This window comes from Amblyomma mixtum, chromosome 3, assembly GCF_055824585.1.
Source record: "Amblyomma mixtum isolate Tamu chromosome 3, ASM5582458v1, whole genome shotgun sequence".
NCBI lineage: Eukaryota > Metazoa > Arthropoda > Arachnida > Ixodida > Ixodidae > Amblyomma > Amblyomma mixtum.
This window is the reverse complement of record NC_143014.1, coordinates 137,598,395-137,670,483: the sequence shown is the minus strand read 5'-3', so window position 1 is coordinate 137,670,483 and position 72,089 is coordinate 137,598,395. Positions and strand designations below refer to the sequence as shown.

The 72,089-nt window shown below is 45.4% G+C and overlaps 1 protein-coding gene across 1 annotated transcript; it reads left to right on the top strand.

The window, feature by feature from the left end:
• Nucleotides 1–14,034: 14,034 nt before the first annotated feature.
• LOC149352138 (uncharacterized) lies at nucleotides 14,035–35,460 on the top strand. The gene is made up of 9 exons (XM_089575664.1): nucleotides 14,035–14,084; nucleotides 18,797–18,817; nucleotides 19,287–19,383; nucleotides 23,109–23,292; nucleotides 24,980–25,273; nucleotides 26,512–26,612; nucleotides 27,287–27,500; nucleotides 30,144–30,332; nucleotides 34,299–35,460. The coding sequence occupies exons 1-9, from the start codon at nucleotides 14,035–14,037 to the stop codon at nucleotides 34,409–34,411; spliced, it is 1,263 nt and encodes a 420-aa protein (XP_089431790.1). The 3' UTR covers nucleotides 34,412–35,460.
• The last annotated feature ends 36,629 nt before the right edge of the window (nucleotides 35,461–72,089 follow it).

The following is a 72,089-nucleotide window of genomic DNA, read 5'->3' as shown; positions in this document are numbered from 1 at the left end:
TTTTAACCCGCTGCTTGAAGACGATTACTGAGGAGTAACTTAAATCTGAATGCGAAAAATATCGTCCTATAATTACGAATGGCGTAGATATGAGTTGCGCGGTTGTGCACTGAATGCTCTGCTAAATGTAACTTGTTCATACAAACACATGAACTGATAAATAAGATGCAGAAATTTGCCTCATCACTTCTGCAGTACCTGAATTCAGCTTTCTTGGGGTTTTATCTCCGAATACGTTTATCTCAGCGGGCACACAAGTATGCAAACTTCTGCCCTAGTTGCGCTGCCCCCACTCAGCGCCGCCGCTACTAACCTTTGAAAAATGCAGTTCAAGCGCTATGGCTTCAATACAAAAGTATCAAAGAATGCCCTGCGCAACTGTACGTAAACTAATGCAACAAAGCGGTATTTTTTATTGAGTGTGTAATCCTATACTTCATCCTTCTCGTTAAAATATGCACTTTGAGCCCAAAACAACGCAAGCAAATTTAGGCAACGGGTGTTTAAAGCGCCATTGTACGAAACAGGTTTTGGTTTGCTGAGCACTTTCGACCTGGTGGAGAGCAATCGGGAACAATGGCTGTGGTCATGCGAAATCGCCCCGCGCCATCACCTTGCGCTCTGTTTTGTTCACTGCGTTTGCCACCACTTTCGAGCCCATCGTGCATATGCAAAGTAATGCCGGACACTGCACCTGCCACCGGCTAGGAGTGGTATGCGCCCGCGGAGGAAGGCACTGCGCTCATCAGCGTGCCAGAAGACTTGTGAACCGGGAAACGCTTGGCGAATGGCGCTACGGCTTCATTTCCTATTCACTAAATCACTCGCAGGTCATGCGCATAGCAAGTGGGTGCTCGTTGAGAAGCGACTGAAGCTACAGGAAAATCAATTTGCGAAGGATGCATCTATCAACGTATGTAAACGACGCGTCAGCGCGGCGCTGGCGCTGGCTTGCGGGATGCGATCGCTGATCGCTTTCGAGGCCGCTCAAGAGCGTTCATGAAATGCAGAGTTGGGTCATCAGAAACGTATATCACATGTACGGAGGCTACCTCGCTTGGCACTGCGGCCAGCTATGTGCTGTCAGCTCTGGTGCATAGGAACGGCGTTTGAGCAGCCTAATACGATACCGCTGATTACCGTGTAAGCATGCCTGAAGCTTCCAGCACCATCAAAAGACTAGTGGTCCCACCGCATCTTCAACGAACTTTGTCGGAATGATAACGCAGACGTCTCAAATAGAAAACAGAAAAAGAAACCGATTCTATGCACCCCTTCTCCCGTTACGCTGGAAATTTAGTGGTTCCAATTCGCGGTGCAATCAAAGCACTATCGGCGTCCTAGTGGATAAGGCGTTCTGGGGCAAGGAGCTCGGTTTCAGAGCGAAAACTCGACTTCACGACCAAAGCTGCGATAGCCGGGCCATTGTTGAAACCATGACCTTGACATTGAATAAATAAATTAAGCAAACAAATTCCTCGCGACTGGAATTTGAACTACACACATAAGCTTCGCTGGCCATTGCTCGAGAGTACTATGCTGTTGCCGCAGCCCATCACGCCTCGTGTTAAACTGAAACAGACTGTCGCGCGCTGCATTGCACATCGTCGTCTTCATCAACTTCTACCTGAGGCTGGAACAGATTAGATCAGTTTAAACTCAGTCATAGCTAAACCTGAGTCTAATATCGTCGCCAGATGTGCCGACGACCCAGATAAGCAAAACAATGAGTCAACGAGCCTAAACAAATGCTTTCGCAAGTCTACTTGGTTTAACTACGTTAAGAAACATACCATTTTTTTTTATAGCATGAACATTCAGAAAAGGTGGCACCCGCTTCATGTGCAAGCCGTTGCGCAGGTGTAGTGTCATGCTGCAACGAAGCTGTGACCACCAGCATGCAAGTGGCCACTCCCAAAGTTACAGCCCTTACCATTTTCACCCGGTAGAATACCTCATAACTCTCTCAATATAATGGAGAGAGTTATTCCGGAGTCTATTTCTTCAATTCTCCAACTTGCACTTGATGCAGTTCAAGTGCCTACTGGCTCTTTCTCATATTATGAAATTGCCTAGATGTCCAAGATTTCATCGGTGATTTGCAATATGTTTTGACACGCTTTGCGGTCGTGCTGCTTTACCAGCCTCCACCTTCCTTTCGTGCAGTGAGAGAAAGTAACGTGAGCATGATTATCAATCTTCGAGCATTATAGTTTTTGAAAGCAAACCGCTTCGCTTAGACTTATACCTTATGATTTCCTATTAATTTATTCTCAACATTTATGATGGTATTTTACCAACTTGTTGCTTTTGCGATGTACCCGCCGCGTGGGCTTAGTGGTTATGGCGAGTGTATGGTGACCGCGAACTCGCGCTAATCTCGGTGACCTCATTTTGATGACAGCGAAGTGCGGAAGCACCCATGAAGTGAGATTTTACAGCAGGTTAATGAACTCCAAGTGGTCAGAATTATTTCTGCACCTCTCTCTAGCATGTGCACATCATATGCAATCAGGCTGCGTCGACTGCATGAATATACGTCATGAACCCAACTTTCCTAAATCCCTGAATTTCCATTTTCAAAGTTATTCTCGTGCCGTATTATTATTTTTCTGCATCTCCTTTCTGTTCATCTTTAACACGGCTGGTGTTCGCCTCTACCGGATATCCCCACTATATTTTGGCGCAGCTACCTCTAGCAACACTGTATGAAAAATCCAGCACTCTGTATTTATAAGACACGCTGCGCTTAATGAATCTTCATGTCCTCTCGCGCTCCAAAGCGATGTCGACACCACGTCGTTACATAAATAGAACGAATCTTGGAATTGCTGCCGACGCCCTATACAATGGTTTCAGTCTGGAGAAGAGCGCTTGTTAATAGATTTTCTCATTGATTATTTGCTGGCCCTATGTCTTAAAGAAGTCGACGAGAGCGCGCAACAGAACAGAGGCAAAAGAAGATAACAGGAGTGCACAGCAATTTATTAGGCAACCATACAGCGACGGAGCGCTTGCGACAGGGGTGTATATAGAGCAACAATGAAGCGAGTAGCGCTTACACTAGCTTACCTACTAAGAGATTGGAAGAGTAGTCGGGGGTGTCAGAGAATCAGGTGGAGTAGTGAGGTAAGGAAATTCGCCGGAACAGAGTGGCTGCCGCCGGCGTGCTGCTCGGAGGGAACACTGGCAGGCTGCTTTCTCCTTCAGGGAACCTAATCCTGCTGATGAGAACGAGGTTTACGGTAAGCATCATCCCGCCACCTCGTCGTTTGTGTCGGCAGGTGGCGAAACCAATTTTCAGCTACTAAAATGATCGCTGCATTAGAAGAGAAATAGGAAAGTAATGCTGCACAGGAACAGAAACTGAATGGATAGCAGCAAAAGCCCGCTTGGAGAAGAATATCCCGAGAATACTGATTTCAGAGAGGGAAAAATGGGGTACAAACTGCGTATTCGCCAGCTGCAGCCTGTACAGCCACAAGGCTTGAAACCACGGTGAATTGATCACGGTGACTGAAGATTGTCACAACGGCTTACCTAAAAGGGATAATTATTTCCTAAATAATTCTGAAAAGTCTATACCAACCTATTGTTACTTACCATGTAATATTTAGTTTAAATTCAAAACTGATATTACAGCGCTGTGAATAATCTGTGTAAAAGTATGCAGAAAATGTTTTGAAAATCTTAAACGGCGTTATATGCCACTAAGCATCACGATTTGCGACCTAAAAGGGAAAAAAATTAAGAAATGAAATAAAAAAAAACAATAAAATTACAGTACAGAGAGCGGAGTCGAACGGCCGACCTTCCATACGCAACACGTGCCTCTAATCCACTGCGGCATAGCGGCGATGTCTAGCCGTCGTTCTGAATGAATATTTATAACCAGCCTTAATGGTGGCTGCTACCTGCCGGTGGGCGACGCTGTCATCGCTGGCTGTACCGGCTGCATTTGGCGAACACGCGGTACAAACTGCATAGAAATAAAAACTGGTATGGCGCAAGAAACGGGGACACAGAAGGCACACAAAACACAGGACTGACGCCACAGTTTTGTGTGCCTTCTGTGTCCCCGTTTCTTGCGCCATACCAGTTTTTATTTCATCATGAACCAACTCGCCCAAACTAGAGTTTTACTTGAAACTGCATAGAAAGGAAAAAATCATGGGATACAAAGCCAGGGCGCATATATATATATATATATATATATATATATATATATATATATATATATATATATATGGTTTATGGGGTTTAACGTCCCAAAGCGACTGAGGCTATGAGAGACGCCGTAGTGAAGGGCTCCGGAAATTTCGACCACCTGGGGTTCTTTAACGTGCACTGACATCGCACAGTACACGGGCCTCTAGAATTTCTCCTCCAAAGAAATTCCAGCCGCCGCGGCCGGGTTCGAACCCGCGTCTTTTGGGACAGCAGCCGAGCACCATATATATATAATGTTGCGAGAGCATGAAGGGGCATTAACAAAAGCCACGGCACCCTCACCTCTTTTCCGAGGTTAGAGACCTACGAACACAAAGCACCACTGACTGCGTCGTCTGAGTCATGTCACTTTTTGCATGCCACATTTGTGTCGTTGCTTCCACCCCAGTTTGGCTCATCTTACGGTCCCGCGAACGCCACGTAGCTTTTTTTTTCTTTTTTCATTTCCACTTTGACTACTCTATAAGCTTACATTTTTTAGACCGGCAACATTCCTTCGTGTACCAGCGCCCCCCCCCCCCCCCCCACCCCCCCTCAGTAACCCCTCCCCCCCTCCAGCCACAGCAGCCAAACCTGCGGTGGGTGCACTACTGCTGGATGCGGAGAAAAAAACACTGCTTTAAGGGGTTTTTTTCATGCTCCCTCTATTGTTGGGTCAAGATTCTTTTTCCCTCTACCATCGCGGCCAGGAGGAGCGACAAGTTCCCGCATTTTTTCTCGAAGGCTGCTGCCACCATGTCGACCATCCCAGCTCAGCTCGACACGCCTGTCAATAAGCAAGCATGTGGTGCTTAACAAGCAGAAGTCGCATCTGGATATTGTATTTTCCTACTCCTTACGCGTTCTGCGCACTCTCCATGTTTTTCGTGGGGGTCCCACTCCCCCTTTTGCTCTCCATGATTATTTCTGTGTTTTTTACTTAAATATTTTTTACTTCTATCTACTTATTTTTGTTTTTCGCTCACCTGTTCTGTGTCCAACCCCTATAAAAGGGGAAACACCAGCGATGACAAATCACACTTGAAAAAGATTGGTCATCCTAATGGGCTTTCAAATGAGTGGTTCAAGAGTTGGCTTAAAAGAAGAAAATGTCATTGCAGGGTGGCGTCCTTTAATTTTGTCGTAGTGGTCCTGGGCGCTGATTACTCCATCGATAACGCTCGGAAACACACGAGTGAATCATTTGGGGGCCGTAGGAGCGGCAACATGTTTACCTAATTTATTCTTTCTTTTTACCATTCTCAGACCAGTGTGGAGGTCATTGGGTTTTTGTTACTGTTTCCTCCCGATCACTTTGGGAGCTTTTTTTAGAGATGGAACATACACGCCCCTCGTGATGATTAATATTTTTTATGGCTGTTTCCTAGTATGCAGTCAAAATTTCGACATCCGGACTAGCGATTATATGTATATCTGCAACCCCTATTACAATGCATTGCAATGCATGCAATGAAGCCCTGATGGGATGTGTAAATTATTAAGTGAACATTGAAGGATTTTTCGTTCGCAAACAGCAACACCTCATTCTGACTGCCATTAAGTGTATTCGGTATGAGAGAAAAGTGTGAATTACCAAGTGCCTGACGCTGCGAATAAACAAATGTAGCTGCACATCGTAAGACAACAAGAAGTCTAAATAACTTCGACCACAGCTTGACTGTTGTCGATGACGCCATGGAAGCAGTTGCGCGTTGAGTAGCGAACTCGATGCACTACGAGCAAGGAGAAGAGGGGCAGGGGGACTGCAATCCCGTCAAAATCTTTGCTTGACCCACCGCTGCTCTCCCTTCTTCCCCCTAATCTTCCTTCAGGCGCCTTGATACTAGTGCACGAGAAGCTACTATAAGCGGGTTGCCTCCAGCGGAAGACGCTGAAGAAGGCCTGTGTGTGTTAATACTATGGCGGTACCAGTGCAATGCCGCTGTCACATCGCATGCGCCCCGCCTCGGTGGCTCAGTGGTTACGGCGCTCGGCTGCTGACCCTAAAGACGCGGGTTCGATCCCGGCCGCGGCGGCTGAATTTCATGAAGGCGAAATTCTAGAGGCCCGTGTGCTGTGCGATGTCAGTGCACGTTAAAGAACCCCAGGCGGTCGAAATTTCCGGAGCCCTTCACTACGGCGTCTCTCATAGCCTCAGTCGCTTTGGGACGTTAAACCCCAATAAACCAAACCAAACCAAACATCGCATGCAGACCACTAAGTGTTTGCAGTGCGCTCATGCCATATGCGCTACCCTACCTTTGAGTGCCATTTTGGTATCAACAATGGGACCACGCGCAAAATTACAGGCACTGAAACAAAAGCGGACTAGGGATAAATCTCTAGCCAGTGGCCGCCTTCTGAAAAGGATCCCCTGCGACGAAAACGGCTGTCTCGAGCAGCACTCAGTGCAAAATCACTTGCAAGGAACCCTGAGTAAATGCAGCGACGCCGGGCACAGCCACGAAAAAAAAAAACAGCCGCAGACAGAAATGTTCTCGTTAGTGCAGAGTACTTAGAACGTTGTATCAGGCTTGATAAGTGCCAAAAAGCCCGTATTGCGCGTTCGGTTCATACTCTAAACTTCAACAGTGGGATGAAGGCAGTAAAACCACGTTCCCGTAACCCCATCATAGTTTACAAGGTTTGTGTCTGCGAAAGCTTTACGTAGATGTTAAGGTTTTAACGCCACAGCGTTACAGCGGACGTTCGAAGGAAAAGCCAAAAGCGTTGTCACAGTAATTCAGGATTGGCCGACACCGTTGTGACGTCACACGTTGAGCGCTGAAATGAAATTGATTAAAACTCCAGTGAAATTGTGACTCTTAGGTCGCTCCATGACAGAATTGTCATTATGACATATGACGATGTTAAGTAAACTTATTATGCTGAAAAGAAATATGTGGTCAGCAGTTGGAAACCAAACCCATTACCCTTAGGTTTCCAGTCCGACACGCTAACCCTATGCCTTTGAAGCACGTTCTTTCCAATTATTTAAAGGGAAACCTTATGTGTCTCGTGGTGTATCACGTGGTCTAGTATGCCTAGAGATGCATACTAAAGGAAGTGTGTAATAAGAAAGAGGGACTAATTGAGAAAGAAAGTAGCAAACAACCATTTTTCTCATTTTTCTTTCAAATTCCTAATTTCTAATTCCGGAAGAGGCTAGGCTATGCCTAACAGAACGGCCGTAGTGGGGGGCTCCAAATTACTTTCCACTTCTTGGGCAAGGGAATGGAAAGAGGTGCTCGTTATGACATAGAAGACGGAAGCCAAGTCATTGAAACCAAGGAGCATAGGGAATGTCTTTTTTTACTTTTTGCAATATTTTGTAGAGTAATTAAAGAAAAGGCATCTCCTATGCTCCTTGGTTTCGGTGACTGTTGCCTTCCGTCACTTTTTCCACTTCTTCGGTTGCTTAAGGCGCACTGACATTGCTTTGCACGTGGGCATTTTTGTATTTTGCCTACATCGAAGTGCGGCTCCCGCGGTCGGGATTCATTCCCGAGACCTGGGGATCAGCAGCCGAATGCAGTAACTACTGAGCAGTCGAGAAGGGTAGTGAGTATTCAAGCTAACACTACTTTGTGCATCAAACGAATGCTTTGAATTCGTACTTTTGTGCGTGTGTTTATGTCATCACAAGTCAAATAATACCACAAACAGTCCTCGATATGCGCGAGAAAATTCGGAAGAGAGCAATGAAGATTTCTGACTTTTACAGCGTTCTTTAGAAATGATAAGGAAAATTAAAAAATATATCTATTTCCTCCAAGCGTAAATGGCACCTAAAGGTGATATAATTTTAAATACTTTAAAATCAGTTTGTATATTGTAAGACATACGCATTGATTTAACTTCTCGTATAAATGAACTGTTTAGTGCATTCATTTATTTTGTCCTCAGCCTTCACTTTTACAATAAATCCTGCAGCCGTAAATGGTTGGATTTAACGAGACTTAGAAACCAATTATTAGTGTGACAGCTTGAACACGTATCATAGGCAATAGACTAATTTCTTTTATGACAGACAATACTTATAGTCGTATTTACAATTGAATAGCATACAGTTATTGTAAACTTCTTTTGCGTGAAAATAAACCTCCACGTAACGTCCCGGCAGCATTATTATAAAATAGCCTTCCGTGATTGCAACTTTCTTTTTTTTTTTTCACAAAGTGCGCAGCTCCGAAGCACGTGGTGGGGCCGTGAGCAAATCATTTTTAACGAGGTCGTGGTAAATGATTTTTACTGTACAAAACTAGTGTGAAATAAGCTAAGTGTGCTTACTGAAAATGCTATTTTTCTTTCTCATTAGAACAATGCAATACATATCAAATATTTATTCTCTCTCTCTGATTCCTCTTTTTTTTTTCAGTTGCAAGCAACCAAGAGTTGCGTGGAAGTCGACCAAGCCACCAAGTTGGGTGCGATTTGTGCCAGCGACGAGGAGCAGGCTGGGAATTTTGCAAATGTCCAGCGGTATTCACTCAATAAAGCAAGCTTTTACTTTAAGTACAGTGTTTTTGGTACTGCATTGCTTTGGGATCCATGCATTGAGCTGACCACTCTGCAGCTACCTATGTGTACGCCACAAAATTGCTTCAATAACAATAATGGGGTACATTAGACAAGACACAAGGCGGACAACAAGACACAAGACGTACTGGAATACACAAGACAGGCAACTAGACACAAGACAGACTTCAGGACACAAGACAGACTACAGGACAGGAGACACAGGACACAAGACAGAGAACACATACATGCTAAAAACATGACAGAACAAGGGATAGACAACACAACAGAAGTATTCTGTTGCAATCCTGTTGTGTTTTTTGACTGGGTAGCAATTATAAACCGCTAGCATTTCTTTTTGCACGCATTAGCCGAAATGGTGAGATGCTATCAAAAATCTGCTCAGCAAATTTCTCGATTGAGTCATCACATTGTTTTGTAATACAAGTTGTCTCAGCTTCATTTTCCTGGTTTCGTGTAGTCGCCGACGCCCTCCGAGCACAGCCACTGCACAGGCACGGCACAGGCTCACGCACGCAGTCCGTGCCTCAAGCTGTTTACATCAGGAAAGTGTTGCGCCGCCTTTGTCGTAGTCAGGTTGGGCGCGTGGTCGGAAGAAAGACGCCTTGAAACGCCTCTCAGGGAAACGTCCCCAAATTAAGGAAGTCCTACATCGCCAGGCTCGAATGCATTTCGCCGAACGTCCTTGCTGGCGACTTCAACGTCAACATTATGAAACACGAGCGTCGCATCAGGGGATTCGACCCTAGAGACAAATTCATTTCATTTATTTTGTCCTTAAGGGCCCGAGGGCATTACATAAGGGGGAGGCGAATTAACATGATGTATATTTCTTGAACGTTTGTTTGTTTGTTCGTCGGGGTTTAATGTCCCAAAGCAACTCAGGTTATGAGGGACGCCGTAGTGAAGGGCTCCGGAAATTTCGACCGCCTGGGGTTCTTTAACGTGCACTGACATCGCACAGCACACGGGCCTCTAGAATTTCGCCTTCATAGAAATTCAGCCGCCGCGGCCGGGATCGAACCCTCGTCTTTCGGATCAGCAGCCGAGCGCCGTAATCACTGAGCTACCACGGCGGGGCCTTTTCTTGAACGTGGAAAAAGGTGAAGAGAAAGATATAAAATACAACGAAGGCAAGCAAAAACAAAAACAAGAAAAAAAAGATACAGTAAAAAACGCAGAAATACATCTAAGTGAAATAACAGCAAAGAAGAGAAAAAATTACACTAAAGCGCAGAAATGCAACTAAACGTAGTAACAAAAGAATACAAAGGGGGAAGTTTATTCAGGATGGCTAAGTTTTAGCTTACTACGGGATTGTTTTCTGTCTGTGCATTCGGCTATGTTTTCGGGTAAGTAATTCCATAAGACTATTGCATGAGGGAAAAATGAGCTACTCATTGCAAGGGTGCGGGCGGAAATTTGTGCTAGAGAGTGGCTGTGGCTTAAACAGCAAGTTCTTCTTAGTGGTCTTGTTAGTAGCTCATGTCTGGACGGTGGGTGATAATAAAATGTGTGAAGAAGGCACAAACGAGATATGATGCGGCGCGATGCGAGGGACGGCAAGTCGTGGTCTCTTTTCATTGAGATGACGCTGGAATGTCTTGAATAGTTCGAGGTGATAAATCGTGCTGCGCAGTTTTGAATGGCTTCGAGGTTTGCGACGAGGCATGATTGTGACGGGTTCCAGATGGTTGATGCGTATTCAAGCAAATTGCAGCGCAGCGTGGTCACGAAACACTTTCGTCGATCTGGAGTTCAGCAGGCAGTGCACTGTAAAAGTGATTACGCCCATTTGCACGCATCACCCTGACCACAAAGCAGGCAAAACCGAGATGCAAGAAACGGAATCGGCACACAGCCAATAAGCACCGTGGCCAAACGCAATAAGACACATTCTTGCTATTTAATAGCCATAAACCCACCACCGCAGCAGCCATCAACAAACTCATAATGCATTGCGTCATCATTTCTCCAACAATTTCAGACCCAAGCAAGCACAGATCCCTCAGTGGGGTTAGCACCCTTGATTACTTGAAGATACAGCAAATTTTTTTCCTCCAATTTTGTGCTACTACTCACATTTCGCGAAAATTGGCCGACAATTCTCGCCACACTACGAAGGCAGTGCCTCGAAACTTTATAGCCAGCAGCGCCTACCCTCTGCTCAGTATTTATCACTTGACATGCTTTGCGAAATGCGAAATGCGATCTACTTGACATCTCTAGATACGCCACCGCACGCTCGCGTTTCTAAACCCAGTGACCTGCGCCGATAGCTTTTATCCTTGACCTATTTTCGCTGTCTCGCTCGCACGTTTTCGGCTCAGCCTCATTCGAGTGTCGGCGCACAGCTTGGCCCCTGCAAGCTTCGGGAACTGCGAGCTGCTGAAGGAAGTGAGAACGTTGTTGGTCAAAGCACCATGCGGGCAGTGCGATCAGCTTGGTGGGTTCTCCTCCTGGTCAGAGCAACGAGTGAGTAAAGGCAAAACTTTGTCACTATACTTGTCACTTGCTGCTATAGCATAGTTCTCTGTACGTTTTCTTTTTTTAAGCGGCGCATAGGTATGGTCTTTTTAATGAACTACTAAGCTACCAGAGCTGTAATCCGAAGAAACAACTACTTTTATCGATGCTTTTCAAAATGTTTACATTGTTTCAACCAAGCAACGGAGAGAATGCGGTAGGTCTTTTTTATTAGCTTATGTCCCGTCCAAAACAGAGAGCTTTATATAGAGTTAAAGTTTATTTATTAGGATATACCATTTGGCGAAGCCACGAATTACCATCAACCGTCTTACAATGGGAAGATGACAGCTCGGGCCACTCACTAAAACACCTCAGGGGATTTTTTTTTTACTCTTAATTAACTAGCTAGAAAAATTAACTTACCCAACAATCATGTTTTAAATACAGGGCAAAACTCTCGCTTAGGATTTGTAGAGCATGCAAGACTAAGTGCAGAAAGTTTTATTTTGTTATCTATTTCATTTGAGTTATTACCACTGAACATAAAAATTCCGCAAGATAAACCGTAATTTCCGTAACATAGTTAACACCCAGTAAATAATTCGCAGGATTGAATTCTGTCCACGAAAAGAAATTCTTTACTACATCCTCCGCACCTGGTGTGAAGTCAACAATGCCCACCTGCAGGAATATGTAAAATGTGTTAGACGTGAGATGGGAACAGTCAGTATAACACTTTTTATTTGTATGCGACGAGATTTTTTTTTCTACACGCATATGCTTAATTACTGCGGAGCGGTGCTCCCAGCAGTGCATGTGTCATGGAAGTGTGATGCCTGTGACTAGCCATGTGAATCAATTACAATTCAAACGCAAGATAGGAGAATAATATTTTTCGAAATAAAGGTGCGAATAAGGCGCAATAAGCGTGAGTAAAAGTGAGCTGTGCGACAGCAACAGAAGCACCGTAAAAGCATGTCTCTAAGATAAAAGATCAAGACAGTGAGAACTGTGTTGAACAAAACGTGTTGTGATGGGCAGTTATAAAGACAAAAACACTCTACAGTAAACACCATTATATAGCCTCCAAAGCAAAAAGTTGACACTTTTAAAGATTTTGAGTACGCTAACTATATACTAGAAATTGCGGGGAAAAAAAAAATACGAGGCGACACTTAAGCTCCGCCTTAAGGGTATAATTCCCATACATGCAGAAGGTCATTCTCTACTTCACATTCATGGATCCCTGGGAGTTCTCATACCCCTCACGGCGCTGTGGTGCAGTGATTAAGCGATGCGCCACCGGCCTGCCATGGCAAGTCCTCCCAACGGTGGGCCTCGCGCGGTGCAGGTTGCTGTTCCCGAGCGACGAATAATTAATTTAACTGCTCTTGGTGGGCAGTTTGCCCACTGTTGTGATGACGCCGCAAGGTCACGTGACCCACTTGCCTCCTAGCTTGCTGTCTGGGGATCACCTACCGGAGCCACGCACGTGATATTTCGCTCACAACGCCGACACCAGATTGTCTGGTGCACGGGACATTTAACGCTGTCCCGTTAAAAAACAGGAACGACACGCACCTACGCGCCATGATGTCAACTCTGATGAGTAGCATATGAATGAAGTACGCTTTTAGCCTAATTCACTTGTGCTCCGATAGCCGCAGGGCGGAAGTGTAAGCGCTGTCATAGTAGCGGACTAGGTTGAAATTTTGCAGCCTCAGCAGAATAGTTTACAATCTCCGGCACGCGCGTCGCCCGTCTAACGCAAAGCTGCAGCGCCCCATAGCGTTCGTGGGCGAAACAAATAAAATCAGCCTACGTCCTTGGGCACGCACTTCGGGCGCCTACAGCCAAATATCACAGCGCGGTCGCCGTGTGAAACAGAGGAAGGATGGGTGACATGAAGAGGCGTCGCCAGTGGTCAGTTTGGATGTAGATATTAGGCAATGCGCAGCCCCTGGCTGTGCTATTAAGGCGAAAGCCTTTAATGCCTCATCGTTGTCGACAGAAGGTTGTCAGCAGAGGTGTCACGCTTCCGGAATCGTGCCAACTGTGGCCTCTCATCCGCGCAGCGGTGCAACCTCCTCCCCTCCTTAGCAACCGGCGCGCCGGTGGGGGGCGCAGCTGTGCATAGCCACCGTCACGTCACACAGTAGCGGTAGAACGAGCGCTCGCGCGTCGGCGGTGGCAGCTGCACCGCCGCTCCTTCGCCAGACCTCTCGTTGCAGTCGAGTGAGTGAGACGCATGGCTGCGAAGAGGCCCCGTGATTCCGCGGAAAGCAGTTCGGGGAAGCGGCAGTGGGTTGACTACAAGGCTTTCGCCAAGCACACTTTAGAATTTTCAGTGTGTCTTCAGTAATTTTTTTGTTTCTTTATTCTTTATTCAATTTTTGCCCCGCTTAGCCCGAAGGCGCTACAGCAGGGGGGTTACAATGATGAAAACAACACATCTTCATTCATAAAGCACACTTTCTGACCTGAAAGGCGATTCCATTGACTGACAGAACGCACAAAAATATGAATTTGCATACATATAAGTTCTGGCACGGTATTCCAAAATATTAATGCAATGATCAATACGAGAAGAGACATAATGGGGCCTGTGTAAATATTTTTCCTTTTGAATGCCAGTTTTATCATGAAATATTTGATACGGCAGGTTAAGGCGCAATTTTCTTCTTCGAGAAGAAAGACTTTCCCACCCTAATTCGTTTTTCATGTCGGCGCAGCTATCACCTCTGGAGTATCGACGTAGGACGAACCTTGCAGCTCTGTTGTGGATTTTTTGAAGCTTATTGCACAATGTTATTTGCTATGGGTCCCACACCGCACATGCGTAAATGGTGGAACCACCTGCTCTCAAGGCAAGTAAAAAGAAACGGCGTGATTCGAAGGGATTACTACTCACGCCAATGTGGAGCGAGCAGGATACTTGGATGACACTCTAGACCACTCGGCCATAACCGCGAGGTTTTGCGGAAGGGGCATTGGTATGTGGGGCCTTACGTCCAGAAGCGACACATGGAATTTGAGGGACACCGTGGTGGAGGTCTCCGGATTAGTTCCGGATTCTTAACATGCGCTGGCATGGTACCGCACACAGGCGCTTTTGCTTTTCGCCTCCATCGAAATTCGGTCGCCGCGGCCACTGCAAAGTGGCGTCGACTGCATGGCAACGAGGAGCGTCACTGCAGTTCATTTGCTCGTGGGCTTTGAATCTTTGCCGTGCGGTGTCCCCGTACACTGTCGAAAGTTTTAAAGTAACAGGAGTTTCTACTGCAATAGATGTAACCGAAGATGACTTTTTACGAGGGAGGCTAGGAGCCGGGCCCAGCGGTAGCGATAGCTATGAAGGCACTTAAAGGAGCCTGTACTAGGCGCCATATACACCATCCGACTTTATGGTACAATACAGTCGTTTCCTCCGAATATAATTGGTAAACTGGGCTAAAAAAAATGCCACTATTGTGCAAGTCCAGCATACCGCCAAAATCACGAAAATTAAGTGTGGCCCTTCTCCATAGCGGCGGACGTCCGCCGCTATGTAGGACCTATGGGTGCGGGTGCGGTTCCCAACAGTGGTGTGGTTATTTTTGGTTCTGATTTTACTATTTCCAAATTGATGAAAACTACCAAATTAAAAACAGAAAAAAAAGAAGACATCTCTTATGCTTTTTGGTTTCGGTGACTGTCGGCTTACATCACTAATAGTTAAAAGGTTGACGGTCCAATAGTCGATATTTATTTATTATATTTCTTTTGATTGGATACTTATCGCCTTGCTGTATTACAGCAGGGGGAAGGGTACAAAGCGGAAAGAGGAATTCAAAACAGAGCACGCAAACAAAAGCAACAAGTTACACACAACTTGTTAGACTGTCAAAGCGCGGAAAAAGTATCACTATTAAAAATGGAAGCAACTTCTGGCAGCGAAGTGTTCCATTTGCGGGCCGTCCGTACAAGAAAATTTTAACGAAACGGGTTACATGAAAAGAATATTCTTGAGTTTTTTTATCATGGCCTCTTCTTTGTTAAGCATAGGTAGAAGATCCCATGTATTTTTCGCGGTCTATACCGATGTGTGAGAACAGATACTATGGAAAAGTTTACGGCGAAAGTTTTCTCAGCGATCTTTCAGTTCAGTCCAACTAAGAGTAGGTTTGTCGCTGGTCATGCTTAACCTTTTATCGCAGTTCCCAATGACGAAACGCACTGCCCTGTTTTACAGTTTCTCAAGTTTGTCTATGCGTTTTGCATTGCGTGGTCCCAGCATACGTAAGCAACCATTTTCGAAGACTGAGCAGAAGTGTGTAAAATACAACGCCTGCTTGAAATTACTAAGCAGGTGAATGGCGGAGCAAAAAACCCAGAGTGGACGCGGCATTATTCACTTCATAATTAATATCTGTATTCCATTCCAAACCTACTACGGCAGTATAATGAGGGCACTTTCTGAACAAAAATACCATCCCGCAAAGTACCATTTGTGGTTTCTTCCGATGCTACTCCACAGCTTTGCACTTCTTTTCGCAGATTGCAGCGGTCAAAATTTGGCCAAAAAGCCTACTAGTTACAGTGGGATACAAATTAAGAAAACAGCAGTTAGCAACAATGGACTCTGGTCGACGGCGTCCTGTATTACTCAGTTGACTAATCACAACATAAACTAAACCAACTTTTTTATATTTGACTATATAAAAAAAGTCAGAGACAACAAAATTCGTGAGGTTATAATTTCGCCTCGCGTTTAGCTTCTTGTTTAGGTAACGACACAATTATTTATAATGGACTACTTTTTTGTTGTGGAGGAATTCTGTGCGGCGGTCGTGAATATGTGTACAGCTTTACTGCAAGCTTAATTGTATCTGACTATAGAACATGTTAGTTGTATTATGATGCGCTACACCACTGACAATGCTATGCCGAGAAAACGCGCTCTTCTAACCCAAAAAGCCTACTTTTAAAAATTGCAGATCTTCTTAGGTGAAACAACTGCTGTATACGGGGGATCTCACATAAGAAGCGCTCATGAAATTCTGGAAGAACTGCTGGTGATCTGCAGCAGTGCTGCCTTTATTGTTGTTATTTATTCTATACTTTGTTTATGCCTATTTCATAATTTGTTTCGTTATTTATTGGCGGTTATAACTTTCACTGGTTACTATTCAGCTAAAGCTTACTGAACTTGAAGAAAACAAGTAAATTTTGGCCGCTGGAATATGCGAAAAAGTACAAAGCTGTGTAGGAGCATCGAAAGAAACCAACAATGATACTTTTCGGGATGGTCGTTTCATTGCGAAAGTGTCCTCAGTATACTGTTGTACTTCCAGCGGAGTTCGCAAGGCAGTGATTTAGATGTTGTTTGAGCAGCAACGTAGTTATGCCGAAAAGATGACTTGCAGACATCCTACGAGTATACACTACACATATGGTAGTAACTTGCGTTCAGGGAAGTTGATAATACTACTGATTCAATGAGGAAATTCTATGATGTGATTTGCAACTCCGGCTTCTTTCATGAATGAAAGAATACTCGCGTTTTTTACGATAGAGTAATTAAAACAGTTCAGAGACAGAACTCCTGTAAGAACTTGAAACTTACAAACTTTTCCCTGCACATTACAGATTCGTTCGATTTATCAGCGTACCCTGTTGACTCTTCTCGAGCGATCATCTCTTGGCGATCCTCGGAGGCGGCCTCCGTGTTTTTGGTGGGTGACAAATGTCAAACAACAATTTTGTTGACCTTCTAGTCCTGTTATCTTGTTTAAATTTAGTCATTTCTATAACCTTGCGCATTTATTCTCGCATAATTTCTATTCCCTACTTCTCTCTGTTCACTAAAAAAAAAATCTGTATTGAACACTTTTTTCCACGCTCGTAAATATTTTGTGCCGGTTCTATTCGGTTCGTCCTTCAACTAAATTTGTGATTGTTTTCCTGTGTGTTGCTGCAGCCCGACCTCAGATTATTGCTTGCATCTGATCTTTTTCGCGATAACCTTACTCTTCCTATCAGTGACCTAACACAGCAGCATTCGCGCAGGCTCACCAAATATGAGAGGTCGGCGTACATGGAACCCATAGGCTTCTGGAAATCAACGGATACATATATTACACGATATGAAGCGAAGGGCTCTGAGGTAGCTGGCAAAAAAGCTTAAAGGTGCACTGAAGAGGAATCTGAACTCCTCTTTTTGCCGCTGGAAATCGATCTACACGTTCTGAGCGTTCTTAGAAACGTCCAATTATTGCCCTGCGCGGCTGATTTCTCTAATTTAAATCAGATTAAACACCCCGGCTCCAGCCTTTTATTTTTTTCAATTCTCAGCAGACGGTGGGAGGAGTCAGCCAACCTTTCAACCAGTCCCATGGCGTCTTGCCGCTCTGCCATCGTCTGAGTGATTCGAAGTGATCGGCGAAAGCAGAGAGTCAACGCGTATTTTTATTTCCGTGGGAATAATTTGCAGCTATGTAGTCTCTGACTAGATCTACTATTTATTCACGGAAACCTAAAAAAAAAAAAAATAAAAGCGAAAGCAAAACCGCCACACCTTAAAGACCCTCTCTGCGCTGGTCGACTCCTCCCACTGTCTGCGGGGAATTAAAAAAAAAGGCGGGAGCCATATGTTAATTCGATTTAAGTTAGGGAAATTGGCCGCACAGGGCAATAATTCGAAGTTTCTAAGAATGCTCGGAACATGTAGACCGAGTTCCCGCGGCAAAAAGACGAGTTGAGATTCCTCTTCAGTGCATCTTTAAGCAAGGCCGTGGATGAGCCCCTCATCATTGAGCGTTGATAAATCGTAAAGAACTTAAATATCGCCATATTACGCGCATCCTACATCAAAATTTTGCTATGTGTTTCCTTGTATTTCCAGTCCTTTCTAAATTAGATCAGTTAATAATGTTTTGCTAAGAATAACATGCCGCTATCCGCCGGGCACTCTGTGAAAAACAAAAACGCGTTGAACTTACTTCCCCTGTATGAAACATAGGAGACCTGAAAACAGGACCAAATGATAACGTATTGTTTGCCGAGCGTGCACAGCGTGTTGCCTCTCAACTGGCACTGGTTCTGCGCGTTATAGCACGCTAGCGGTAGGAAACCAGGCTCAATGAAGCAGCAGCTTTTGCGGCAGGTTGGTCAAGACCCATTTGATCCACTCTGGAGCTCCTGAGCATGACGCCAAGGTTCTTGGAATCAACAAGCCTTAGTGACCGCTAGGGGCTTTGTGTACGTACTCCTTCATGCTCGTGTTCATGTTCCACCTTCTCATTTCTTTGTTTCTTTTTTGCGCAAGTTTAAATTACTCAAGGACGATGCTGAAGTGTCTCGGCCGGAAACGGCACTGCACACTACGCGCTTGTACGTTCAAAATCGCAACAGTTGTGCAAGTCTGTGGCTAGCAAGTCCGCGATTTGCTGCTTCCTCCTCTTTTTTTCCTTTTATGTCACTCCCAGCTCCGCCCCAAACAGAAGTATGGATGCCGCTTCCAAGCAATTGTCTGACATGCGTGCCTAGCCCTGGGTTATGTGGCACCACAATTCATTCCATTCTTTGTTTTGTTTTTCAGCTGTCGTTGCGTGCGCAAGAGGTAAGTGCATTTTTAGTGCAATTCGCTTTTACGTCAGCGCGCAGTAGGCGTTCTGTGTCAGCGGAGTTAATAACATTTCAGGGAAAAAAACAGGGCATGCACCAAGCCATGAAGGTTCTACTGCCCCCCTTCATCTCCACGGCTTGGTGATTAGCCTCTTCAGTATAAGTGTTTGCCGTCCCGGCTGGGAAGTAATCCGTAATGGCGCCTGCCATTCCAGGACAGTGACGCATCGGTCCACCACTGCGCCACGAGTGGTGTAAGGACTCCCAGGGATCTGTGAATGCAAAGCCGAGAGTGACAAATTCTGAACATATTAAAATTAACGCATTACGCTATCTAGTCGTACTCTTAAAGCGGAGCCTAAGAGTCCCCTCCAATTTATTTGTACTTGGGTATATTTGCCAGATATCCAGTCATCTTCCTCACAGCTCAAGTCTTATAACAACTTGTGATCAAGATTTCGCAGGCTCCTCACTCCCGGAGCCTCATCTCCCCTCTTTATTATCGGTTTCCTCCTTGCCTCGTCCTCCTCCCTCGACAACGCTGACAGCCTGTCCCCTTCAGTGAGGCTACGGGACAACACACATCCGGAAAGGGCTGAGGGTTGGCTTCGTAAAACGCAACTAAAGTTTATTTCACATAGTTTGAGGGCCAACATGCGCAAATGGTACATGCCTGTGTCACGTTAGTGGTTCGCGCCGCTAGCCCACGTAGTGGGAAAAACTTGTCGGGAACCATCACGAGACAATTCTGAAGCCTACACACATGAAAACAAACGGGGATAAAATTAGCGCCACTCGATGGCACAAGGATACTTTTATTAGCCAAGGTAGAGTACTGAGAGTCACGTGGGCCAGCCTTTGTCGTCCCCGCACAAAGCAGAAAAGGGAAAGATATCATCAAAGGTTAGCTTGCAATGCGAAAGTCGGCCATACGATCTGAAGCTCTACCATCGTTTCTTTTCTCACCATGTGCTAGCCATTTTGCAAGGTTGATCATATTCACAGTGATTACGAGCGCAAGTACAGGCCTGCTTCCTGGATAAAAGCAGGAAAGTTGGTCGCTTGGCCTTGTGGTTCCTCGTCTGTTTTAGTGCGAAAACACTACTTTATGAGGTCAAACCGGCTGACTGGTTTGTGGGTTGTTTGACCTTGAGCGTGGCCTTGGGCTAACCACAAGTAAAAAAATAAAATTAATATTGACACGACTGGGGTTCGAACCCGTGGTGGCGCGAACAGATCAGCTTCGCTGGCCCTGTACGAGAGCACACGGCTATTTTTTTTTCTTTATTGGAGAGCACTAGGCTATCACTGCAGTTTTTTTCTTTATTGCATGGAAGTACAGCCACCCTGACAGGCTTCAAGTCCGACTTAACCAGGTCGCATTACGCAACCTGTTATACACAATCACACCAGCATCCACTCTCGCTTTGTCAGCACATCGAAATTCCGGGAGACACACGCATGCTCCGAGGAAAGGGAGCCAGGCAGGAGGTCGATCCTGCACAGCATACGTATACTCCCCGCACCATAGCACACTGCTCTCTGAACTGCGACTTCGATGAACGCGGCGGCTCTGCCTGGCGATCTGACATGCGGCTCTTCCAGGGGAAACATCCCTATCAACTCTAGAAGATCACATGGAACCTTAGAACCTTCCATTGTAGGCAAAAATCTACTAGTATAGGGCGTAATCTAAATGTCCTTTTTGACAGTCTGTTGGAGAGTACCCCCCAAAAACACATCACGACAAAACACAAAACAATGATCAATAGTTTCTGGCTGCTGACACAAGCGACAGTTCACAGACGATGGCACAAAGTTCCCTTTTTCAGGAAGTCACGTTTTGACAGGTAAGGTTGACGTGTGAAGTTAAAAAAAGAAAGTCTTTGGGGTTGCTTGAACACACATCCTTTGCGCCCGCTTTAACACACTGTTGTCACGAAAGGAGAGGTAAAGCAGCCAGTACGTCGGTACAGGAAACAACGCCTTAATCAGAATTTTTGGTCTTTGTCTTCTGGATAGATTGCATAGGAATTCTAAGGAAAACCGTACAGTAGGAAATGGAATTTGTCATCGACTCCTTTAAGAAAATCCCACAAAGGCCTCTCACTCCTAAGACCAGTGGGCGCAAACGGAATAGGCAAATGAGCACTTAATTGTCTGTTGAATACAGCTAGGAGGAAGGTATGATTTGCTGTTTCAAAAAACCTTAAAACAAGCTGATGAACAAAAAAGTTCTGAAGACTTGCTCCACCAGCCCCCAGAGGGAGAAACAGATTGTGTCCACGCATAGGCTCCCATTGAGACTGCCGCACAAAAGTCGCAAAAATTCTATGAATTGCCTGTACTTTTTTCCTTGCACAATGCAACACCTGCATGACATACATAAGTTTCGAAACCAAGAAAATATGAAAACTTCTGCTCGTGTCAAGAGAGACAGCTCCCTGCCCATCCAAGCCTGGGCTTGTCGCCTATCTAACGAGATCTATGAATCCCAGTTAGGACGAGTGTCACGATGGTGATGCAAGGGAACCCCGAAATACTGTAAATCTTCGGAGTCTCACCCGATCGCGCCAAAAAAGCTTGGTTTCGTACCACAGTGACCTACGCAGAACTCCTTTGATTTATGAAGGTTAACAGACGCACCAGAACTATCATAAAACTGCTCAGTTAGACACAAAACCTCGAGCGCACTCTTTTTATCAGAGCAGAAAAGGGCAACGTCCTCAGCATAAGCTAAAATCTTAATTTCACATTGCGACAGTGAGAAACCATGAATTTCTGTGTTCTTGATGATAATACGACAGAGGGGGTCAAGATATAAAGCAAGTAACAAAGGCGATAGCGGGCAGACCTATCGAACAGATGTTTTAAGTGTAATAGGTTGGGTAATTTTTCGATTAGCAATCAGTCTTGCAGTGGCCACTTTATAACATAATTGTGTGTCCTTAAGCAAGATATCACCAATAGTTTCACTTTCTAATACAGCAAACAAAAAATCATGACGCGCCTTATCAAAAGCTTTTGCCAGATCAATATGATTAAGAACCACTTGATTGACCTCATGTGACGCAGTCTCCAACACGGAACGTGTGGTATGGATATAATTTCGAATACTACGGTCTTTGATTCCGCGCACTCGGCGCGGTCCTAATAAATATAATGCCACAAGCTGCAGTCGAGAAGAAAGAACCTTCGCAAATATCTTATAATCGATGTTGCATCAGGATATCGGACGATACCCTTCAACAGTTTTAAACCGACCTGCGTCTGTGCTTTTCGGGATTAGTATGGTGCCACCAGTGTAGAACGTGGGAGGCGAAATGGCCATGTCATAAGCTGCACTGAAAACTTCCAACAAGGCAGGTCCTAAGCTAGGCATAAATGCTTTATAGAACTCACTACTTAGACCGTCCGGGCCAGGGGACTTTTGACCCTCTAGAGAAGAAATGGCCGAATGACCTCATGTAATGTAGCCGAATCCGCCTCGTGCTAAACTGCAACAGACTCCCGCGCTGTACTTTTGGACATCGTCTTCTTCATCAACTAACACTTCTATCAAACCATTATTCACGCTTTGAGCAATGTGGAGGTAGTGACAGAGAGATGTGCGCTGCATGCATTGGCATGGACTCCGTTGCGACAGAAACACGGCACTAGAGCAATACGCGTTGGCGTTGACAACATTGTTGCAGAAACTTTGCACTGTAACATAGGCCACCGGCGTACATTGGGTAGATTCGCACTGACGATGAGAAAGTTGAAGACGCGCATAACTGGCTTCCAGGGATAGTGGAGACCTCAGTCGAGCTTTCAGGTACGTGGCGGTTGTGTCCACATGCAAAAAACTGTGCTTTCGCACATTTCATGCTTAGCCACTTGCTAGACCACCAGCTAATTTTTTTTCGACTGTACACTCCATTTTCCATCATGCATCTTGGAGTCTGCTATCGTGACAAGGCAGCATACGAATCCCGCTGTCACCCACAGCCTGGTGGTTGTTCGAGACATGGCTGGCATGGCTGGCTAAATGTTTTCGCGTTGCTGATGATATTTTGAATGCTTGTTCAGCTCCCGTTACAGGCAACCAGAATTGACATTGTAGATGTGGATAAGCTTATCATTATATTGTTTGTAGCAGCCTCTAACCGGCAAAATTGCGAAATGTATTGATTCCTATATCCTTGCCAGCTGTGAAAAGTGTTCTCAGCTGCTACGCACTGCTCTGTACTCCATCCAACGCTTGACATTCGCGAGTATTGCACGAAGTGTGCTGAACATTCCAGGTGGAGGGACGCAGGCGCTACTATACGGAGCGGTGGTTCGATGGAACGGAAAGGGTGAATTCAAGCCACACCGTAGTTATTTCCAGCCTGCCGCCTTGGACGCAGTACGTGGCGACCATTGTGAGTTGCCTCGCAGGAAATTGCAGCCTCCCTGTAAATACCACGTTCACCACTCCACCAGAAAGTAAGTACATTTCATTTCTATGCTACTTTATTGCAGCGTTTTCAGCAGTGGTACCTATAAGTATTAGATAGGCATGGGGCTATGAAGTTCTGAATGTGCGCGTGCGCTTGTAGGGGAGGGCTTCGCGTTAATTTCAACCACATGGGGTTCTTTAACGTGCGCTAATATCGCACAGCATGCGGGCGTGTTCGCATTCCGCCTGCATCAAAATGCAGGCACCAAGGCAGGAATGCGGTCAAGAGACGCTGCGATCCCGCGATTTTGGGAACTCCCTAGCCACTGAGACACCATGATGGTTGAAACGAAGTCTATGAGTGTCCGACGACAAAGTACATTGTTAGCTGTGGAAGCCCTGGCTCGCACAAGTTGCGGAAAGTGACACCCTGTATACGATACGAAACAAACTCCTTAAATGGGTATCGGGGCAAAATCTTTTAAGGTAAAAGCTTCATGCATGTTCTATTTTGTTCCATCAAGTCGCCGCCAAGCTTTCAATCTCAATGTTCGTGCTCCTTGGGGTAAAGGAACCGTTGTTTCCCATCTGTTTAGCACGCCGCGCCAACCTTTCGGAAGACATGATCATTTTCAATAAACACGAGAATTACTCCGCCCCGCTTTATGCTGGTCACTTACGCCTGCTCTGTGCCGGGGCACTCGCGTGTGGCTGAGCGCTCCTTTGTTGATGCTCACTGGTAAAGCTTATGTAGCTCTGTTTTTATTTATCTCCGTTGTCATCCTATGTTTTGTCTCCGCCCAGCCCAGCTGGACAAGAATTCATGAACTGCTCAAAATTATGTTGCATTTGAAGCTCCCTGAACTTCTGAGGGAGTTCCATCTTGTTGGCAGATTCAGAAAATAATATATTATTTTGTTGTGCATTTTGTAATAGATTTCTTCAACACTGTCAACATGGATTATTTTTTGAATGGGGTCATTTGCTAGATATCCCTAAGAATTAATGCCTCTTTAATGACGTCCTGGCGGCTACGAGTTCTAGTACAGTAGCAAATGCGATACGTCTATTGTTTAGATATGCGCTTTATGCAGTCTAAACGGGCTTGTACAAATTTATATCGGCACCGTAATTATTCGTCTCTTTTGCATCCTGGAACCCTTCCCGTCAAATCTGTCAGTGGAGCATCCCCACCCCTCTCCTCCAAGCAGAAGAGAACGATGAAAGAAAAAATATATTTTTTGCGACAGGAACCTTATTCTGCAGAAGTTTGTAGTCTCTACTGGTGCTCTCGCGCTAATCGCAGCAGTGTGGCAGCCATCACACACCGCTTCCCCAGAAATGCGGTTCCGGGCTACGATTTGCGGATTCCTTTCATTTCATCATCATGCGAGCTCCGCAGTTAAGGAAGTATGCCGTAGTCAGCGATAGAACTAAACATGCTGTTCAACAGCTTTATTCGAAAATAAAAAAACTTTATTTCTTCTTTTCACCTGAAACAAAAACTTGTCCGCAAGGAAACCCATATAAAAATGCTGCCATTCTCTTCTGCTCGAAATTAAGCGCAGCGGCTAACGCACGAACCTGGCTGCTAAGTTGGTGACGAGATCAGCCAAAATTTCTGCTGCATTGTCACAAAGTGTTTCCACGCCGCGCTTACCAATAAGAGTCGTCAATCTGTAGTACTTTCATCACGCGCTCTCCATCATCACGCGCTCTCCATTTCGGGCATAGGTTTCCCACGGCCGGTAATAACCAGAGTTGGATCTACAAGCAACAGTTCGGTCCAACTTTTCTGGGATTTCCCGCAACTTGACCGTCGTCTGTACGAAGGCTTTCGAGTGCGCTGCTGCCTGAACGGGGCAGTCACGTGCTACCTTTTTCGGACCGAAAACAACAACCTGACGGTCCGAGGATTGCCTTCTAACACCGCCGTAGCAATGGACGTGCGAGCACAGTTCACAGATACAAATGGAAGGACTGTGCTGGGACCTCCTGCAACAGCAACCGTCACTACGTGGACTGACTGTAAGTGCATGCTCACGTCACCTCTATTGTGTGTCACCAGCTGTCAGCATTGTCTGGTGTGCATCTTTTATTTATTTATTTATTTAGCAATACTGTAAGCCTTTGACAGGCCTATACAGGCAGTGGGTTACAAAGGTATTCACAATGTACAACACTTTGTAAAATATATTAACACTAGAACTTGTTATCTGAAACAGAGCATCATTCCAACCAAAATCAAACGGTAGAAAAGAGCAGGAAAAAAAAAAGCTTCCGCATTATGGCACTGAGTGAAACAAAGATTCTACCTTATTGACAAAGCTAGACACAGAATCGTCGTCAACAACATCCCCTGGCAATGAGGACAGGGGATGTTGTACGGGAGACAGATGCGTACGCAACTGTACACATTTTCACCAAGTGCCGATGGGATAAGCGAAGGATGTCCCTCCACAGTGTCGTGACTGCAATTATTCGTGCTTCGATGACGTTTTTAGCTTGCGCGCGCATGGCCTTCTTTAAGCGTATTTCGACAGGTAGCGTCGCTACAGAGAGGCATTGTGACGCGGCGCTACACCTCAGTTGCAGCAGGGCACCTCACAGCTCTCTTCTCAGTTGCAATTCCTGAGACAGCAAACGCAAAATATGGAACTTAACTCTAAACTAACTAACTAAACAAAGTAAACTGAACTCTTTAAGAAAGAGTACCGAATGGATGAACAGATTCGAAGCAATTTGTCCATATATTATATATATATATATATATAGGTTGCGAAATCATAAACTACTTGACTGCTTACAAGAGTATATAGCGAAGTATACGCTTCGTTAAAGGAAACATATTTATTCGACTCGACGTTTCGATCGGAAGACCGATCTTCTTCAGGTGTGATTTTACTGTTAATGCATCTCCTTTTAAGGGGTGGGCACAGAATAGGTAAGTGGGAAACACTTACCTTATATATATATATATATATATATATATATATATATATATATATATATATATATATATATATATATATATATATATATATATATACATATCTTCTCTGTCTCCGTTGGTTCATTCAGCCCACCCCTTCTTTTCCCTGTTCTCCTCCCTGTAGTGTACTGCTTGAACTTGGTAGCTTCTATCAGGCCGGGCTCAAGGAAGCCATATAATGGCCCCTGATTGCAGAATAGTTTTTTTCTCAATGGGACCCGGTGGCTACGGACAGTGCCACAACTACAACTTCCTCACCACGTGTTCAACGCAGGGCCTAAGATTACAGTGCGGCATGAAGCTAACGTGCCGAGCAAGGATGGAATATCTCTGCTACACTGGACTTGCGCCAACAGCACCGTCGATTACCTGCAGGTAAGAGAGAGCAAGGGACAACAAAGAGCCGCCTTTAGAGGACGGCAGTGCATGACTAACATTATTAATGTGATTTATTTTTATAAGACTCTTGCCGCGTGTATTTTAATGCGACCTCTTGTTGGAGGGGCCTGACAGTGTTTCTTGATGTGCGATTTCATCGTGATTTCGTCTCGAAGAGCTGGCGATGCTGCTCGTCGCTTAGATGCCTGCTACCAAGCGCCGAAGGCGCCGGCGTGCCCAGCAGCCGAGAGACCTGGCCGAGACCCATTCCGAGAGTGCGGCTAGCTCCATCTATAAACTGTCCTAAAATGTGCTACACGTTTTCTGCAATGCATTTCGTGCTTACATCTACCGTCAACGACTAGGTAGACGGGGAATTATTACGTTTTGTGTCGTTGCATGCCGGGCAGATAAAGAATTACAGCGCTACGTAGCAAAGTGGACCCATTTATAACGAAGGGAATAGCGACATGATAAAGTCCTGTTCTAGAGCATTTTGGGCTCTACCTTCTATTGCACGTGCTGTACTTGCGTGCGCGCTTGCCAAAAGCAAGAAAATAGCTGGAATCCTCATATAATTTCAAGCCAGTTGGCCATGGTTGTTGCTCGCTTGAACCACGCAGCTGACTTGGCATACCAGTAATGTTTATTATTTCACTCGTTATACGCAGTACAAAACCTCGGAAGACGAGGACTGGAGCACCTGCAACAACTCGAGCACTTGTGACGTGACGGTGGAGCATGGACATACAGTCGAGCTCACGAGTGGGTTCCTAAGGCTGACCCACGGGCAGACAAAAGCCGTCTTCAGGGTTTGGGTTCGCGGCTGCAACAGCTACGGATGTGGACAAGAATCATCCGCCTCAGTGCGTGTGTTCTATAAAGGTATGGGCTCCTGTTTTGATGCTAACTGAGTTGCTCTTTACTTTTATTTTTTAAACCGACCCCGGGAAATGTTTTTCGAAATTATCTACGTGCGTATCTCGAGCTGCTCCGATGGCACGTTTGGCGTCCAGCTCAGCTGTACACTCAGCGATCCGAATTCTGCCTCATGCGTCCCTTGGGAGAAGAAAACATTCAGCACGCTATCGCTTCACTGAACCCTGCTGATGCACGAATAAAATGTAGAGACATCTTGCGCAATACCGTAGGAAAGCACAATCAAGGAATTATTTAGCGCACTTACGCTTGCTCCATAGACCGCGAAATTCAGCGAAAGCTAGAGTAAACGCTGCCTCTATCTCTGCCCCATTTATGCCTTAATCTCTTCCTTCACAGGTACGGTCCGAAAGACCACCAAATATTACTGTTATGGCTCCTTTGGTAACTATTTATAACTTCTACGCAGACAATTTGGGAGCGCTTGAGAGCCATTTTAAACTTATTTGGGTGCGTATTAAGACCACGCACCCTACCTGATGTCCATTTAAAACACCTACACAGACGCGCACAGCGAGTTCTAGAGGCGTTTCGAAACGCTTGGCGGCGCCTACCGACCACGCGTACCACGCTACGACAGCGGTTTTGGCGAAGAACACAAAACAACGGCCGCACTCTCCTAGCGCAGAAATTACAAGATGGAGGCCAAAATATGCACTTTTCCATGAACAACTGAACACTTCTCCGCAGAATGAGAGTATTATTGACATAACTTCCTCGTTTAAAGCGTATTCAGCATCTGTCAAAACGCACAATTTTTAGCCAGTTGTGTAACCGACCAGAGGCAGTGAAAATGGATAGAAAACAAGGTGGCGACATCGTCACAATTCTGGAGTTTATTTACCCATCTTTGAGGAATGAAACCGTCCAGTGCGGTTGCCTGGCATCAACGCGCTATTTTTAATCAAAGTTTTAAAGCGACGATAACGTCGAGGCACTTTAATAGAAACGAACAGCGACAAGACTCAGAATGTAGACTTGAATGCAAAAAGTGCGAGGTATATGCATTTATGCATACATTCCGAAGAATACTTTTCTGCATTAAAGTTTAGAGTGGCGCTTAGCGTGAATTTCAACTCCACGCCTGTCGATGGAGAGCGGCTTGCGGTTCATTGCAAGCAATGAATATACTCGCGCAGCCGCGTCGCTTCGGAGAATAAGTACTTCCTCCTTCCCTGATACCTTCACAGAAGGGTGGAGTCTATGGCTTGCGCAAATGAGGAGGTTTGGTTTGATTTGGTTTGCGAGGGTTTAACGTCCCAAAGCGACTCAGGCTATGAGGGACGCCGTAGTGAGGGGCTCCGGAAATTTCGACCACCTGGGGTTCTTTAACGTGCACTGACAACGCACACTACACGAGAAAATTAAGAGGGAAGTTGCGCTTGTTAATGCATGTCGAGCGTTGGAGATGTTATAGCTATAGCGCTTAACACGGAGGAGAGCGAAAGCTCACAGGACCCTACACTAAACCGACTTACGGTTTGCAGGAACGAAAACACTCGCATCAGAGCAAGAGCAAAAGGCCTGCGCTGAAATGATTTTTCTTCTCAAATTAAACACAGTTACCGGAAAAATATGACTCACGTGTTTCGCTCAAGATGGGCTTTCTTTTTGCGTGGGAAGACTTGGGACGCCTCATGGCTGTGTGTGTGTGTGTGTGTGTGTGTGTGTGTGTGTGTGTGTGCGTGTGCGTGTGCGTGCGCGTGCGCGTGTGCGCGTGTGCGCGTGTGTGCGTGCGCGTGTGTGTGTGTGTGTGTGTGCGCGTGCGTGCGTGCGTGCGTGCGTGCGTGCGTGCGTGCGTGCGTGCGTGCGTGCGTGCGTGCGTGCGCGCGCGCGCGCGCGCTTCTCCGGCATAACAAAGAAGCTTCCCATACCTACCTGTTAACTTGCCTCTCGAGATACGTGAGTGAGCGTTGGAGCACGACCAAATAAAGTTATGGAGGCCACTTGAGACTTCTTTCTTGCTTGAGAGCGAAAGCATTGTTTCTAAAATTTTTATTCACTTTTAATTTTGATTTATTTTTAATATTTTCCCTCCTACTTTCAAATTACAAACCCACTCTTTAGCACAGAGACGTAAGGCAACGCATACACTAGCTTCGCCTTTATTCGCTAATAAGCAACGTGGTTTTGTGGCCTGTGAGTTGTGTGCTCGCCTCGCAGCCTGAAAGTCCTGTGATGAATTCCCCGCACCTTCAGAAGGAATTTTATTTTTCTCTGGTACCAGTTCAACGCAATCTAGGATTTTTAGGACCACTACTGCTAGTCAACGTATACGCCGGGTTAAGCTGCCTATCAGCCATATGATGCGTCCGCATTAAAAGCGGTGTGCACCGGCTTCGCCAAGACTGCGAGTTGCTTGCCAAGGATGCAAGCTGCTGTCCGATGCTCCCGCGGAAGATGATTCGTACACAGACCTCTCTGGCCGATGTAGCGGTCGCGGTCGTTAGTCGCATGGAATGAACGACTGCTAGCTTGCTGTTAAAAAGAGTTATTGTTTATAAATTCTTTTTTGGTCGTCGCATCGTACTAATAGTCAAGAAACTGTGAGATTCGCTTTTTCTCACTAAGATTTTTTTTTTCTTTCAGGTCCATCTTCACTGGATGCTCTTTCCGTTACCCCGTATGACTGCACTGGCATAATCACGTGGTCTGCTTCGAGTATAGGAAGGAACGATGGCGTCGAGGCTACGTGGTATTGCAATGACAAACCGAGGCTCGTTTACCACACTAGAATTAACAGTCAATACCGGTACGGCACGGAAAAGAAAATAGAGGGTGAGAAACTATATTTCATTTGTATATTCTTGAATTTATATTATCCGTAAAGGAACATGCGGGAGGCTCATACAAAGCGAATGAAGGAGAAGAGGAGACAGCAGTGCGAATATAGAAGGCGCGCACGGCAGGTATATTCGCCAACAGAGCTGACATTAAGGGAATTAACCATACAACAGACTGCATTTTAAAAATAAGAGAAAGAGTTTTTTGTAGAGCATGTTATTGTGGATAGAAAAAAAATGCACGTGCACGAAATTTAGAAACCAAGACGAAATAATAATGCGTTAGTGTGTATTATTGCTTTATCATTACGAAAAGCACTGAACATATTATCGATAATGAATTAATTAGTCGTAAAATTTGGGGCCGCCTTTGCTATACACTGCCTTGCTTATTTACAATGGCGGCTATGGGTACGTCCGTTAATACTAACTTGTATGTATGGTTTGTATCAGACGCAAACCCAGTACGCTCTCTACACTGTTAACAAAAAAAAAACGCCCAAACTGGAGTAAATGGCTCGTTCTCAAGCGCACCTCCAAAAGGGATTTTTATTTACTCCATATAAATGGAAAATTTTATTTGCTCCCTTACTCAAGGGAGGGTATTTAGGAGTAGGAGGGAGTAATTCTTTTTTCTACCTACAGAAATTGAGTAGGAGGGAGTAATTCTTTTTTCTACCTACAGAAATTGAGTAAAAAAAATGACGTCATGTTTATTTATCCTCATTCAGGCTCATTCTTACAGCAGCGCCCCTACGGGGGAAACGGGCAATAGCTGCGGGGCAGCCGTCAACCCAACTTGGGAATCTGTGCTGCCCTAATGTGACACCGCGTCACGCTTTCTTTTCGCCGTCTGCGAGCTCAGCGGCGACGTAGGCGGAGGCGGCAGGAGTGGTCTGCTTATCGTCTGCTTTTGCTGTACGAGCTCGTTTGGTTCGCTATATGCTCGTAGATAAACGGATGCAACTTTAGAATCTACAGTTCAAAGCTGAAAAGGAGTCGCGGAGTAGTCTTCGTGTTCATGCACTACGCAATATTTGAATAAAAACCAGAGCAAAATAACTTGAAAACGAAAACACCCCTTGAAGGTAGTTTGGTATGCAAGTGTTTGTTTTCATATTCACTTCTGTAAGGTTTGGCATTTCAATATCACTGAGGAAAAATATAGCCTCATCAGCTCAATCAAGAGCTCAGCGTTGAAATTATATTCAATTACAGTTCCATGTTCATGTAACAGACTATAATCTGCTGTAATGCTCCGCGAGAACCACACCGAAAACATTTGTGAAAATTAGGCCTCAGCGGGCGCTCTAACGGGGTCGCGACACTAACAAAGGAAGGTCAGGTACGCTTACAGCACTGAAGGCTGCACGAGAGCAGTTCAATTATGCCGCTTACTACAGCGGAAAACGGCGACAAGGTGATATCTTGTACCGCGGCAGGCCCCGTGAAGGAGAAGAAATGAGGACCGATCCAGCGACGATGGTATCGTCACTCACCGCCATTATGAGACGACTGACCAGAAGCAGACGAGACGCTAGGGGGCGGGGCGGATGGCGCCAAATGGCGTTTATTTTTACTCCATTGGGGCTTGGGGTGCATTGAGACCAAGAAACTCTATTTAAAAATTAGAGTTATTAGGAGAAGAATCCTCCTGTATATCTTATTATTAAATGCAGGGAGTAAAATAGGTCATTTAGCACATTTTTACTCCATAATGATGTAAATGTTTCCTCGTATGGAGTTTAAAGGATGACGCCAACCATTTAAACTCCCATTTGGGATGATTATTTTTTACGGTGTATGTTTTGCCTAGCGCACTCGTGACCCGCTATTTCTTCGCTTATTCTCAGCTGCCGGTCAGCTTTCCATAAAAATTACTCCTTAGGAGCGTAGGGTTTCGTGTGGGCGCGTTTTGGATTAAAGCTCATGCTTTGGAACACCTTTCCAAACCCTGTCTAATAAAATTTGGGTGCATGTTTTCTGGTAGCCAGGTGCTGGCTTTGCCACAGATAAGTTTTTACTTTGCCTTGCTGGAATTTTGAAAATGCTGCCCGGTGCAATGCGCTGTGCGCGCGACGCTCTCGCCTCGCAGAAACGCCACCTTCCGTTTAGGTACCATTCATGATCTTGATATGAAATCAATATTCTTCGGCGTAAATACCATGTCAATGTCTCATTAAAGCCAATTTGTTAGTTTTACAAAGAAGAACAGCAATGATTACTTTTTTACACGTGCCTATAAAATGAATTATCGACTGCCAAAATATTTAGAAACTAACACTAACACGCCAAGGATTTATTAGATTGACACCTTAGAGATTGTGTCATCATTTTATGCTTCGAAGGTACACATCTCGCAAGAAATTAAAAAAAAAGTAGTAGCACTGGTGGCAAAATTTGTCGGCTAGAAAATGACGGAGCACGTTTAACCAAGCTCACTATTTTGCGAAATATTTCAAGCTGAGGTTCGCTATCTGGCATTAAAAAGTGCCCTGTTTGCAAGCTGAAAGAAGGCAAATTCGCCTGAAACGAAGAAATTAGTCCTAGTTAGAGCGCACTTCGAGATAAAAGCTGCGTCTTCACGTTATACACAACTGTGTAAAAAGCGCCTTAGTGGGTTAAGGAAGGAGAAGTAGACCACGTAACTTCCTCTTCCAGGCACCTAGGTCACTACTGTGAGATGGTAGACGTGGTATACTGTCGAGTGCGGAGGATCCAGCCGGCGCTAGCATGCACGGTTTGTGAAAGGCGTTGGTGTGTTGGTCCTTTTCACTTGCGTGACCTCATCTCGGCGTGCGGAAGCCTTGCATGTCTAGGCGCTTTTGCTCGCCTTAACCGTATTTCACTGTCACATACAGGAATTTGACGAAACAACACTGCGCTTAGCCTGTGACGGAGCTTCGCTCCGGACCGCGTGTTCGCCAAATGCAGCCGGTATAGCCAGCGATGACTGCGCCGCCCACCGGCAGGTAGCAGCCACCATTAAGGCTGGTTATAAATATTCATTCACAACGACGGCTTGACATCGCCGCTATGGCGCAGTGGATTAGAGGCACGTGTTGCGTATGGAAGGTCGGCCGTTCGACTCCGCTCTCTGTACTGTTTATTTCATTTCTCAAATTTTTCCCCTTTTAGGTCGCAAATCGTGATGCTTAGTGGCATATAACGCCGTTTAGGATTTTCAAAACATTTTCTGCATACTTTTACACAGATTATTCACACCGCTGGAATATCAGTTTTGATTTTAAGCTAAACATTACATGGTTAGTAACAATACGTTGGTATACACTTTTAAGCATTATTTAGGGAATAATTATCCCTTTTAGGTAAGCCGTTGTGACAACCTTCAGTCACCGTGATCAATTCAACGTGGTTTCAAGCCTTGTGGCTGTACAGGCTGCAGTTGGCGAATGCGCCTCCGGACCTCAGTATAGATTTATGCATTCGCAAGAAACTACTCGGTCTCCTCAATTCGAAAGGTTATCGCGCGTCACCATGAATTTATTTGTACGAATACTCGCTATCTCGTGTGGTGCACCTGCTCCGCGTACTCGCTCCCTCCGTCCAACTTGTTGAAGTACCCCTACACATACCTTAATGTATGCGCAGCTGTAGTTCGACAGGTTCGGCACGACGAAGGTAAACGTGATACACGCTTCCCGCTGCCGGTGATAGGTTGTGATCATTTTAAAGGATTGCTGTGCATGCCATATCTCACGAAGAGATAATTCCTTGGTCAGGAATAAAGGAAAACATTGCTCGAGCAAGAAATCGCGAGAATTTAGGTTTCATTATAACGTCCGAAATGTACACAGTAGCCCTCTCGAAGCACACAATGGTTTAAACCTCCATGACCTTTTCTTCGCATCATGTGCCCAAATCACCTATTGGTAAAGGTATGCCAGCTGTTTGTGAATTTGCCCTCTTGTACACATTTTCTATTGCGTTCACTTTGCAGATTGGTCCATGGACGTGACCAACTGCAAGTTCAACGTATCGGCGTACACGGACGACGAGGATGGGACAACCTATTACAGTCTACCAATAGAAGCCTCTCCAGAAAGCTCATAGGAGTTGATGTAAATGCTTCGTCGTTTACTCTTTTGCGCAGGAAGTTGTCATATCAGGGTTTACCTCAGTAATTAACCAAAATAATAGACTTAACATAAGCTAGTGGACTACGTGGACACGTTTCAACATAATAAGGGTAGCTGTTTGGGCGAGTTGGTATACGTGCTTGGTAACTACTCTTCTTAACGCTAGAGCGAGCAATTGCAGTAGTTTTGGTGGAGAGCGGTATGCGGAACGGGAGAGGGGCATATAGCGCGTCGTGTAAGTAAAGAACTCCCTTTTACCCTAGCTCTTACAGCTTATAGCATTGTAAATTCCTGCATGCATTCGCTTTTTCTCGTTCAAGACAACTTAGTTTCGTTAAAGGTATTTTACAGCTCAAGTGCACATGAACTTTCTCTGCTGACACCGGCGTCGGCTTCATAGTATGTCAAAACTGAAAACACCCAGTAGACACCCACTTCAACCAATCAGCGCATTGCAGCTTACATGATGCCCACTCTAACAATCTTGATCCTCAGGGTGTTTGTACACAGCCACTCCTAAGGACATTTTTCCCATGTACGGACAAAGGCCCGAACGAATTTATCCCGCACATTACTCTCACAACCGATAATAATTATTTTAAACCTAAAATCTGCCTCAAAAATGCGTGAAATGGCAACTGTAATCTCGACTGAAATGCCCTTCCCCGCAATTGAATCCCTCGTAATGGGGTCTCTGAAGAACAAGAAAGATGATTTACCTATTGATTGCCAAAAACCTGTTGCAATATTTTTAACTGCACAGTTGTCCCGAAAAGTTTCAGTCTGCATGCCGTTCTCAGCAAATAAGGTGAACTGATCATTGTTTTTGTATGTTCTTCGTTATGTGCCGAATTTTTTTGGCAGACGCCAAGGAACGAAGAGCACCCTTCATTTGCCAGCAACAGCAACACCTATATTTTTCGCTCTTACTCTTGTCTCCGGGTTTCCGTTTTGTGACAGTGAAGTCAAATGAAATCCTTGCTCACGTCTTCGCAACGGCTTTGGCGGCAGAGCTTCAAATTTCCGTCGGCAATACAGAGGCCACGCCCGATTTACTCTTGCCAAAATAAAATAAAGGTCAGAGGCCTAATACAATATATATAATATATTGCAAATAGCGTCATGTGTTTCATCTTTCAAGCCCAACCTTCCGGTCTTGCGGTGGGACAATGCTTTGTGCTGGACGCCAACTCTTTATCATTTCGATCCCATTAAAACGAGCCCAGCATATCCTGGCGCTAAGCCAGGTATATTGCGGTCAGCAAATCCCTGAGACACTTTGATGCGTCGTACATGCAGGAACAGTACCACGCTTTGAAAGACGCCGACCTGAGAATCACCTGATGAAAATTTTGTCGTTCACTGCTGCGCTCACAGAATAACCATTCTCGAGGCTTAAAATCTGGAAAACAATCCCCCCCCCCCCCCCCCACACACACACACACACACGCGCGCACGCACGCAGCGCACATAAAATTGATGTATTGCGACGAACCCTCAAAATGCACTTCTTGTAAGGAGATCACAATGCATGAACAGAGTGAGTGATTTCTCAAAACGAAAACAGAAAAAAACCCCATTAGAAGAGAGAAAAAAAGAAAGAAAGCTTTGTTTGCAAAAACCGTGTTTCCTGCTTCCGCCCTTTCATTTCGGCGCTCCTGCCGATGCTGAAGAAGCTACAAGTTTGAGCTGGGATAACAGTGTTGAAAAAAAAAATAATGTGACATGTTCTTTCGTATTCTTTCTCACCTTCTGGAGGCTTGCTTCAGGAGTTATAAGAAAAATTTGGGATGTGGTTCTTTTACTTTGATTTTTGAAAAACACTACTATATTCAAAAATGCCCCATTTCTTGTACTTTTGTATAATACATAACAATGAAACTCGGTTGAATTTTTTAGCACCTCAATGCTTATCTATTGTTCAAACTTGGAGGAGATGTGCTTTATATTTAGGGAGCAAAAAAACTGAAAATAGCCCCATTTGAGACTTGTGCCGTATTCAAAATTTTTTCTTGCAAGCTACAACTTCTTCACAATGATGACGATAGGCCTGAGATATTCTTTTCAACCTGTACTTTTTGCACGCAAACTATATTCATCATCGCTTTCATATTGAGATTCTTACGTAATTACAATTTGCGAAATTGGGCTGTGTGTGAAAACACTGCCTGTGCCATGACATCGTTTATAATTTTTTTCTCAAGAAATACCTGCATTTAAATGAAATAAATTTCACTGTGGGCATACTGAATAACGTGTGCGTAATATATAAAATAATCAAGAATATTAAAAATTTTAAATATTTGGGCAGTTTGATCTCTCGTGGAAATCACCCAGGTGTGAATTTCGTCCGTATCGAAACGCGGCAGGTGAAGTCCGGCAGATCGAAGTTTAAAGGTGAACGCCGCAGCTGCCGAGCCACTGCGGCTAGAGAGATTCCGGAGAACTGAAATCAGCTGTAACTTCAATGCAACTGAATGAATGGTCAGCAAAGGTACATAATTTAAAAGCAACTCTAGAGGAACTAGAGGAACATTTTTTTTTCTCGGAAGCGATAAATATTCACAGCCACCTATTTTTTTTTTGTTGTTGAGAGACCCACTCTATGGCTTTGCATGCGGAATTTTCCGGCACTTTTGCCCCACAGTTCCCGGTAACAGTCCGTACCAAATTATGCCTACATAGGAATAAATAACATCCATGTCATTAAAGAGCATACGCACTAAATACATGGCCGCTGCGTACGACTCCGCGTATACTGCATTGTAGGTTATCCATGTTTTACAGGTGATGTTGGAATAGGAAGAAAGAGATGAGGGATGATGAGAGAGGAGATGAGGATGAGGAAAGAGATGAGGAGAGATGAGAGAGGAGATAACGAAGGGAGTAGCCTCGAGGGAATACAGGGGCTTGTCCAGGCCGTCGGGGGAAACTGCATTTCTGAGGCAGCTACAATCGATGTTTCGTCAGTCTCTCCTTTTCTTTTTTGCTTGGTATCCGCTTGAGAGGGAACACAATCAGCAGAATGGACGTTAATTTAAACATTTTTGGAGCGCGATTGAATGCGCTTCTCTAGTGGTTATTGATTCTGGACTCGGCTTGGAAATAGTACACGGTTCCAAATGTTAAGAAAAACTTGCGACCTTCAAAAAATGGTGGAAAATGCTACAAGAGCTTTCACGAAAACCGCGAACATCTTTTTTTTTTCTTTTGAAAGGATCCATATTGACGCTGGCAGTAAAGCCTAAACACAACACTGACTTTGTATTCTCCTTGTGGTGCACATTAAACGAGCGCGAAATTTTTTCGCAGCCACGGCGTCTCTGTCCGGAGTTATATTCAACTAACTTCGCTCTTACTCTCAAGACTATGCCATAACCTGCATAGCTCGAAGTAAGCAAAAGCTGAAAATCCCACCCAAGGTAGCGTTCGAGCGTCATATGTGCGGGAAGCCGTCATGATTAGCGAATTAATGAAAGGGACCAGACTTAAGGTTGTGGACAAAAAGGCCCTAGCTTCTCCGCCGGTCCAAGAACGCGAGCCTCGCGAGCTTCATGTATAAAGGAAGCTCCTCGCTTCGCGTGCGTTCACCCTTCTCTATGCACTGATGCATCTGGAGTCTTACATGCGTCTACCATGTTCGACCGATAATAACGACTCACAGGCCAAGGGTCGCCGACGCTGAGGACTTTGCTGAACAAACGGTCCTCGCAAACAACTGCAGCGCAGAACAAAAACATACAAAACAGGAGAGCGCAGAAAGTACAGCTTCTTGAGCGCTTTGAGTGCGATGCCCGCAGTATCGTCTTCCCCGTCGGTCGAAGCAAGCGAACTGTTTCGCAAGGAGGATCAGGCGCATCCTGGCAGTACGGGGCGCCTGTGGGCTCCAGTACACAAGAGCTAATCCGCGTGCGCAACCTCGTTCGTGACGTAAGCGCGAGATCAGAGCTCGAGATGTCGACCACTGTAGTCGACTAAACTGAATGTGTACGGGGGAACAGAGGGGAGGGGCGGGTACGAAGAATTTGTTGGGTGGGTTGGCGCGATGGGATTGCAGCCGTTACCACCGATAGTAACGATCGGCGTCTACATTTCTATTGCGTTATTTCTTTCCTTTCTTAAATCCTAAGGGTGCATCAGGGAGGTTTCCCGAGGTTTACTGCGGCGTCCACTCGTCGCAGTGAAAAAAATGCAGTTTTTAAAAATGATAGAGATTTATGCCGACACAACCATGTTGCCACTGCGTAAGGACGTGTTCATATTGCGCCCAATGTGTATTTCTGGGTTCGCATGCTAATGATTTGGGCAATATTGGGTCACTTTTAGTCCTGTGGTCCAGGCGTATGGTCCCTGGGTCTGGAAATGAGAACGGGACTCCTCCGGAAGACTGCGGGCAGCACAGCGTTGCATTGTTGCGTCCTCGTAGAAAGGAAAGGGAACCTGCTTTTATTTTCCCTGCGCACATTGCCTTTACGTTTTTACGTGTTTGACTTCAACTTTATGCTCCGTTCATGATATCTAACCTTGTGTTTGGCGCATGATAGCCACAGTTGCTTATGCGCCATAAAACCCCATATAACTAACTAACCATTAATGAAGACGATGACGAAAAATTTAGCTCTTATAGAAAGCAAGGTAGCACGGAGAGAAAACGCGCCAGAATAGCGATTCATTCTATGGGTAATATGAAAATTGAAAAGGCATACCATCACTCATAAAGCGGACAATGAAAGAACAGGATTCCCTAGAAGGGGGGTTGGGGTGGAGGGGTGGTGGTGTGCACTTGAACGGGGAATGAACGTTTTCCATGGTGGGCTAAAATTCTTTACGCAGCTTGAATACCTGCAAACAGATCTAGCTGCCTGTGCTGATCGCGGTCATTCTAAAAGGTGTTAAGCTTTGGTATCACTTAAATTTCAACCTCTATTATCATGGAGCACGCCTGAATTGCCCAAAATTAAAGTGGGGAATGAAACAGTACGTAGGTCTCCTGAAACTACAAAATTCTTTCTTATTTCCTGTTCATAAAAAGGACTGGTTGTGAGTATGTGAATCACTCTTGGTGTGACGCCACTGCAGCGTTGCAATTGAGGTCCTTGCGAAGGGTAAGTTAGGTGGTTGTGCCGTGCGTGTGTGTGCCTGATTCAGTGTCTGGTAAGTGGAAATTCATACCAGCTGCTTTTTTGACTGCTGCTTTTTTATCCCTTCATTATAATGGGCGTCACAGTGTGGATGGGGCGCTTCTTAGGTGTCGCCCTTATCGGAAGTTCCCAGGCCACCGGGTTTTCTTCTGGGCCTCGCGCTGCTGCTTACGTAGCAAGCCCTCGTCTTCAAACACCTAAGACTGAGAAGAGCTTCCCTCCTTGCTCGTTCAGGGCTCCATTGCACCACGGATGCTATTAAAGTTAATCTGCACGGCCCAGAAGCATCCCGGTAACTTTCGAAACAGGGACGAGTTCTCACCTGAGCCTCGGAAGTTTTGTAAAGGATGGTACGTCATAATAGTGAGCCAAGTTTCTACTTATAGCAAAAAGACGAACACGAAGCATCGAAGAACGCAGGTTTTAAATGTGTACTGTGCTTAATGTTTCCGTCATAAAATTGCTCGAGCGAGGTACACGTTAAAAATAGATTCATGCAGAAACAACAGGTGCGTATGCAGGGTGTCTCAGGAAACACTTACATAAAAATTAAAAAGGCGCTGCGTTCACAAGAAATTCAATCAAGAGACTATTGGTAAACGTTATGTGTACGAGCTACTGCCATTTTTATTTTTTATTTTACCTATTAACTGGCCAGTACTGTTTGGCAAAGATATCATCTTCAGCTCTTATATGCCAGTCACAAAGCCCCTGAAAGCCGTAAGAAATGTCTGATTCTGGCCTATCCAAATCTCTTTAACATACCCCGCATTGTCGGACATGAAAACAAAGCTCACAGAATTTAGGAAGTAGAACACTCTAACGCACTGCTGCGCAAGGGCGCCACATCACAGCGTTGCCGACTTTCGACATCTGTTGAAGCAAACCGTGCTCTCTAATCACTGTTGACAACCTTCGTTGCTGCTACGCGGTAGCCTAGCTGTGCAGAGTTTGTTTTTGAGCTCAAGTATTTAAATATGCTATTAACATTCAGTGCACACTTCTAGAGTAAACCAGAGCATCCAAACTTGACTTTATGCGGTTGAACTGCTTGGGAAGGCACATTCATGAAGAGCACATTTCAAAACTCTTCGCACTCCTGGCCTACTCGAAACTCCCGCTTTATTTTTATACATGTATGAGTGGCAAGTTTTTCAAAGTTTATAAAGAATAATAAAAGCTTGTTTTCTCTCTTGCTCTGAAGAAGAACCTACCGGCTGAAGGCGAATGCAGCGATATTCAAAAGCGCCGCTAAAATGCCGTCGAATGGCTCTCGTTGGTGCATTTAGTTAAGCTCGTCTAACGACAGGCTCCGGGATTATTCTGATTTATGATGTTGTGGGTGGCGCAAAAATGGGGCAGGATTCTTTCGCAAAAGCATAATGGGTCTGTAACTAAGCTTGTTCACGAACGCAAAGCGTGTTTCCGCGGATGCTGCTGCAGCACCACGTCCCTACGGTAGCTAGGAACTCATACTGGTGGATAAGTAGGGTAGCAACTGATGAAATATTTTATATTCGCACGGGGATCCTATTCAGTTTTAACACACCCGGAGCTTTTTGACCCGGTGGTGACGTTGGATCGTTGGATGGTTGGCTAGACTACTGACAAGTCGTGGTTACTGTAGGAATCGGTAGTCTCACTACTTTCACGTTACTAAACTGCTAGCTGACCGGTATTAAGAGAGAGGTACAAAGTCGGATTTTTAATTTTTTTTATCGATGTACGCCGTACGGGCTTCCTGGAGAAAGATCATATGCAGGGTCCGTATTCTATACGGATCCTTTAATAATTTCCATTTCAGACCAGTTGGACCCTCTGGAACTATGGCACTGTTTTTTGGCGACGTAGCTCCGTCTTTCAAGTGTCTGCGGGAAGCGACCTGACTGTTGGCTCATTAGCAATAGCAACCGGGCCTCGCCGTTGGCTGCATATCGCATCCAACGGTCACTCGGTGCGTGCGGCGAGTGGTGAAGGCTATCGCAGACCTGAGGACCAGGTACCTTGTCATTTATGTGACTGGCCACTTGCTGCTTTCGTCTAATGCTGCCTTTAAGCTGACGCAACTACAAGTTAAATAGAAAATGAATATCCATTTCAATGGATCTTTATAGAATACGGCTCGAGGCGCGTGAGATATGAAAGGGACGGCCTCACTGTGGCGCAGCCAACGATTCGTTTCAAAGTATATGTGTTGTACTGCCTTTGCTTCTTTTCTGGGTAGTTTCCTGTGAACGAATTACCCTCATAATCTATTACAAGTTTCATAGAAAAGTCAAAACAAACACGGTTCGTCTGTGCGAACTGATAATTCCGCTTCATATATACGTACAGTGTTAGGCAAAAGTAACCCGGCACAGGTGGTTTGTTTCTTAGCCGCGTAGCGAAGCACTTATGGCAGCCCTTAAGCTATGAATCTGTGTAAAGTAAGGTGAGCCCTTACCGTCAGGTTTTGGCACCTTTCGGTCTTCAGGGGTGCCGCAAAGGCTCCGTTATGCTGTTGAGACGCAAAAACGTGTTGCTCGGTTACTTTTGGTGAAGGGGGTACATACATACATATATAAAATGTACGTTTTATACGTGCTTACATATTGATGACAGCAAACATGCATGCAAGAAATGTAGGCATGCATGTAGCGCTTAGACGTGGAAACAACGAATTAGTTTCAAAAGAAACGCCCCATCCAAAAAGTAATACATGCACAAGGATGGGCGCATTGTCTTTTAAAGGCGCAGTTAATCCCTAAAGCAATTAGCGACCTCTCACATGTCACTGTGTAATACAGGGAGCTTTAAAAAAATCTTGAACTTCGTGGGCAACCGACGGGACGTTCTAATGGCCGTCGATTGTGTAGGAACCAGTCCTTTCGGTTGATAACCATGTCCTAGATAACCACGGCGTCCACATGTCTGCGATGCTCTCACGTGGCATTAATAATGCGCCTGTGTTCTCTTGACTCGGAATCGGCGCCAAAGCGAGGCTGCTTCAAATGTCAGAAAACCGCGGCCCCGGGCCGGGAGCGACTCCCTATGATGTGTGGCATGAAAAGTTAGCGAAGTATTTGGGCACAGTGACAACAATAGTAATCGCTTATGTGCATAACGCGCCTCAACATTTACTTCGCTGATTTTTCCCTAGACGAAAAAACAAACGAATTTACTTCTCAGGGAATGCTTGTTAGAATTTCTTGCGTGAAGAAAGTGCCCATGCGTATACCGCGTGACGACTGCAGACTTGCAGTACACGCTATAGTGTTGCCATCTTGTGCTCTCAGCACATTCGTACGCGTTATGTTCGTTTGCGGAGCACGCAGATAGTGCGCGCTATGTGCGAAAAACACATAAGCTCACCACATCGTACATAGCTTTCCTTTTAGGCACCGTCACGCCGTATAACGAACACAGTATTTTGTGAAACTGCCGTAAGTGGCGGGGGACGTACCCTGCGGCTGTACCGTCTTGGTTAATGCCAAGGCAAGTGCACCTGCTTCACAATTCTCTGCCCTGGGGAGCCGGTAGTCAGGCCGCAAAGTACTTATAACAGACATCATCCACGTGGGCACTATTACTGCCAAAGAAGCAGCAGCAACAAGGCAAACAATTCGCGGACAGCGCCGAAAAGCAGACGCAGTAGACACGACTAGCGCCGCAGTGCTCACTCCGGTCGCCCCCAGCTCACCTTCATTTGCCCCACCCTAAATTTCTTCCACGAGCCCAGGAACAAGCCGTCGACAGCAGCGAGAGGTGCCGCATAGATTCTCATTAAAGAGGCGCCCTCAAGGCTGCAGCTCTCAGACAGCGCATTCCCAGCGCATTTGCTCTTCTTAAACCACCTATACCCCCTCACTTGAAAGACCAGGCCATCTTAGAGGACGGTATTAATCGAATGTAGCCCTGCAAAACAGTGCAGCACGCTATAATGACACAGATAGGAGCAGCGCTTTCAACTGCCGCGTTGGAGACGGTGTTCTTTTGCTGGCAGCAAGTTTTTAGCGCGGGGCGATTGCTGTTCCTGTAGCTGATATGCGTACTTCGTGGTGCAAATCCTGAGGTTCTCTTTCGCGCTAATGTCGGTTACGGTAATTAGTGCGGTTCCAAAATTAGCATCGCCTATTTTTCTATCGTCTATGAACAGAAAAACAAAAATAAAAAAATTGCTCTTAATGGATCTCGTTTCATTTTTAAGATTTAGGAGAATGTGGGGAACGTACTAAGCCAACGTAAAAAAGAAATTCTGCTAGATAGGCCTTAAATATTTCTTTTTTTTTAATTGTTTGAGGGAGGAAGAACACAAGGAAGGCAAGCAATTCAGCAAGGCGAACAACGCGGGCTTTTAAAAAAATTGCGAATTGAACCAAAAACAGAAATCCGAAATATCCGAAAGGTCGTGGGTTCGGATCCCACCGGCGGCATGTGGTTGTTTTTTTTTCTGCTTTTCTAATCAATTAGCTTTAAGCGATAACATATTCAGTAATATTCTAAATTGATCAACACCACAAAATAAAATAAATTAATTTAAAAAAAAATCCCCTGTGCCCCTTGGTTTCTGTGGCTGTTGGCTTCTTTCATATATTTATAACGAGCCCCTCATTCCCCTTCCCTTGTTTGCTTAATTGCTTAACGAGGGCCTCGGTTCTGGCAGCCTTGACGCCATAGGAAGCATAAGAGGGTTCTCACGCAGCTTCCACCCTCTCCGTTCGATGACGTTCTGCGTCACACCTGCGGTAACTCAGGACGTTCTACGTCCGCCGCTTATGGACGTGGGCGGCGCTGATGAACACTCTCAAGGTTAGGTTACTTGTAAACATAAATACCCCCGAAAGCAGAAGATTTGACAGCCGTCGCCGTAGCTCAGAGGTAGAGCACCGGACGCGTAATTCGGAGGTCGTGGGTTCGGATCCCACCGGCGGCATGTGGTTGTTTTTTCTTCTGCTTTTCTAATCAATTAGCTTTAAGCGATAACATATTCAGTAATATTCTAAATTGATCAACACCACAAAATAAAATTAATTAATTAAAAAAAAATCCCCTGTGCCCCTTGGTTTCTGTGGCTGTTGGCTTCTTTCATACCCTTATAAGATAGTTATGTCCTGATTGCACAAGGCGAACAAAAAATACAAGCTTGACAAGGACGAAGCTAAACGACCACTTTCAAGCTAAAATTGCAGTGTCAATTATTCTCCCACTGTTGTCAGTACTTAAAGGCGGTCGTGCGTCAAGGGCATGTACAGACAACGAAAAGAAAAACGAACAGAGAGCAGACAAAGAGAGAATTTTAACTGCCTAGCACTGGATTTCACATTCGAGGGAAATAATTGCCTGTTCTCATTTGGATGCGATCCGTAGCTTCCCTATTATGGTCAAAAGCTCTAAACCTAAGTAATGACTGCTGGCTGATATAGTATAGGCTTAAGGGTGCAGGCGTTCTACTCCTGCAGTGTAGGATTCAAATTATTTTTGTTAATTAGCGAATCAGGTACATTAAAAAATATGGTGACCTGGTAAAGACGACTGCCTACATCTCTCCGCTAGTCGAGTGTTAGTACAACGCGCTCTCGGTGTTTAAAGCTTGGGCTAAATTAGTTAATGGGGTCATGACACTATTGCTTCAGACTCCAGCTGTTTATTGCATGTTGTTTGCTATACATCTCGGAACAACTGCACAGCGAGAACAATTTGGTGCCGCGAGTAATTTGCAATTGAATTTTTAAACGTTCTCTTGAACCGTGTGGGAGTCAGGTAACACTGGTGCGCTAGCGGTTTGTGACGACATAGACCGACAGTCGCGCGCTTGCTCGCGGCTGAACGACTGAACAGTGCATAGTAAGCATAGGGGAGTGAGTTGTTCGTTGTTCAGTCTCCGGTTGCGGTGTGGTGAAGGGGAGAAGTTAGAAGGGGACAAAGGCACAAAAGGCCTGTGTCCTTCCCTGTTCTGTTTATCTTCTGCCCGGTCTCGGCGACTTCACCACAATGTGCCACGGCCGGACTCGAGTAGGCGTGCGCACTCAGTTTTCCAGCAGACGACGGCGCTTTCAGTTTATGACATCACTCAGGCTGCTTCAATATGGCCTTCGCTCCAAGGGGAAGGGCCTAGAACCAATAACTTCAAATTACAATTTCTAGCTCCAATGCGCGTGTTGAGCCCTAGTTCTTTTTTAAGTACGCACAATAACGTCGTGGCTAGTAGCTGCAACGTAAAAGCACGATTTGTTGGTAGACCATGTCATGACCCCTTTAAAACACCCTGTATAGTGCGTGAGTCAACACTTTCGTTTGATGTGCAAGCTTCTTCTATTAGATTCTAAATTTAAACTAAAGTGCATTTCGTTTGTGTACTCACAAATATGTGTATGGCTGCAGCATGACCTCAGGAACATTTCTGAGCACAGCTTGAAACCTCAAAGCAATTTCCTTGAAATGCCTTCGGGATTAACTTTGCGTTCATACTAGTATTGGTACAAAAGGTGTGGATGAGCTTATGACCTTTGGTAACAAAGAACTGGTAACACGAAACTACTTGCAGTGCTTCATGTAAGTTTCAAATGTGGAACAAAGTTTTATCTCGGGCTATCTGCTCCGGCAGGAATGTCTTTCACAGCGCTGTCTTTCACGGTTATTAGAAACACCTCGCCATGATCGGAATAAGATTGCAAGAGATTTTTTTTTTGCATACCAACGAAGAAAAGAAATGACTGACATCAGAAACACACATGTCCCATGGCTATCCATTGGAAGAAGCTCAGAAGCACCACTTAATCCCTGCATAGCATCCGATACAAAACTCCTTTATCGTCTCGCGAGACGACTTGCACAACCAACTGGACAGTGAAGCCTGCTGTCGGAATCTTAGGCAAGGGGTTTCGAGGGAGCCTCGATACGCGACAGAGACTCGATGAGGATCCTAGGTTTTCTTGAGCAACTCAGCTCTTTTCATTCAGTGTCGGTTACGTGTTAGGAATAGAAATCCGCAGAATAAGGGAGTAGAAAACAGCAAGAAAGTTCTTTTGTGGCTATCTGAAGCAAATAACTTAAGAACAGATTTGCCTAAAGTAATATTTGATGTTTTCGTTAATAATTATAAGTATTGTATTTTTAGTTCTCAATATAGAACGATTTACATTTAGGAACGACGCAAGACCTAGTCTGAGCCCTTCGAAATATTCTGTGCTTTTGGGAAGGGGAAAAATGCTTGACGACTTCGGCAAAGGAACTTGGAGTCGGTTGGGAATTGCAAAACTGATTCAAAATACTTGAGTGGTGATAGCTAAAAAAAAAGAGCCGCTTGAAACATGAGAAAAAAAATCAAATCTTAAAGAATAGTGGAACATCTATATTAATTTATTTCGTTTTATTTAAACGAATGTGCCTCCGAAGCCCATTTTGTATAATGCTCCATAGTTTAGGAAATGATAGGTGTTTGTTAAAAAACAACAATGGAGGTTATGCTGACGTTATATGAATGCTTATGGCGACATAAAGAGACGTCCTACTTTGTGGGTATTTAGAAACTGCCATTTGAATTAATTATCATACAAAACAAGAGTTTTGCTTTAACTCGTGGCGTGCTCGATACTGGAGACCCCTCAGCGTATAGTTATGTCCGAACCCGTTTTCTTTGATGATAATCTCTAACTGTCTTTCATGCTCTGTCATGGAACTTAAACTGAGATAGGCTATCTTCAGTATGTGTGAAAGAAAATAAGGAAAGTAGACGGTTACAGATGATACGACGGTTAGCGTTGCGCATGTTCAGTGATATTTCACAAGCATTGAATTTTTTTTAGACCGGCAGACATCATTCAGGACTAGTTGCTCTGTTTTTCGTGTTTCGCGAAGCGCCTCCACTTAGCGAAAAGACAAATACGGGCAGGACTTGTGCTATTTCAACATTTAGGGAGAGTCTTGTCTGCATTTACCTTCGGTCTTGTTATGTGCGGCGCTTCTCAATTTAGGGAATCTTTGCCGAAGTGCAAAAGCATGTATTCGAAAGAACCAGTTCTCCAAACGTCCAAAAACCCGGTTTCGTGTGGTTGACTATAGGGAAGTTTTGGCTTCACAGCAGCAGCCGCTGCCACGGTAGTAATGGCCGGGGAACTTCCGAAAAAGGCAGCGAGTATATAGCCACACTGTTTCAGGCCCGAAAAGATGCAGCGAATTCGCGATGTCCAATTAGATAACGCGTCTATATTTTTTTGTACCGCCCAGAAATTGACTCACGAATTTAAGCAATTAAGCTCTATAGAGGATGAAAGAGAGCGCTTTTGATGCATCATTACCTTGAAATCCACAGTGTCACTCTATTCCTACATGCAATAAGTTTGCATAATGGTTATCGATGAAATAAGACAAGTATACCCACCAGGAAAGATTTACAGTTGTCAGAAGCATTCTGAACACTGAATATTTGATTTGTTTGACCATTTTCATATACATTTTATAAGGGTTTGTGGCTAAGATTGTGTATTAACAAAATTTTAGTAATTAGAGAAGGTGCCAGCTTACCATCCACGTAGAAACGTATATTCGACGAACTCATTGGGAGAGCAGAAATCTCCCATTCTTTTCACTTGCACCCAAGGTGAAGAAGTAATAAAGAAAGATGTATGGCGTCCCATCTCCAGTCGCATGTGTTAAATCGTTGGCAGATATCTACTTAGACTCCATGACCAAAGAAAGCCCAGTCGCGTTTGTACCCAGTCCTCCGTCAAGTGTTCCTCAACGCTCAAACAAACTTGGGCAGTATTTGTTACCGCCACCGAGGAACAGGGTTTTTACGAATACGACATACTACGACGCCGATGCTGACAGCTATGTCGCTTACACAGGAAGCAGACCCCCCTGTAACCATCCCGCTGTAAAAAGACTGATTCAAATCGTTTTTGGGAGAAGTACGATAAGGCGATCTGTATATCACTTAACATTTCTGCGACCTGTTTCACTCATATTTCTGCAATCTTGAGATTTCTAAGGTGTCACATTTCTACCTATCCACTATATTACAAAACTAGATCAAACCTGCCCGAGCGGTAAATTTGTTTCATTTACAGGGTGCTTATTAACTCGACAGCGGAACGCACCATGTGTGATGATGTTTGCAGGCTTGGCACGTATCTTTTCTTCATCACGTGTGTAAACCGATTAGCTTTTGAAAATAGCTCTCCTCGGTCTGACAGTGAACGGAAAAAAGTTTTGTCTTTTTTCGTAGGCTTTCGTCGTGCCAAGACGTGTTAAAGACTAGGAATTCTAAGCTAGTGCTTTACCTGTACTATGCCTGTTCACTGACAGCGGAGGACCACCGACTAGGTTGCGTTTCCCTTCGAGGAAAGGCCCATACACTTGGTGAGGTGCGTTTCCGAAGTGAACACAAAAAATTCTGGGAAAATCGTTGCCAGCTACTTCCGGTTCCAACTTTTTCTCACATTCTGCCTGCTGAATTGCACTCGCCATGAACTCCGGCATCGTTTATTCACACATTTATTTCTGCTTCAGTATCATTGTAAGATCAATGCGTGCTGCACATGTGCATGCCGTAGGCACAGAAATTGAGAATCGCAAAACGTAAGCGTGTTCTCGTGTGGTTAATTTGCCGTCGAAGGCTGGCTGTTCTGCGCCTTTAGTCTCTGTTCATTGAACCTGTCTAACGCGTCGGCGTCTATAAATTTGCTTTTTCGCCACACTGCGAAGTTCTGAAACGTGCGCAGTTTGGCAGCCCATATATTTTCCTCTCAGGGTGTCAAGTCTTACAGTTCACTACCAAAAAATCCATACATTCCACTGTGCGCACAACGCGTCTCAACACATCCCAGTGCATACTTACAGAAAGCTTTACACCATTTTCATCATTTTGATTCCATTTCGTGGGAAAACACGCTAGGAAGCATGCAGAGTCGAAATCGCGTTGGTCCGGCGATGGTGCACTACTATCAGCCAACCGTCATTGTTGCAGTAGAAATGTATTAGTAGAACTAACGATACTGACACACCAACTGCCTGAAAAAGCGAGCAGGGGGAGAAAGTTGCAAACGAAAGTGGCATTAGCAGGCGACTATCCCGTTATCCTTTTTGCTGACTCTGGAAACGTGCGTCACCGATTCAGAAGGTTTCCCCAGAGACATTGCACTCAGAAGTTGTATAAGTTATGGATAAGCTGTTGCTACACGTCCGTAACCGCATGTCCGCTAACTGCAACAGTGCATTAAACCGTGAAATTAGCCACGGATCATCACTGTAAGGACAGTTCGACAGGGTTTGTGGTGCACAAATAATCATCAGCGCTCTCTTCTGTCCCCTTCCTTCTCTTGTCTCCGCTTTCTTTTTTGGCTGTGTGCCGTTGCGCTGTTAGGCCGCCACCATGAGCCTGGCACTATAGTACAAACCCATCAAGCAATAAAGCGACAAGAACGCAGAAACGTCGATGAAGCCTGTGAGACTGAGAATGCATACTGCCGCAGTGCTTTTGTTGTGTTCGTTTTTCTCTGTTATTTGTTTGTCGCTGCCTGCACGCGGCCTTATCCTTTTTTTTTTTGCTAGATGAGGTGCGACCAGAGCCATCTGGAGCGATCATGATCCAGAGCGTTGCATTTCCAGAGAGGTGACGGGCAGCACGAATGTGAAGAGGCGTGTGAAGCTTGAAAGTCTTAACTATGAGGGCACACGAAACCATCTTTGCGCCGTAGGAGCACCTCTGGAAAAGAGTTATATACATATGTATATATAGAACATAGATGTTTCAAATTATTGCTTATATCGAAGACGCACATTATTCACTTTATTCACTTCAAAATCCTATCGCAAAAGTACAGGAAAGTCGTGCTGTATACTGAACTGCAATTTCGCTGGTTCGCATTTGCAATTTCGCGGTTTGGGTGGTTGCGATTTCGCACCGCTTCCCTGCATGTGGTAGTTCACCTACAGGCGCTCTTCGACCCCTTTCTGTGCTGGCAGAGGTCTCGGCTGCGCGGCCTTGGGTACCTGCTCGCAGCGCTAGCGCTGCGAACCCACGTGAAGAGGTGAACGAGCGATGTGTTTTAGGGTGGCTTTCGGCCTCATGTAGCCATCCTCCAAGCCGTTTCGCCGTCATGTGGTTAGCCGTACTTAAGTTACTAAAGCCTGGCGGCGGACCTCGAATGGCTTGCATCGCTGGCGAAAGCGTTGTGGAAACCAACCATATCTTAATTTCAATGAGTGATTCTTCTAATTTTAGTACATTGTTAGCAAGATTAGACATCTTATGATAGGATTGGCAAGGGCTAGTTCCAAAGCACCATCCGCAGTGGATTCAATGCGAAGCAGATTAGGCCTAGCAACGCCTAGCGAGCGATGCGCTGCCACACTCAGGCGGGCGTCACGTCGTTGCAAGAAGCGTGTCACTAGCATGAATGCACTGTATTCTCTCTTCTAGGTTACAGAAAGCTTATCTACTGCTACTTTTATATATCGCATTATCGATATAACGAAATATTTCGCGATGCTTTTCGAGTTCGATATATCCGAGTTCAACTGTATCGTTAACAAGCTCATTCGTGCGTAACAGCGTCGAGAGAGGGAGAAAGTTTCCGAGCGGACTCGCAGCTGAGGCAGCCACGCTTTCGCGACGCTCTTTCGCATGTTACTGTTCACAGCCAGCACGCGCGGTACTGCTAGGCCTTGCACCTGGGCACAACAAGCAAACAAAACTGAGGCAGTCATGAACTGCTGGTGATTTAGGTTTGGTCGCTTCATGCTCAAGGGTCGGAAGCGAAGAGCAGCGCCATTCACCACGTCATTTAATAAAATTTCACGGCGCACTTGGCGACTGGGTGTGATCGCGTTGTTAAAGAAAGCAAACTGACTCGAGCTTTATAAACACTGCTAGAGGACGTGGCGTGCGTGGAAACTGAGCTACTAGGCGCCACTAGATCAGGAGGTACCAGTGCGTGGGGAGAAGCTGCAAGCGAGCGCTTCCGCGGTGGTTGAGTGGCGACTGCTTTTATACTACGCAGCATTCATCTGTTCAAGCTTTGGAACTACCCCTTTGCAGCCACACCTTACATGACAAGATGAAAAAAAAAAAAAAACGCGAGTGCTACAAAAGCCTAAAACGCGCGCAACCGCATCTCCTATACAGCACGATCTCGTGCATATTATGCCGGGCGCTGTTTCGCGGCTGGCTTGCGTTTTTACGTGTGTGGCATAACGGCGGTTGCGTAAAGGAAGACTGAAATGCGAGGGCCCATCGCAATATACGGCTCGCCAAGAACACAGCATTTGAGGCAGCGTTGCACAACGCGCGCTTTGTCATCAGGCGTCGCAGGAGAGGACGGAAGGCACGGTTCCACCCGCGCTGTAGCAAAGCTACGGCCGTTTCGTGAGCCATCTCGTCGCGTTTCGCATGCAACGCGCCACGCCGCAAACATCTGGTGGCAGTCTACGACGTCGCTGGTCGCAGCAGCCATTGCGTTTTTAAGGCATGAGCCTTACTCGCGTACTCGTACTCGCGTAGCAATCGCTTATTTTATATTCGCCCACTTCTTGTGAGAGCAGAGGATTTATTTGAAGTAATTAATACGAAGTTCGAAATGGGAACGTTTTCTACTAGAGATATAGAAAGAAACGCGGCCCCGTCATTCATTTTTAGAAAGGAAGTTCACATGGGTTCTGCATCTCACTGTGATAGCGTATCACTCGACAACTTTTAGGGACGCAAAACGTTTAGTGCTCTGTCTGTGCCTTAAGCCTGACTTCAGTGGCTCGCAGCTTGGCTACCTCAGAATGCTCCAGCTCCAAGCTTGAGAATTTTTTTCCGTTCTTTGACGGCACTGGTTGTCGAGAGGTTCCGAAGCATGTCGTGCAACTAGCAAGTGGATTTTGTGCAAGATGCTATAGAATATAAATTTCGGTTTCGATTTAAACTACCGTTTTTCTCTCATAGGAAAAGCTTCCCTAGTAGGACTTCGAAGGCAGTGCTCACGCCTACAAAAAAAAAAAAAAACTCGCTCCTTTTCTACAGCTTCTGTCTTAATAAAAATATAAAAAAAATGTCTGTACTCTTCCAGTTTTCGTACTTGAAACGTTTGAAACGGCCAGGAGTTACATTTTTCGCGTTATGACTTTAGAAAAGACTCCATTTCGACAGCTGCGTGAACTAGACAACGTATCGCATGTATTCACGTCTTTCACAGATAAAATACCTTAATTATTGTGGGAAGTTGCAGACCCCTGCGAGTTTGGGAGCGCCCGAGCATGGGAAGGAGCGATGCCAATGCGACACCAAGCAGAGCGGACGGATGAGAATGACATCGGGGGCCACATCCATCAAGGTGACGTCAGCTATGACGGGTAGAAGTAGCATCTCTTCCACTTCTACTTTTTGTTTTGCGTTGCCACTCTACCTTTTGCGTTGCACGCCTACTTGCCTGCCGCCGCCGCGGTGGCTCAGTGGTTATGGTGCTCGGCTGCTGACCCGAAAGACGCGGGTTCGATCCCGGCCGCGGCGACCGAAGTTCAATGAAGGCGAAATTCTAGAGGCCAGTTACTGTGCCATGTCAGTCCACGTTACAGAACCCCAGGTGGTCGAAATTTCCGGAGCCCTTCTCTACGGCGTCCCGCATAGCTTGAGTCGCTTTGGGACGTTAAACCCCATAAACCAACCAACCATAAATCAACCTACCTGCCTGCCGGGCTGCGGCGCCGAGGAAGGCTGCCAATTGTGAGACTTGTGAAAGCTTTTTTCCCGCTGGCTTTCCCTTGGTCTTGCGTGTGTTCTTAGCGGCCGCAGGTGCGCTCGGATTTAGCGGAGCGGTCTCGGCCCTAAATGTGAGGCCGCAGCCGCTTTCAGAAACCTCACAAGGTAGAATGGAGTCACTACTGCGTAAGAAGTGCGTCCAGAGCCGCGGGATGTGAGTACTGCGCCGACTTCGGTGAGTGCAGCCGGGATTTCGACAGCTGCATCTAGTTCAAAGCCGCAAGCGACAGCCGAGCTTATGAGCTGTCTTCTTACGTCTCATTCCGCGCTGAGATAAGAGAAGCGTCGTTTTCTTTATGCACGATTGTGCACAGAAAGAAAGAAGCGGCGGATGAAAAATGCTCGAAAACATTCGTAACTGGAAACCCTCGGTTTCGAAGCTAGGCAGCCCAGTCTTTGAAGAAGTGAAATCTCGCTGGAAACATTGTGGCAGTCAAGGGCCAAGGCTGAATTCACTGTAGTATTGGCTGCATCAAAAGCTTCATGGCGAAAAGTTGGACATGTTCGAAAAGCTTTATGACGGGTACAGTAGCACAGAAAAAGACACGCGAGAAATGATGCATTGTCAAAGAGAGCGTTGAAATAATACGCGCGGATAACCTGAAGAGTGACTGCACCCATTTCGATCCTGCTTCAAAACTCTGAGTGACAACTATCATTCAGACGTGTCATGCATAATGCTGTATTGCTTCTGTCTGCCTGTGGTCAGTCCTGAAAAAGTGAGGCGATTTCTTGCGATCCGTGCTCAACTTTTAGCTACCTGTGAGATTTTTTTTTTCGGGTTGTGGTTTCACTTCCAAGCTTCTGCACGCTGTTTAAAGAACACCCAAATCTACAAGGGCCTCGATTTTAAGCATATTTGTTTCTCCATTCAGTATTTTACATGCTACCTTTAATTGGTAGGGACCAGCTGTGGCGTCAAGACTGATAGCGAGAGCATATAGCATCGGCTCCGGCATAGAAGGCGTGGGTGACTGATGGTAGAAAGCATATAGTAATGAATATGAAAAAAAAAACTTATAAAATAACGCCCCTCTTTTGCTTTCAGTTCTGGGTAAGCCCTTGAACCTCTTAGCGTTTACTGACAGCGACTAACAGCGACAGCAAATTAAAGAGTTCTGGTGTGGATAGGAGCAAGTAAATAAAAAGTTAGGAAGCGAACAGTTTTCTCACTGAGGGTATGCTACTTCGAGGGTCGCCTTAAGTTTTTTTTCATCCATTTCGCTTTTCTTCCGCGTCTCGCTCGCTTAATAGTGTGCCTATCAGGGTTTAGATTAAGGAAAGCACTGCGAAATATGCTCCGAGCAGTAGGCGGAAATCAGGATTGAATAATGTCGAAGAAATATGCCTTTCCCGCTAGAACAATTATTCTCGCACAGTCAGTCTAAGCATACGCTTCTCTGTGTTGAAAATGGTATCTCCCACTGGCAACAACAAAAACAAAAGCTTTTTGCCTCGCCCGAGCAGGCAAAGCAGCAAAACTCGAGAAGCTCCGTGCTCCTATCACGTAGTTGCTGCTAGTACGTGCCCCTGCCTTGAGCGAGGAGATAATATCCTGCCTCTGACGAATAATGCTGATGCTCGTCGCTGCCATCGCTCCGACCGTGCCTGGAGAAAGCTGAGATCGTACCTTGTGAAAAAATCATCCAGAACAAGTGGCCCCTCATTTTGCGTCACTGCCCAGGGTTGCTGTACCGCGCCCCTCCTATCAGCCGGGGTCAGGTTTTTCTGTGAGTTCCAAAGATAAAATAAGGAGTACTTGCTTGTGGAAGAGCTTAGAGGAGGGAAAACACACCATCGATTCGATTCCAAGATCCTGACAATCACCTGGAACAACGGCAAAATACTTGGTAAGCAGCAAGTAGAGCGAAGCTTCTGTTAAGTGTGGGAAAGACAGCTGCCTAATGTACCGCATTAAAGGGAGCGCCGAAGTGGGATTAGTTTCTAGGAGGCACCTCTGGCGACAGAGAAATTCTCTCTCACCAGACACTGCGTGACATGATACCCTTGTTTCAGCACAAAAGCAGACTACGTATGCGGGTCAGCGAGCACGATCTGCCTGGGTAGACGCTCAATACACCACAGCGCGAGGGGTACGTTTTCATTCGATCTGAGTGTTCGTTGCTTTGCAAGCTGTTAATCGCGACAGACTTGACCATGTCTCCGCCACGCCGTGCTGAAACGGTCCTGTAAGCTACAGAGTTCTAAAACTCCACCTTTTGAACCAGGAAATAATTTTCTCGTTCATAAAATAAAAAACTCATGATTCAAACACCTATGTGAAAATATGACTTCTTCGGGCTTTCAAGGAAATTGATTCCATCGCTGCATTCTTCCCAGCCAGCTGCCGCGGTGGCTGAGTGGTTATGGAGCTCAGCTGCTAAAGAGGAAGACGTGGATTCGATCTCGCGTTCGCTGCGGTCGCATTTCAATCAACGCGAAATGTTTGAGGACCGTATCCTGCGCGATTTCAGTGTACGTCAAAGAACCCCAGGTGGTCTAAGTTATCCGGAGCCCTCCCCTACAGCGTCCCTCGCAGCCTGTGTCACATTGTGACGTTAGCCACATAAAACCATAAAACCAAACCACTTTTCGCAGCCAATTGCTGTTGCTGAAGGTAGATGTTTGCTTCCAGTAAACAATAATCTTAACCTGCTACATAACGGAGCTATTTGAAATATTTAGTCAATAGCAGGCACAACAGGAAAGTAGGGAGCACATGAAGGAAGTGTTGTATCTTGCCTTTTGTGCTTGTCTATGATTCGCCTCATTTCGCGCTTCTGTATGCTGCGAAGTAAACGCAAATCTTGTTACTAAATAAATGACATGGACAAGGAACATGATGAAAGCCTAATGCAGGAATGAAGATCGCACGATGGGGGATGTAGCTTGTGTGACTTGTTATTTCGGGAAATCGGCTGTGGTTATTTCGGAGAAACGCCTCCAGGAAAGTACCGCCCAGGCCGCGCCAGGCTTCCGGGTAAGATCCCTGTGCTCTCTTAAAGCAGGGCACATATGTGTGCCTGTGTCGTCACGGACATTGGGTACGTTTCCCAGAATACTCCATAGTATTGGTGTAGCTGCCTGAGACAAACCCCAATGTGCGCTCCTTCCGATGCATGAATCGCTAACGCTAGGCGTTCATAGAAAAGCCTTGAGGGGCGCATCTCTTCTGGAGTCGCTGAAGTGGCGAGGATCTCACTGTACAGGAGAAATATGGTTAAAATAAGCCTCTATCCCGCTCGCGGATATTGATACTACTATTGCAAACGCCGATAACATTTGCTTTAGTTCATTTTTAGTGAGGCAGGCTACTCATTGAAGGCCGGAGTGTTCCGCAGATGACCTTTGATTTGCAGTCCCAGAAGCACCATTCCTTCATAACACTGAAATAATCAATCAACACAAAACATTTCACTGAAACGGGAGGTGTACTCTTCACGATAACCCAAAGAAGTATGAATTCTTTGAGCCGAGGATAGTATTGAACCAGGAGTGGACTCGTGATTAAAGATAAATATTAGTTATAATGTTTAGATGAGTACAAATGTTAAGCTGTGAATAGTACGCCGAAAGTGAGACTCGCTCTTGATGGGCCTACTTTTTCTAGCAAACATACATCATGAAAACTCTGGCACTCTCGCTGTGCATTACATTAAAGTTTTGACAGCGGATACGCCTTGAACCTAGCTCAATATTTCGTTTTATCCTGGAACTGTGTGAAAACTATTGGCGCCGGGAGAAGACCGCAACTCGCTGTTATCACAAATTCAAAAGATGCCATTGTTTAGGTTTTTTTTTGTTATTGTCAATATGATCATCAGTATTGCCTATCTCGTGTGGGAGGACGCTAATACGTGCAAAAAACCAAAAGCACTTGAATAAACACGAGGATCCCTCGTCATGCTTGGTATTCCAAACAAAATTTTGTTTAAGTATTACACACGTGAGATAAAACGCAAGCAAAAAGAAATATTAGGATTGACGACGTCTGCGCTTTCTTCAAGGCATACAGCGTAATAAGCGAATTGCCTAATCGCAGTTCACAGATGATAAGCACAGGAAAATCTTTTGCAGGTGGCGAGCAACAAGCGACTAAATATACAGACATATTTGCACGAAAAAATTTAGCTCCTCCGACAGCATATATAACATATGATGCAGGTGAACTTAACAGTGTAGGTAGTTCATGGAAGGTAATTTGGGAGCCGTAATTCCGCACTTGCTGTGCGCTCTTGTAACCTACCTGTGTGCCTTTATTCACTAGCAAGGAATGAACACGCTCATTCGCGCTCATTCTCGAAAGACGCTGAACGAAAGTGTCATTTTCTTTAACAGATAGTTTATTACGTTTTAACTGCGTAATCTTGTAGGAAGTAGTAGCAGGTGTAAGAGTTAAAGTCTTGAAAAGAGATGGGCATCGTATACGGGTTATTATAAGACGCACCGCTTTTTTTTTTACTTTCTTCAACGTGCCTTTGTTTCTGTTGTGGTATTCTAAATCATAGAACAATAACTTCGCTGGGACGAAAAAAAAATGATGTGTAAGCTAATAGCTACACGTGTTAGAGCTAATCGCTCTGAATCATGAGCGAAAGTAGTGAAACAAGTGTCCGTCGTGTTTAGCATGCCTGCACGGTGCCATTTGAGACAGTTTATTTCAAACGGCGACGAAGAGAGGTGGTTTTTCAATTTAATTCAGCTATCATTTAAAGCTTTCTCATTTACTGGTGTCTATCAGGCATGTAGAAGATATATGTGTTATGGGGCTCAATTTACGCATTTCATGTACTGATCTAGTACTTAAGCACTTATGTATTGATGCGGTAGTACAACTAATGTTTCCTCACACGCAATTAGGAACCAGTGAGGAAGGTGCTTCCGACCTTTAGATCTCCATCGTGGACAGCAACCGTGTACCACCGTATAAGCAGTAAAAACTAGATACTCAGATGCACGGACAACAAACTGCAGCCAAGTAATTTGAAGAACTATCTCGTCGCTAGAATTCATCGCACTCTATTTGACGACGCGAAGACATTGATCGCTGCGTTTCAAAAGGCAATCTAAAATGAATTTCATGTGCACCTGCACGCCGGGGTCGCTTCATTTACTCCTATAAGTATCGTAGCTCGTCGGCTGAGCGTTTTCTCTGTTTGTCACCAGCAATGGGCGTCTGAAGGCGTATAGCATTTGGACCACCTGGTCTAGCCTATGCGCAGTCCAAGGTGTCTTCAATGTGGCAATTTTCAAGCTGTCTGAGTTCTTAAATCACAATAATAAATCATCGCTAAAAATCGCCCTTTCAGCTTAAAATAATGTTACGCGCACTTCTGACAGGATTTACACACTGTTTCGGACGACATATAACCCGCCTCTTCCATATGCGGCCGCTTCTTTTCAAGTTTTAAATGAAATGACATTGATAGAAAACAGGTGAAGATTGCTGTCAAAATTTTTTCAAGAAGAGTGGTAACTTTGGTCATAACACGAGCGCGACACACCAGTAGTTTTAACTCACACGGCACGTTCTTAGCGAGCTGGAAGGCTGAGCCCTCGCGTCAGACTTCAATGCTGCTGCAAACTACACGAAGAAGTCATATATGCTATCTCATTTCAAGGCGAATTGGAGCCACAGTAAGCGCAGCATTCTCTTGTCTTTTCAGTTTTGTTCCACAAGATACGTTTTGTTTGCGTCACAATCTTACATGCAATAGCATCACGTTCACATTGTGCATCACTCTGTCTCGTTCCCTTAATTTTTAGTGGCAGGGTCGGGTACAGGTGATGCTACTAGGTCCCATTGGAAGTCTTATGCCTGCCTAAGTACAGAAGTAGGCCGAACACTGCAGATGTGAAAATCGTGGAAATTGGTCTACGCATCAACCACGCGAGGCCGGAGTATTCATCACGTCAACACACAAAGCGTTTTAATGCGTAGCGTGAGAACCCTCGTGTCGGAAAAAGGTGTGCGTCGGTGGTGTTCTCTGAAGCCTCCAAGAACCACCTGCCACGGTTGACAGGTGGCAAAGTAGAGAGAGAAAAATTCCCCCACCACTTCCAGAGGAAAGGCCGGAAAGTGGCTCCCACGTTAGCGTGGCTACCGTGCTACGCCGCTCTTCCATTGAAATGGTTGTGTGCGGGCTACCCTTGGTGGCTTAGCCGCGCTTTGTGGTGCTTGTGAGCGGGTCTCATCGAAGTGGTACTTTCAACGAGTGGCGTACAAAGCGTCGAAATATGCTGCGAGCTCGCTGAGCTGAACAGCAAAGCCGGGAGAGCGCGTCCGCGAGAGACGGGAGGTCCTGCTCTCAAGGGGAAAACAAGTAGAAGCATGCAAGAGAAGTGAGAGGGTGGTTTCCCCTCGGATGCCGTTTATGCAGATACGACGCCTGATGTACAACAAGGGTCAGCACGGAATGAAAGGGCCTGTGCAATGTTGATGCTTTGCCTGGGAATGTCGAGCAAGACTGATCGATACTCGTGCACATCAAGCGCCGAATAGTGACCAAGTACGTGTATCCCTCCGGTATGGTGAAGGAGGAAGCTGAGATATAGATGTAAAAAAATGTGTGCTGTTTGTTGTGCCAATGAAAGGGGAATTAAAGTCTAATACTACGCATTTCGGCCGGATCAGCGCATCAATCGCCTGTCATTTTTTCCCCCCAAAACCCCAAAAGCGCTGACGACATTTAGTTGTCACAGTAGACTGGTCCGCAATTCCAAGACGCAGTTGTGGCGGCACCCGAGGCAACTAGCCCCAGGGCGACGATAGAGTGTGTGTTCGTCTGCCTTACTCAATGGCACAGTCGCGAAAAGAGCCATCGCCCCGAGGGTTGCGCTTGAATTTGTGTCTGGGCAAAGTCAAGAGGGCGCTTCCACGAACCTTAGGCAGGACGGCACTGGTCATTCCATGAATCCTTCAGTCAGAGCTAAAGACAGGCATATATGCCTAAATTTGGCAATCGATAAACAGCGCTTTAGCAACTGCTGCTAGTGCTGAATCCGACGTCTGCGAAGAGTCTTGAGAGCTAGGCGATGTAAGCAGGAGAAAATTAAGTTCTCTGCAACGTCATCTTAAGCGCACATAATTTAGTCCACCGGCCATGTCAAGAAAATCACCTTAGCTTGGAAGTAATTCATAATCGAGAAAATGACAGGGAAGTAAAGCTCGGTTTCGGGCTTAATTAGCTGCGAAAGGTGAATGCAAAAAAGCCTTCCAGGTAGTTATGACTGAGGGAGGGGGAGGGCGGTGGGGTGTAAATAGTAATACAGCCTTGCAGCTAACGTACTGGTGACGACTTTTACGACCTAAATGGGGCGCCTGAATTGATCGAATATGGCGATGTTAAAAAAGACCACTCCTGAGGTTTGTGCGTGTGTGTGTGTGTGTGTGTGTGTGTGTGTGTGTGTGTGTGTGTGTGTGTGTGTGTGTGTGCGTGCGTGCGTGCGTGCGTGCGTGCGTGCGTGCGTGTAAAAGACGATACACAAAATTTTATTTCCTTTGTCTTTCAGTAAATAGGAAATAAGTAAGGAATATTGATTTCCGTATATATTACCTTCCGCCTTCGTACTTATTTTATGTAGAGGCTCCGTATATGTTCTTTTCCTCATTAGAAGTTTAGTTTGAGTAGATTCATGGAAGGAAATACCGATCAGCTTCTTTCCTGTCTCCTCGAGCAAATAGGTAAGTGCTTGATCGACGAACTAGCAACGCAAAAATGAAAACAGCATACCGCAGTTTACTGTCGCTCAATAGGCCGCTATATATGCATGAAGACACTCAGGCTAAGTCACAAAGAAGTAAATGTGCATAGCTGGCTTCATCGCAAGGTGCATAGTTCGTGAGACAACATGCGTAAGCGTGGTGCCCTCGCGCACATTTAGCGCAACAGTGAAAGACGAACGAAAGGCACACGCAAAAGAAAGGTTGAGAAAACTCTACCAAAAGGTAAAAAAAAACAGCGCCATTTCGAATAACTTATTACGCGCTTCTTCACTTTTGCGCGCTTTCGTGCACTGTTCACATTAATGGAAATGAATGGCATGAGTTACCGCTCTGTTAATTAGCTGATTATAAAATTTCTTGACGCATTATGCCTGAAATTTTGTCGATGTAGCACACCGTGCAGCGACAATTACATGCACTGGGAAAGCAGGGCCAACAGTCGGCGCCTTGGAAGTTGAAACTTAATAGGAGCCAGTTGCTGCCCTGCTCGTCAAGATTCCGAATGTGGAGGGCATTTGAACGAAGCCTGAGAAGAGCAGCTGAGTGGCAAACAACTAACTTCCGCTCAGAATTTTTAACTTTATGGAAACAGCCTAAGAGCGTGCAGCTCTAGCAGGAGCTTTGAAGTCCAGAATTGGCCAGATGCCCGACTGAAGAGGTATTGTAATGTGAACATGTTTTCATGTTTCCTTAGACTGCTGAAACGGTTTTTTTTTTCAAGCACGCCTTCCAAAAGACACTTAAGAAATATTTCCCGCTTGAATCCCACGACATAAGATACCTCCAGATTGAAAACGAGAACGGAGTGCCATACGATCTTGTATGGCCACCCCATAAGAGGAGCGGGTTGGAGGCGCTTCGTGCATATCCTGATGAACAGCCAGTCAGAGATTATTTAAAGACGCGATTTAAAGATGTCTTGAAATAATCAAACTTGAGAATCTGAAACCTGAGGGGCTCCCTTGTGCTGAATTTATAAAGATTGAGCATTTTAAACTTTCTACGTCGGTCACAGCGGGACTTACAATTCCATCGTACGTATTGTATATCGCTGGAAACACGAAAAGTGCAGAGTCATAAAGAGAGATCAGATGGTGATGGGCTCGATTCATAGCGGTGAAGTTTTGCTCTTGCATTGCGTTTTTTTTTATTTATTTATACCGTAATTCATGTCGTTTTTTTCTGGTCGTGAATTTGATTTTTCTTCAGAGCCCAATATTTTCGGTGAATAAAGGGCGGAAATTCAGAACAAGTTCAAAGGAGGGACATTCGAATTGAATTGACGGGTAATATCCAATTTCCACTTCAAAGGAAGTAGGAAGGCAGCTTCGTCTTACTGCCTTTGGGCAGTTGAGTTTGTACTCAAAGGAAATTCGCATTTTCATACGGCAGGGCATGGAACACTTAAAGTGCATCAAAAGTCAGAATGGAGCGTACATTGAATAAAATCATGCCGCCTTCTCTCCACGTTCTGTGCATAACAAAGGAATGCCAACTTTGAAACGGCTCCGCAAAAAAGTTCCGTTCTAAGTGTAATACGCGATAGTGTTATGGGTTAATGCCCATATATGCGGAATTGGTCAGTCTCCACATTACGGTTATAGACCCCTGGGCGGCCTCATACCATACCTGGCGCAGTGGTGCAGCGGTTTAAACGATGAGCCACTGCACCGCGATTACAGGTGCTGCCATCTGTGGGGCTTGCGCGACCCAGGTTGCTCTTACCGAGGAACCTCGCGCAACCAATCACAAATTTAACTGCCACCTGCCACGGTGGTCAGTTTGCTTACAGTCCGGTGGGCGGGTTGTGATGACGCCACAAGGTCACGTGACCGAGATGGCCCATTTTCTTCTCCGGGAATATTTTGCTCATATCCCCGACGACGCCGCATTTTCTGCTGAACGGGAGCGTGAACGCTATACCTCGTTTAAATCACATTTCGCAGCTTGACTGGACCTCGTCGCCATCAAACAACAGTGGGTGACGCGACAAAATGGTGTTCACGATAACTTTAGCCGAAGGTTAAAAAATAAAATATTTCAGGTAGGCTAGGGAAACCACTTACATACATCTACCCACCGGCTTGAGCATCATAGGCAATTTTTTCAATTGCAATTAATTAATTAGCAATTAAGATAATTTTTCTAAACGCGTAAATATAGACATTAGACAGCAAATGCGAATAGCAAAGTTGGAGAGCACCCTCAGAAACCCCCATTCCATTTATTTGCGATAAAGAAAATTTCACGTGTATCTTTTTCCGAGCTACAAAGAAAGCCCGCGAAATACAAAAAAAAAATCACGTGAGAAAATCATAAGCGAAGTACACTTACAATGAATATCGGATACGACGAGCGCAATCCGCGTGACCGTCAGGTTCGTTATCAGCGGGATAGACTATAATTGTCTTCAACCCATATTAATGCGAAGTTTAAAAATTTTTTATCTGCACTGCTTTCATATGGCGATTCAACAGACAAGGGTGAGGAAATGAGGGGCTCGTTGTGGTATGCACATAAGGGAGCCAATAGTCAACGAAGCCAAGGAAAGCATAGGAAATGTTTTTTTTTTTAGTTTGTGGCGATGATCAGTGGTTGATCAATGATCAGTTAGTAGTTTAATCACTTTATGGCTGAAATATAATTTATTACAAAGTAGAAAACACAACCATATGCCGCAGGTGGGAACTGAACTCATGACCTTCGAATTTCGCCGACTATCTAATCTCCTGCTTTCGTGGGTATTTATGTTGCGTGTAACCCTACCTTAAGAGTTCATGGTAGAGAGAGTTGGGGCAGATGGTTCTTAGTATTCACAAAGTGAACACGGAAGGGGAAAGCGCCAGGGTACTTAACAACATTTCGACAAGAGGATTGTTCTTCGTCTGGGCTCAGACGAAGAAAAGTCCTCTTGTCGAAACGTTGACAAGCACCTTGAGGCTTTTCCCTACTTAGTTCACTTTGTGATTACCTTTGGAGTGTTTACCAGCGCCCACCTCGTCCTTATCGGCGGACGCAGTACATCCTCTTTTTTTTTATTCGAGCTGTTTGCCATTAGGCATAACGGAAAAAGGAAAAAAAGTTATAAAAAGGATTGTAAATAAGCTTCGCTTAAAAAGCGGCAAGAGTTCGCGATAAAGCGATTATCATGAGTCCACTTGCGATAGTCGCCTGCAACGTCCCATCGCAGGCCTACCTTTCTTAGGAAGCGTCGTCTCACGGAAGCTGCAGCCGGGCAAGTCCACATCCTCTATTAGCCCGAGTGTCACGTGGAACGTGATCAAATGATGAAGAAGGAAGCTTGGCGAGAACCCTCCTATTCTACCTATGACGTCAAGGCTGCCAAAACCGAGTCCACCATGAAGCTGTTAAGCAGACAAGGGTAGTGTAATGAGGGGCTCATTTTGATATACATATCAATTGAGCCAAGTCAACAGAACAAAGCAAGTCATAGATGAATATAATGATCAACACCACAAAATTAAAAAGAAACAGTCTTTTATGCTTTCCTTGCTTCTGTTGACTGCTGGATTCCTTTACCATATGGCGTGTATGTAATGACTAACAATTTTGCTTTGTAACCTGGCAAGATTTGGCATATTGTTTGCTACAGCCTTTCCTCAGACCGTAAAGCATTAACTTCGCCAACTACGATTACAAAGACAGTCATGCATAACGTTCTTCGTGCTTGAATTTGTTGTTTAGTTATACATGTCCAGCAGTGTTTTATAACAAAGAGAGCCACGTACTTTTCAGATGCCCTACGAGTTCAGCAAAAGCATATTTTTAAAAACGTAGGCTGGGCTCCTGATACTGAGCTGCCATAGTCCTGCAAGCGTTGGAACTGATGCTTGGGTGATATACTTGGGCGAGTTGGAGCCTACAAGCGTTCCACTGCAGCGTGCAAAAACCTGCTCCTTGCTCTCTCTGAATACCATGCAGCAGAGAACTTACGCAATGATGCTTAGCGGTTCTTCTATCTTATTAGCTGTGTTGTGTTATGTTCGGTTTAATGGCGCATAAGCTGCTAAGGCTATCATGCGCCAAGCTCAACTATCTCATTATCGTGCGTACAGCCGGCCAATTATTTAGCTGGCGTGCGTGACGGCCGCGTTTTCCGTGCTCCTGCAGCTTATGACGACGCAAAATTTCTAAGATATCAAATGTAAGCACAGGCTCACTAAACCCCTACTTAATATTGAGCTTACCGCAAGTTTCCTTCATTCCAAAGCGCCGGAGAGCTGAAAAAGCGGCCATTGCGCACGCCAGCTAAAGATTTGGCCGGCTGTACATTCATGTAACAGCACTCTTAGAATATATTTGTACAGCAAAAGCTCTAGCAACTTCAAAGAATGCCGACGAACACTCAGGTAATGTCGAAAACGACGCTTTTCCGCCCGTGTTGACTTTTCTTGAAATATTTCGCAACGTCGCCGCAACGTGGCGTCAGTTTCATGAGAATAGCCAACACCACAGCGCTATAGCTTACCGCTTACCATGTGTTGAGTACCGCGAGCTGCCAATGCACATGCACATATGGCCCCGATGCACCAGGTGCAGGCCAGCTGCTGGCACATCTGCCCCGTCAAGGCCATCTGCACATGCGCATTGGCTGCTCGCGATGAGCGGTAAGCGGTAGCGCTGGTGGCATACGCTTTAGTAAATTTATCTAACGGCAAGCAAAAAAATATTTTTAGGACATATCTCAGCAGTTTTTCGCGTTGTCTGTAATAAAGCAGAAAAAAATTCTGAGGGCACTTAAGTCTGCTTACGTGGAGGAACGCGAAAGCATGTGTTATGATGAAAGGAAAGGTTTTTGAGGAAAGGGCGCAGTAGCTCTCAGGACTCGACATCTAGGTGGACACCTCAACCGCGCCTTAAAGCATGCCACTGAAGGTGCATATGTCATCGGTCCGAAACCCTGTCGCAAGCTAGCCTCCAACTTCACATCTCGACGTCTCGGTGGACACCTCAACCGCGCCTTAAGGGAAAATGTAGTCTCAGAAAGCATGCATTTGAAGGTGCATGTGTGACTAGTCCGAACCCCTGTCGCAAGCTAGCTAGCCTCCAGGCTGAAACATGTAAGCTATATGCAAAGAGAAATGCTATGACATCACCCGGAAAGCTGTACGGCGAACGGTTTCTCAAAATTTTGGTGAATGTATTCGAGAATACTGCTACCACATTCAGGCCTGCCAGTGATGACGTCGCGGGGATTTCGTGTGCACCTGCGTTATCTGTCGCTGAAACCAGCGTCGCTGCTTCGGCGGCCGCGGTTTTGCTCCACGCGTCTCTTTCCTTCGTTTCTCCTTTCTCCTGTCTGCACGTGGCAGGTATTGTGATTGAGCTCGCTTGAGACGTCATCACTCTCTTAGTTTTGTGTCATCGTGTCATATCATCTCGCACGCCGGACCCCAAATTTCTTATTTTTATTGTAGTGACTCATGACTTCATATTACCGATGACGTCCCAGAGGACCAACTTCCGGCGCCAAATTTTATGAGCACTTCCAGCGTCAACATAGCCATCTAATGTTCTTGCATTAATAAAGGCAGAAATCACAGGGTGGTTACGAGTTCTGACGCGAATGTGTGAGTGTTAGTTGTAGTGTGACAGCAAATAATTTTTGGGGGGACATGTTCTTTGTTTCTTCCTGGCAAAATCCAACAGCCGGAGGTGAATCCGAACATCCCCAGGACTGCACTGATACTCTTCAGTGGGTTTCGATGGGTTTCGAACCAGCCACTTACCGCAGCCAAGGTGGACGTCAAAGCCGCAAGGAAACTTGTCGCCTCCTACCCTCTACCCCTTTCCTCACCTCCGTTAAAAATGAAGAGGATTTTTCTCTCTCCATTTTTCTACCCAATGCCTTCCACCCTGTCTCCCTCTTTCTGCCTCTCCATTAAAAGTGGAGATTAGATTTTCATCTCTCCACTTTGCCAACTACCAACCGAGGTAGGTGGCGCTGCGGACGACGACGAAGCGAAAATGAAGAACAAGATAATAAGAGGTAACACTTTAAAATGTTCAGATGGCACCTCTTCACACCACTCGGGATAAAAACCTCTCGTCAATGTCCGCATGTTGGAAAGAAACATTTTAGGGTGCTCAAACATCTTCTAAGTTAATGCGTCAAGAGACTGTTTTCGGATGCTTTATACTATAGCTTTTTGGGAAGTACTCATCAAAATCTTTTGTGAAATGTCGTTTATACAGAAAATTTTCAAGGGTTTTAAATTCCTTTTCCCAGTGGAAAGGACGCAATAATGAATCAATACAGAAAGCAATAAATTAAGCGGGTAAACTACACCATCGCAGATATCCTTCCCGCAGTCTGCTGGCGTTGTTGCTGCGCGAAAAAGTGGCTCCATTTCTGAGGAAATCGCGAATGAGGCCTTCGATATTGTTCCAAAGTTACTCCCCGCACGCTCTCTGAATCAAAGGCGGCACGGTTTGAGAACCTCGTGAAGTAGCCATCAACGCTGACATTGTGGGGAAAAACAAAAAACAAAAACGAGAAGCTTCCTCTACCGGCATTTACTTTTGTGGTTGTCGCGAGGACATTTTCATCTAAATGGTCCCTGTTGCTCGTAAAAATTAAGAAACTCTAGCAAGAGTAGCTCGGTTACACTCGCGCCGCTGGGTATTCAGCGAGGTTGAAGTTTTCGTTAGCTACAGCTCAGATTAGCCATGGGTTACTCTACCAGCAATTGCTCCACTTTAGTGACGCACTAATTAGTAACTAAATATTATAGTTTGTGGCCCAGTTCTATGGCCTATCAGATGTTTGTCACCACGTAGCGGCATATCACAGACGGCATATTAAAAAGCCAAACAAGCGTCACCGCGAAAAATGTTGAGTGTTGCCAAGCTACAACGAAATCAGCGTCGATTTGGAGTTGCCCTTCACAGCCACCGAGTGGTACGTATGCTGTGCTGTTCTACAAAATGTTTTCACGTGGGTTGCATGCCAGAGGGCATAACAGTGGGATTGCCAAACAATTTTCTCATGTGTTTTGGCTGCCTTCTGAATTTCGCCTCACTGATCGTGGCCTAGTCTTTCCCTTTTCGCCTATCACCATGGCGAAGGTATCACCGCGCGGCCAAATCGGCGAGTCGCTACCAAACGGTACCTACAGCGGCTTTCATTACTTGGCGGCAATTTCAGCGAGGTAACTAGCGTCTGTATACCGGCATCATCATAAGGCCAAGCCGGGCCTTGCTTTCGCGGTGACGGCATCCGACCTCTTCAGCCCGCGATTCCATTGAACACAAATGCACCAGTTGCTCAGGCGTTCACGCTAAACGGCCGCCGCTTAACTTCCCCCCCCCTCTCCCCATATTCCGGGTAGGCTCCCGCAGGGGTTCATCAAAGCATGACTGGTTCACGTTTCGTGGAGTGGAAAGGTCATGTATTCACTAGGGGTATCTTCAGCCCTCATATATTTCTGAAAATATGAAAGCATGGGCGGACACTTTGCATCTTAGAGCGCGTGTAGCCAGTTGAATGTGGCCAGTTCACTGAGAGGAAAGAATGCTAAAGTGCTTGTCCTGCCTACCAAGAGAAGCTCTAAGGACCGCTAATTCCCCTGAGAACTTGCAGATTTAAAGTTCCGGAGCAGAACAGCTTCATGCAGGCCATTCAGGCAGAATGCGAAGCGAGCGACGTTTCGCATTCCGGTCACAGGAAGGAAAAGTTCAATAACCTCCAGCAGGTTGTTTTCGCAGGTTGTACTAAACGTACTTTTTTTGCTTTCGCAGGTCTCTTTCTCTTTGCTTGTGTAACCGGCCCAAATACTTCTTTCCGGCTGTGTTGACGGGGCTAGCTCGTCAGCGCCGGCCGTCCTGGTGCTCTGTTTTTCGTGAACTTGCTGAGCCGGTGTGGCGAAGGTTAGTTACATGTAGCGGTGTTCGCTCTCCGACTGGGCATAGTCTAAGTGGCTAGGAGCACAACGATAAATTCGGACCCATCCCATCTATAGCTCCTAAACGCTAGTGTTGACTGTACAACGGGAGGCATCATATCCTCGTGCTGGCGTCGCGAACGAACTGCAATTTGGTCACTGTTTGTTGTGATGCAGTCATCCATTTTCCATCCGCAGGAGAGCTGGAGCATCGAAGGCAGCCAATGGAATGCAGTAGGTTGACTCAATTCAATCGCTGCTGCGTATAGGCGCATATGCGCTTAGGATACCTATGATAGTGATACTTATTTCCATCTTTGCAAATATACTAAACACTTCTCAGAGTTCTCAACCTGTTCTCAGTATTAAACTATGATTTGAAAGCAAACCCTGCATACCTCGGTTTATTTTTACATGTAGCGTGTACGCATGAAGATATCCGAACCTGTCAGCGTTCACGCAGACATTTGTTGACATAGCTTGAGTTAAACAGCATCGATCAGGTGTTTCCATGCCTTTTCCATGCCATTTTCACTCTAATGACAACTGACAAACTAGATATACAGTGCATTCGCACAAAGTATACTTCTTTTTGGCTGAACACGACTTCTTATTGGGACAAGGATGTGTCCGTAAGTGAGGCATGCAAAATTAAATACGTCCTGTTCTTTTCAACACTGGCGCACCGCTGCGATTAACAATGTGACCTTCAGTGCGAATTCGCCTAACGCTCACTTATCATAGTAGCAAATACAAGGTGTGTAGGATCATGGCGCGCAAATAAGAATCATGGCGCTCAAGTTGCGAATGCCAATCAAACAGCCCCCCCCCCCCCCCCCCCTCCCCTCACTCCTGCCCTTACCCAAATTTTCGCTGCTATGGTAATACAGGTGCGCAGTGCCAACCGCAAGAGCCGCGATTGACGGGTAAAATTGCTCTAGCTTCTGTAATGCATCTGACATTTGCAAAGATACGTAGTTCCTCTCCCGTCTCGTGTAGCGGAACAAGTCGTCCAGCTGCTATCGTTCTATCTAGACGGCGCATGCTCATCAAAATAGTGGTAGAAGAAAGCAAGTGGTGTAGAAGAAAGCGTTAACTAGGTGTACCTGCCGGAAATCATCGAATCATCTCGGTCTGCCGCTACAGGTACTTTTTCGTACCTGTCTGGTTTACTTTAGCTGTGGTCTCGAAAAAATAGCCTAATTGCTATGTCAAAAAGCGATCGACCTATCAGGCATGACTTACTGCTCACTTTTAACGTCTATTTACACTATAATACGGATTTATAGCCTACAAAGCGACCCTCTTCCATGGCTAGTTCAGTGGAATGCATTTGCAATACAATTTTCAGAGAGTTCAAGTGTGCGTACACAAACCCCAAATGCTGAGGCGTATGCAAATGCGAATGTTTAAGACATCCCCGTTTCTATCTTCATTTTCGTCCATGCTCCTACTTTTGTTACTTCTTTAACTATTCAATTGCTGCTGCATGCGCACTCATAAGGCCTCTCTCTCGAGTATCTGCGGCTGAGTCAATCGTATCCCTCTTTTACAGAATTCAGCCTCGGTCACTTAGTGTTGCCGGAGCTACATTTTGTACCCTAATAGAGCACGTGCACTACATTAAATTCTCCGGGACCGTCCGTCATTCCTGGAGTGGCCTTGTCTAAAAGGGCATAGGTTATATGCCGCTGCATGTTTTTCTGGGTATTTTTCTTCATTGTCATCAAATCGTAGCATGATCTGCTGGTTTGTTTCTTGTGCTTTATGCCTGGTACTTTTTAGCCGCACTTCTCTCTTCTAGAATCGTGTGATAATTGCATCCCGGTGCTTCTTTCTCCCTGCGGACAGATTTAAATCCGCGTGCCAGCTGGCTTCATAAGAAATTCATCTTGTTCCAGAAACGTTCGATTTGGATGGCGACAAGTTCCTGCTTCTTCAAATGAAATTATTTATTCGATTCCTCGGTTTGAAGAGGGAAGGCTGGGGCATAAGGATCTAAGGAGGCCTGAAAAAGGCCCCGGCATCGCTCCCCCCCTCCACTAAGCCCAGTACAGCAGCAGCAGTACTCAGGACAAGGAGTTATAATGAGAAAAACTAAAAGGGAAAGCAAAACTCACTCAGCATCTAGACGCGCGGCTAACAAGTTCACTTAAAATTTCTGTGCTGATAAACTAAATACAAAATATATACATGAGTTGCATATCAACAGTAACAGTGTCGTCGCCTAGACTGCCACGAAAGGAGAACGTATCAAACTGAAATTGTACAAATTACTATTAAACGCGCATTTACGCATAAAGGACATCATAGACAATGAAATAAATGCGATTTTACATACGGGTTTGGAACTCTATATCATACCCAGATGCTTGGCCTCATTTTTGCAGTAGAAAAGCTTTCGAAAATATCGCGTCAGCCGAACTCATTGTGTTGCACTCACACGAAGGGCCGTTCCGGCAGCGAAAAAGACATGCAGTCCGCGTTTGTTGGCCGTGCCCAGGAAGGATCAAGGCGTATCCACAGGAAAAAGCTCGGCTTGTTGGTAAGCTAATTAATCCGCAAAAAAAAAGATAGCGCTAACCAGAAGAGCTTGCCCGCAAGCCGGTCACGCGCAGGCTTAGTTGATCTTATTTATTCAGAGTTATTTTCTGTTTTTCTTTGATTGAAGACCGAGATGGGGCTTTGTTTGTTTCTGCAAAAAAGCGATTGTTAACTAAAGAATAACGGCACTCCCAAAAAAGAAGAAATAATGCATTAGCGCAAGATCTTGGAAATAAGACGCCAGAGACGTAGTATCTTCTGGCCTCTCCGACTTACTTGACTCATTTGCGTAACTGAAAACAAAAACAGCGTCTCTGCAGCGTACCTTTGTCCTCGGGGGTGACGACCGGCGCATCAACATGCCGGGAAATACCGAGAAAATGTTGAACAAAAAGTATTACCCCAAAGATATCTCAGGAAGTCACAGCTTCCGCACAGAGATAGCGGAAAGGGTGGAGTGCGCAATCACAAGATGCGTTTCCGGTGTCTGAAGGCAGGAGGCAGTCCTCAATTATTCAGAAAAGACAGCGCTTCCGTATGTCCCCGTGTCTCCTCTCGGCTCGAGTGGTTTGGCTGGAACAGGCTTCGAGAGAGTAAGAAGCTCGGCAAAGTAT

Bases quoted from the DNA above. Each gene is read 5' to 3' on its own strand.
- LOC149352138 (XM_089575664.1), top strand. From the start codon at position 14,035: ATGGGTCCCACACCGCACATGCGTAAATGGTGGAACCACCTGCTCTCA. The intron at 14,085-18,796 runs GCAAGTAAAAAG...TTTGTTTTTCAG, and splicing joins TGGAACCACCTGCTCTCAAG to CTGTCGTTGCGTGCGCAAGA. The intron at 19,384-23,108 runs GTGAGGCTACGG...TGAACATTCCAG, and splicing joins CTGACAGCCTGTCCCCTTCA to GTGGAGGGACGCAGGCGCTA.